The 62,370-nt window shown below is 37.9% G+C and overlaps 4 protein-coding genes across 7 annotated transcripts; 3 read left to right on the forward strand and 1 right to left on the reverse strand.

Annotated features, from left to right (window-relative positions):
- Positions 1-4,067: 4,067 nt before the first annotated feature.
- Positions 4,068-27,854, reverse strand: LOC131434623 (titin). Its single transcript, XM_058601536.1, has 4 exons — positions 27,394-27,854; positions 12,959-18,806; positions 6,549-6,707; positions 4,068-6,491 (listed from the first exon to the last, which is right to left on the reverse strand). The coding sequence occupies exons 1-4, from the start codon at positions 27,615-27,617 to the stop codon at positions 6,033-6,035; spliced, it is 6,690 nt and encodes a 2,229-aa protein (XP_058457519.1). The 5' UTR covers positions 27,618-27,854; the 3' UTR covers positions 4,068-6,032.
- Positions 27,855-44,637: 16,783 nt separating this feature from the next.
- LOC131437968 (ubiquitin carboxyl-terminal hydrolase isozyme L5) lies at positions 44,638-46,018 on the forward strand. 3 transcript variants are annotated; one of them, XM_058607680.1, is made up of 3 exons: positions 44,638-44,733; positions 44,808-44,957; positions 45,035-46,018. In XM_058607680.1, the coding sequence occupies exons 2-3, from the start codon at positions 44,882-44,884 to the stop codon at positions 45,934-45,936; spliced, it is 978 nt and encodes a 325-aa protein (XP_058463663.1). In that variant the 5' UTR covers positions 44,638-44,733; positions 44,808-44,881; the 3' UTR covers positions 45,937-46,018. The 3 variants fall into 3 exon arrangements, with proteins under 3 accessions (XP_058463663.1, XP_058463664.1, XP_058463665.1); XM_058607681.1 differs by having other exon boundaries at positions 44,679-44,733; positions 44,873-44,957; XM_058607682.1 differs by having other exon boundaries at positions 44,724-44,773; positions 44,873-44,957.
- A 3,109-nt stretch (positions 46,019-49,127) lies between these two features.
- On the forward strand, positions 49,128-54,499 carry LOC131439005 (uncharacterized). Its single transcript, XM_058609475.1, has 2 exons — positions 49,128-50,991; positions 53,943-54,499. The coding sequence occupies exons 1-2, from the start codon at positions 50,103-50,105 to the stop codon at positions 53,996-53,998; spliced, it is 945 nt and encodes a 314-aa protein (XP_058465458.1). The 5' UTR covers positions 49,128-50,102; the 3' UTR covers positions 53,999-54,499.
- A 1,837-nt stretch (positions 54,500-56,336) lies between these two features.
- Positions 56,337-57,974, forward strand: LOC131436099 (queuine tRNA-ribosyltransferase accessory subunit 2). Of its 2 annotated transcripts, XM_058604590.1 has the most exons (4): positions 56,337-56,566; positions 56,738-56,855; positions 56,907-57,693; positions 57,751-57,974. In XM_058604590.1, the coding sequence occupies exons 1-4, from the start codon at positions 56,450-56,452 to the stop codon at positions 57,962-57,964; spliced, it is 1,236 nt and encodes a 411-aa protein (XP_058460573.1). In that variant the 5' UTR covers positions 56,337-56,449; the 3' UTR covers positions 57,965-57,974. The 2 variants fall into 2 exon arrangements, with proteins under 2 accessions (XP_058460573.1, XP_058460572.1); XM_058604589.1 differs by having other exon boundaries at positions 56,738-57,693.
- Positions 57,975-62,370: the final 4,396 nt, after the last annotated feature.

Here is a 62,370-nt window from a genome sequence, read left to right on the forward strand (position 1 = left end):
ACCACAGTATTATATATGATAGTATGATTGATATGAGAAGGCATCATTACACCACTAGGTGGATTAAAACAGGTTTTTTAATGACATCTTTGTACGGCCGGTCATGATGGTTTGAGGGAAAAAAACTGAGAACATGCATTTTTATTTAAATTATATTGACACTTGGGTCCCATAAGTATTAATACAGTATGCTCACATTTAGTTGTCTTCGGTTGATCCTTGACAGTGTTGCCATCCGCTCAGGTACTTTTGGGCATCTGGTGTACACTGACTTACAATCGAAATGCATCACTACCAGTTTGATACAACACACTCAAAGGCACGGTATAATGTATATTGTACATACACACAAAAACACATACATACACACACAGTCACACACATACACACATGCATACATACCCACATGTATTCCACACGCAAGCATTACAACATTGAGTTACTATTTCTACTCTAATAGATCCTAACTAAAACTAGTGTGCCAATAGTCATCTCATTAGTAGAGTCACCATGTTATTTTAGCGATCACTCGACTTTTAATAAATGAATTGTGATAAAACCGAATACAAAGTCTTTGCCTCGTCTCTAAGAAGGAATAACGCATAGTAGTAGCTCGGAAATAGTTCAATACTGCTGTTTTAGCGAAGCAAAATGTTCCAAATTGCATGTTACTTCTGAAGTTAATCTATCAAACAGATCGTATATGAAATGACTAATGGATTCAAGATGAATGGGGGTACCGTTACCCAATTTCTATCTCTTCTAATGGTCGATCGCTGATCCTGAGCTGAAACGGTGGCCTTCATTACCATTCTTGCATGCAGTTACTCTTACACTTCACTCACACATCATCCCACCCATAAGGTCCCAAACGATACATCCTCACAATATAAAAACTGGATGAACATCGTTTGACAGCTATCAGTGGTTTGTCCATTGGTTAAGTCATTATTATTTCGTTCTATTCTACAATATTCTATCTCATTCCACAGTAATCCATTGTACACAAACCACCAATAAACGTCAAATATGGACTCGATGACCTGTTGTCATCGTGTGAAACCCAATTGGGATACGTTCACTCCACTTAACTTCCACTTCACACTGGTAATACGGACCGGTAGTATGAAAATAAAACATAAAAAGAGCTCAGTTAAGTCCTACCGGCCTCTCCAACCCCGGATGTTGGAGCGTAATGCAATCAACATCTTATTCATTCACAATCGAAATGTATCACCATATACGGTTTGATACAACGCATACATACATACATACATGTATAAATACAGGCACCAAGGCATACTGACATACACACATACATACATACATACATACATACACACACATGTGTACATACATATACATATATACAAATATGTATTTCACACGCAAACATTGTAACATTGATTTACTATTTCTATTCCAATAGATTTTAACTAAATTCATTGTGCCAATAGTCATTTCATCAATAGAGTCACCATATTATTCTACCGATTACTCGACTTTCAGTAAATAAATTGTGATGAAATCAAATACAAAATCTTTGCTTCATCTCTGATAAGCAATACCACATAAAAGTAGTTCAGAAAGTGTACGATATCGCTGTTATAGCGACGCGAAATACTCCTAACCTCATCTCACTCTCGAAGTCAATGTATCGAACAGACACAACAGATCTTGCTCTAACCAATGGTTTTCATATATGAAATGACTAATGGATTTGAGATAAATGGAGGTGCTTCTATCTCTTTTATTGGTCGATCGTTAGTCCTGAGCTGAAACGGTAGCCTTTATTACCGTTCTTGCATTCCACTTCACTTATACTTCACTCGCATATCACCTCATCTATCAGATCCCACACGAGCACAACACAACCTCACAGAATAAACGTCAAAGATGAACTTAATTCACCATTCAACTATTCTGTTATCGTGTGAAACCCAATTGGGATACGTTCACTTCACTTAACTTCCACTTCACACTGGTAATACGGACCGGTAGTATGAAAATAAAACATAAAAAGAGCTCAGTTAAGCCCTACCGGCCTCTCCAACCCCGAATGTTGGAGCGTATTGCAATCAATATCTTATTCAAATCGTTTCATGCCTCACTCAATAAACTCAATAATTAAACTAAAAGTTATAACACATATTTATATTAAATTGTAACAATAATTAATCGTATCTGATGATGTTTGCAATACCGTCAAGCCCATCAACCACGGGAGGGACTTATGATGTAAATCTTTTTGGTCTTAAAATTATCAGTAATAGGCATTATATCATGAGGAGATATGTATCATGATTTTTATGATTCCTTAATTAACACGCTCGACAGTACGTCGATACTTGGTAAAAACTCTATGTCGATACTTGGTTAACTAGTACTAAAAATCATTTGAAGCTATCAGTAACTGGGTACGAAGTAATACTACCTCTCACCGAAAAATTATTAAAAAATTGTCTTGTAAGGTTTATGAACGGTCCCTTATCGAGATTTTGTTTCCTTCATTTCCTACGGGGGGACAGGTTCGAGTCCCATCTCTGCAGTAGCTTTGGTGCGGTTTTCATTGCATAGTTCTATTCGTATGTCACCTTTGCAACCTGTTATCCTCGTTAGATACTGATCGAAGTAAAAACTAGCTCAAGGCGGCTGTACGCTTAACAAGACCAGAAACAATTCATTGAAGGTGGATGGAGGTTTGATTTGTCCTTCAATATATTGTGTTCCAGTTCATAATCGTCACTGCTGCGATCACACATTAGCTAAGATCATCAAATAGATGATGACGCTGTTGTGCTTCCATAGTCAGCGAAAGATACAAAAACAAAATTTCAAATCATTGTCTGACGGCAAAGCAGAGGAGAAGTTGATATGATTATAATTAAATTCCGTGAGGCCCGAGCACAGCGAAGCATGCTCGGTTTCTTCTAGTCAATTAGCCTGTTTCTTCATGTGGTTTCACATGCAAGCTAATTAATTGGCAAAACAATTTCCCCGGACAGGAGCTAGCTGCGGGTTACAGTCTCGTCTTTGCAGTAGCTTTTTCGCGGTTTTCATTACATAGTTGTATTCGCATGTCATTTTTCCGATACTGATCAAATTTAATCGAATATCATCTGAATTTGAATTTCTTATATTGTACAGTAGGATTAAGTAAAAATCAATAGATCCGACTCGGGAGACTCGAAAGCAAATGGCGGTAAGGTGAAACGGTAGTCACCAAGCCATTTCTAATCGTCTACACGTCATGGCCTAGCATGAAACTTCATGGATCGACTCTGGCCCGTTGCTTCATAAAGGAAACGATACTGTGCATTTGGTGGGACCAAAAAAGTGACTTGTGCTACTAACTTCTCAAACCAGGGAAAACTGTAAATACTAATCGCTACCCACAGCAAATGATGACATTGAATCAAGAGTTGTTAGAAAAAAAAACCCAAATGCTCCACAAGACATACACCCTTATTCTGAATAACGACGTATCGATTTTTCGATCGTATTTCATTTGTATTCTTAATAACGCTATCAAAATTAAAGATAGCTTGGATTCGATTGAACCACATTTGATTGAAAAATCAATACGTCGTTATTCAGAATGATGATGATAATAGTCATTTTGCAAAACGACAACGCCCTTTGTACAATCAGCGAAAGTGGTTTTAACATAATTTCTGAGCTCAGATGGAAAGTTTCACCCTATTCGTCATACTCCCCGGACATGGCCTATTCCGACTAATATTTGTTTTCACCAATGTCTCACGCATTTGATGAGCAGCACTTCACTAGTTATGAAGACGAGGGAAGATGACTTCACGACTGCATTAGTGAGCCTTGAGAAAGGTAAAATAGTAAAGTATCTAGAGCCTATTACTTACAATCAACATATAATTCCATCGAAAATCCTAAATTATCAACTGACACATCTTACAGAAACGATTTTGAGATCTAAAAGTCGAATATTTGGAAAATCAAACAAAGTTGTTTATTAGCGACATAGTCAATCGTTATTTTTTGTGCAGAAAAGGGCTTTCGGAATGTACAGACAGAGTAGAAACAAAGTAATGTACAATAGTTCAATCAATCTTATGTACTGATCAATTTCCTCTATCAGAAACGTTCAATTATACATTCTAGTATTTTAAATCTGTCGATATATTACCATCTCAATATATAATCTGCGAGAAGTGATTCCAATTTATGTGTTTTCATAGTTTACGAATAGGGTGATATATTATTGTGAAATTCTATATTTTTTTCGCTCGTTTATAGTCTCACTTATTTTCGATCCCATTCGGTAAATGCAACTCTTTTTACGTTTCGATTTCACCCAAAGTAATTACTAAATCTCACCAATTTTACGCTTCACGACAATAGAACCTACCGTTCCGGGCTGTTGTGCATTGCGCCTGCCTTGCTACTCCTTGCAGATTTTGCACGGATTGCACATTTTATTGCAAAAACTTAACGTTCAAGAACCCCTGTTTTATGAGCGAAATGAAAATCAATGTCAGTGCAAGGTTGGATGAATGCGCGTTTTATTTGTTTCTATTTGAATCGTATCACAACTGCCATCATAACGTTATAATGCTCCACTGTAACCAGTGTGAAAATATGCATGAAATAATGTCCCTCCTCCATTGATAAATTTAGTGGATCCGGTCGAGATCAAGGTCCATGTTCATAAGTTGATGATTGAAACGGTGTATTTGTCCATTTTCATGTGACTCAAATGACTGAATAACTACTGACTTTGACGGATTACCGTTCCGTCATTTATAAAGTGTTAAAACTTACTAAACACCGCACTTCCGATTCCATTATTTTTCGAAAGCACTTCTGGATATTTACATGACTGATTCAACTGTCCCACTGTCCGCTACAGGCCAGCGGTCACTAGAACAAGTGAAAGTTAAACGGAATTTACCAGAAGTGATCATTTTCTTTTTCAACTTTTTATATGATGGAGCGTTTAGAAATATTCCTACGTTCAAATCTCGAATGATATTTTCTACGTATATTCGCTAAACCCTTCCTTGTAAATCAAATTCACATAGTTTTAAAGTTATCGAAATTATATAGAAAAAAATAAATTTCTCACAAATTCGTTAGAATTTTATAGAAACAAATTGTTTCGCATTTTTGCTTTTACAATTCACAATGACATGATTTTCATTTTGACCAATAGATCAAAGAGTTTTCTTTTACCGTAACTTCTAACACACCTATATGTACACGGTTCTTACTATCACTTATGCGTTAGTGCTACAAAATGTGTATACTTCTGTAAATAATATATGCAAAATTAGATAGTTACAAAACATTTAAGGATCCAGTAACACTGAGTGTATGCTTGCTAATAACTAAAGTGCCTAAGAGGAGTGTATTCAGATTTCTATTTGGTTGATTATAACATATTTCAGGGCCACCAGCATGCGTACTTCATTAATGTGCGTAGTTTGACTACTAATGAAGTTAAGACTCTCGTTTCATTTCTTCCTATAAATGAGCGGTCATTATTGATCGGTTCATGTTAGCGCCTTGGGAAAATTTTCTGTTTTGTTTACTAATCTGTGATTCTTATTATAATACTGTATAGTTGCAGTAACACACAGCTTGCGAAATATAGCGGAATTGTAGGGTATCACTAAATCGATATTCTGTTCTCCACGCAGCACTACCACATCAATATACGTGAAGGTGTTGTGTTTTGTGGCACTATTTTCCTGCCAAGAGCATTTTCTCTTCGGGAAAGGGAAACCAACGACGCATTTTCGTAGGTAATATAGGTGTATAATCATTTCTTATTGTTTTACTTTTATCTACAATTTCTCTTTTCTTAAAATGATATAAAATTTTTTGCAAAGGTATAATGCTACCTTTTCGGGGCTCGAGGCAAAACATATTGATATATAAGTTTAAATTATCTTACCTTGTAAAAAACTGCACACGATGGTTCATCCGATCGAAATCGGTAGTTGGTTGGAACATAAAATATACAATTTAAACTAACACACAACTGTCTTAAACACTTATTTCAGCATTGTTGCCATTCCGGCATATTTGCTGTGACTAGGCGCTTGATATGACGAAGAAGACTGCGATGACGTGGATGCCAGATGAAGCGAAGATTTACCTCGGCCGCCGCCAGCCCCACCTGCACTGCCACCGGCTCCGGTACCACCTTTCGAAGTCTTTTTGTTGGCTATTCGATCCTGCAATTTTCGTAGCAGTTCCTCGACATCATCCAACGAGTACGTGTATGCTAGGTTGCAGAATTTTGCTGGCAGTCTGCTGTCTGACAGGAACTTGATCGCATGCTTCAAACAGTAGATACGATCTTCGTCCTCCAACGCTTCGTCTTCGCTGACTATCTTTACACGAATCAGCGACAGATATAGGTTCGCTCGACATATGTCACACTCAAATTCCTCCAACGATGCAGTCTTCTTCTTCGATTCAATTTTCTCCGATTTGTTGACACCGTGATCCTGAAATGGAAAATTTTCGTAAGGGTACGGATAAAATCATACACTTTCACATCCTACTTTTAATGTTTGTCGCTGCAATTTCTCTTTTTCGTAGATGTCGCGAATCATTGGTAACACTTGTTTCAGGGTGTCGTGACTGCTGCGTTGATCATTCGCTATGGAAAACACTAGCTGCTCCACAGAAAACATGGTAGGTTCACAGCTTTCCTGTATATCCTGAAATCGAGATTAGATGTAAATTTACTTCATTGTCTACCTAACACCAATTCCGATATTATACGTCAGAATTTAATATAAATTAACATTGTAAAAGCAACAGACACTTTGAGATTGTAATCAAAATTCTAATACTGACTAAAGATGTGGTTCGCATTGTAGTACACGAAAGATTAGTCTCACTCAAATGTTACCCGATTGAATGATCTCTGTAAGCCGATACCGCGTTTATTCCCTACACACTTAAATTCTATTGCTGAATCTTGGCAAAAAATGCCGAGATTTGCACAGCCAAGTGTTCGGTAATCGTCTCCGCAAAATTTATAATTACTGATAATCTCAACAATCTTAACTAAGTTAACTATCAATTATTCAGTTCGTGCTCGCATCTCATCCGACACAGTCGCAAATCGTTTACGGTCGAGACAATAGAAACAAAGACAATACAGTGTAGTGGACAATAGAGTACACGAAATGGGCAAATACGATTTAACAAACCAGAAACTTAGCCTACAAGAACAATTCAGTTTGTATTGATTTCAAGCGCTGCAAAGTTAGACCAGGAGCAACCGAAATTGAAATCTTGCTTAAGGAACAAATGCATTTAAACGTTAATGATGTAAGTGAGATTCAATTCAACAAGGTGTCTAACTGTGTGTACATTATGTTCAAACCTGAAAGAGATGCAATTGCATTTGCTTCGGTTAATAACGGGGTGCATAGGATTGTCATGATCGGGATCATGACAATATTAAATTTAAAATCACTGTGTATATGGTGGACAATGCCATAGAAGTACGCGTGCATGACCTTCCCCCGCAGACCAGCGATGGGTATGTTCGGGAAAGTATGTCGCAGTACAGTGAAGTTCTTTCCATCAAAAGGGAAGTATGGCGGAATTCCATCTTACATCATTTGTGATCAAGACGGGATACATCCGTGTAAAACGCTGATTACGTATGAAAATCAACTGGTTACATGTCAGTTTTGTGAACAACCTGCACACTACGGCAAACCTCGCACTGAGACTGCGAAAGCAAACAAAACAATCAAAAACAAGAACAACCGCTCAAGAACGGAAACTAGTGAATGCAGTGCTCCTGTTTCAAAAACACCTTCACCATCTAACCAACAAGCAACTGCAACCAATGTACAACAAGGCGCTTCTACAGTAACTAGCAACGAGATCAAGACTGCGAATAACAAGGAAAACGAAAAGAAGACGGAAATCAACAATACCACCGATGCGTCAATGGATGACAAGACGAGTCACGAACAAAGTGCCCCTCAATCCTCACAGGAGGGAAATATGGAAGCTCCTCTCCCCCTAGAAAAAGGGTGACACCGGGATCGAATACAACAAATTTTTTATTGAAAAAATTGGCTCAATCGGCCACGTAAAGCTTGTACGCAAATAGGCCTGAATAAAAAAATATCAAACATATATTGAAGAAGCCAAATGAATGATAAACTCACAGAAAAGATAATTTTTGGAAAAAGATACGATGCAATCGGTGCATACGCGTTTATTATTTCCGTCACCCTGAGCTGTGGTAGACAAAGACCTACCGCAAAACTGGATTTGTTAAGCGTATATTGAACAACGGGCTAAATCCTAGCCGCCTCACAACCGGTACTATATATCCAAACATCTTCTCTGTTCATCAGACAACAAACCCTAGTCTTCTTGCTCTATACCTATTTTCCGCTCAAGCACTGAGTATGAAAGTATATTTATAATTGCGTGTTACATTCTCTACTGTGCCAGTTGCTACCTGCCTGTCGTCAGCGACAGACCCTATGAAGGCTGTTTGTTAGTCTGCACTTTCCTACCAGAAGTTGATTTTTACGGAAAATCAAACTGTGATTGTTTTAACGATTTATTAATTTTTAGTTGGTTTGACAAGTCGCCATAACTCAGTTTAGACCGTTGTTCGATATACGCTTTCCAAACTCAGTTTTGCGGTAGAACTGTGTCTACCACAGCTCAGGGTGGCGAAATGGTAACGCGTATGCACGGATTGCATAAGAACGCAGGTTCGAGTCCTGTCTCTGAGCGTATCTTTTTCCAAAAATCATATTTTCTGTGAATTTATCATTCATTTGGCTTTTCCAATATATGTTATCACTCAATCATTGCGAAACTGAATAATTGATAGATTATTTTAATATATTTAGAATTGTTGAGAATCTCAGTAATTATACGTTTGCCGAGACGATTACCGAGCACTTGGCTGTGCAAATCTTGGCATTTTTTTTGCCGAGATTCAGCAATAAAATTTAAGTAATTAGATATAGTATTATGTCAAATATTGTCAAAAAACAAACGCGCTTTACCGAGATATCATAATATTACAGAATTTTGGAAACGCGCATGTGAATTACAGAACAATATTCTAATTCGGCATTTCCTCCATGCCGAGCTCGAGAATTAGTTTTAAGTAAGTAGTTGAAGCGCCGTAGATGAAGTCGAAGAAAGTTGTGTTTATAACAGGGTGGCAAGTAAATTTGCCGATTTCAATTTCGTGGTTTTTGGATAAGGCTAGAATCACCTTTGTTTAGTTTTTTTTAAATATTAATTCAATTCAAGCTTTGAATCGGTTTCATATGTCCAAAAATACATTAAAATAGGCCCACTTGTTGATGATTGAAGTATTTTTTATGTATCTCGATGCATAAGTAGCAAATATTCATTATTGCTAGTGTATATAAGAAAACCAAAAAGCCTTTTTCTAGTCATCTAGCAATTTTGGTTGCACGTAACCGGTTTCTTCCGAGAGCAGATGACTGTTTTTATTATTTTTTGGTATACATATTGACGCTCGCCTCTCTGGGAAACCAACAACAATCTATGCCAGCAATATCAAAGCGTTTTCTATAAAATTTTTTCGTTCCTTCCGGATGTGAAAGTAGAAATCTTAGTTCGGCGGGAAAATTAAAAACGGCATGATGGAACAGCAGCGAACCTAACACAATATCGTCATTGCCCGGGCTTCAGCCAATCAAATGGACATACACCGTTCAAATTATGGTAATTTGCTTGCAAACATGTCTGTTCAATGATTTCGGTGCCGGAAGTATCTACAATAGTGTAACTCACTTCGTTTTCGCGTGGATGGTTTAACCGATTCGAGAACTGTTTCATTCTGTAGGTAATACTAGTTAATGCACAAAAAATCTTTTTGGAATAGAAAAGAAACATTTTGAATAGAATACCACAGTATAATAAATGAGAAAATGATTAATATGAGAAAAGCATACAGCTGTTAGTCGTTTGCATTAGAGAAAAAGACAACGAAAATTTGGACAACGATGGAGAATATTACACAAAATCAGTCGTTCTAATGGCTCTGCGTGTTATATAAAGAACTATTAAGATTGCTTCTATGTAAATCGAAGGTAAAAATCATCAGTTTAGTGAAAATCTAGAATAATATGAGCACTTTTCTCTGTACGAAATTCGCATCAAAGGAGTACAAATAATGCTAGCATGCTGATAGTTTCTTTCACTCAAATACTAAGATGTATGAAATATTGAGAACCAAATTGTTCTTTTCAGCATTACAAAATCTTAAACGCACAAACGACATCAAATCAACTAATATCTATTCACATCTCGAATGCAGTCCTACGTCAATCACGCGATTATGTCTTTGGCATTACCTACTCCTAGAATCTTAAACCGAAACGACGAAACCAGAATTAATTTACTAATCATAAATTCTTCCAGATTTCCTAATAGCAGTGTTGGTGATTGCCGATAATTTGACAGAGAGCGGCTCGATATTTCTCAACATTCGTCAAACTGGTAGATGATGAACAAGAGCACGCTGCCTCGTACTGCATGAACCGTAAGAGAATTTTTCTATATTACTTCGCTCCTTCTCATACTCTGAGTATTTCTCTACCATTATCAAAATAGATACAGTTTTGCAATGATCGGTGCTGTGCGGAGTTTGCCAAGCGATAATCACAAGTTGTCAATTATCACAGAAAATCGTGTCGATGATTTGACTTGATGATTCTCATATTAAATTGCAATATATTTTTTTTAAGCATTCACAGACATTTCCATAGACACAACTTATACAAAAGTTTTATGCACATAGTTAAAATAAACGGCAACCTATAATAATTTAAAGAAAAATTACTATCAACCATAAATTCTTTTCAAGTTTTATCCACCTTATTGCTTAAACACAAATGGGGTACAAATTGACGCAGTGTACACCGATCTAAAAGCGGCATTTGATCGTATAGACCAACGGATTCTATTGTGTAAACTGATGCGAGTTGGTGCATCACACAAGTTCGTTGCATGGTTGAGTTCCTATTTGTGTGGTAGAGTTCAACGTGTACAATTAGGAACCTCAGTTTCATCCTCGTCTACGAATAAATCAAGAGTTACACAAGGCAGTAATATGGGTCCCCCTTCTGTTCGCACTGTTTTTCAACGAAGCCGCTTTGCTGCTTGGTTGTGGATGCAAGCTGATCTACGCCGACGATTTGAAGCTGTACTTAGTAATTCGTAATTATGAGGACTGCGTCCATCTTCAAGAACTGCTAGATTTATTTGTCGCATGGTGTCGACGAAACCACCTTGTGATCAGCATTGTCAAATGTCAAATAATAACATATGACCGAATACTTCATCCATTAATCTTCGACTACAAAATTGACTTACAAGAGTAGACCGTGTTAACGACCTTGGTGTTGTATTGGATGCAAAACTCACATTTAGTCAGCATCGTTCTGCTTTAATATCTAAGGCAACGAAACAACTCGGATTCATAGCTAAAATCAGCAGAAATTTCAAGGATCCACATTGTTTGAAGGCGTTATACTGTTTCTTAGTGCGGCCATTGCTGGAAAATGCCAGTTTAGTATGGATTTCATATCAACTCGTTTAGAACTTGCGGATTGAGCGTGCTCAAAAAAAATATTTAATCGGCTTGCGCTAAGAGATCTCCCCTGGCGACATCCCTTGCCACCGCACCCTGATCGATGTCGCCTGTTAGGTCTTGACACCCTGGAACGACGAAGGAAGATTCAACAAGCTGCGTTTGTGGCGAAGATTATCAACGGAGAAATTGACTCTCCAAAGATCCTGTCTCTCATCGACTTCCGGGATTCACAACGAACACTACGATCAACAGGCTTGCTTCAACGAAGATTCCATCGGACATCGTTTAGCACCAAGAGCGAATCCCCACAGCAGCGTGCCAACCCGTGATTGTCAGACGGGTCATCGAGAAAAATTCGCTCTCGCATGCCGGTTTTTTGTTGCTGAGATGATATCCGTCTCTTTAGTGGCACTGATTGAATATGATAAAAGCTGATATTTGATACGATAAAAGCCATCCTTGCCCGATAGTATAGGTATTTGAATAATTGGTTTTGCTTTTGAACGTACTGAAGTTGGCCATCTATCAGAGCTACGGATGATATCGTTCATTCAGATAAGCATCGTTGAAGTACAGAAAAAAACAGATGGTCGAGATGGCAAAAAAATTCTTCCGACACATGATCGTCAATTTTGAGCACATACTGGCGATACCTGAGATTTGAATGTGTCCATCGAAGGACATTTGCACTAAAACCGAGTCGATCGAATTTTGCAATCGTGATGACATGGTTAATTATATCGGTAGAGTGGAAACGATGGTAAAGCGATGCGACTGTCCCAGTAGTACCATTTATCAGAAGCCATTACACTACAGCTCTGTTTTGGGCTGATTTGACTTTTGTTCACTATACGAAATCCATCCTGGAATGGTATAAGGTACTAGAGTTCAAATCCATATCAAAAACAGCCAATCCACCAAACTATTCAGAGCTTCGCCTGATAGAGAGGTTCTGGGATCTAGGTCGGTGTCAACACTTCGAAACTAAGAAAGCAAATGGTATCGATAATTTCAAGAGACGATGGAGAATCGTGACCGCGAGCGTATCTGAGGATTTTAATTGCAGATATACCACAGAAAGATCGTGAATTTTACAGAAAGGATTAGCAATTTAATCATATATTTCTAAAGTACATATAAGTCTATTATTCTGAAATAAAAAACCGATTTTGTAGAGTTACGTGTAATTTTGCTATGATTTTAATGTCAGAAATTTAAAGGCTTAACGGTTTTATTAAAGATTATCATTATGACCTCATTGTGTATGTTGTTTTTATGGATAAATAAACAAAGAAATAAATAATAAGCAGGTCCAACATTTACGTGTTTCTATTATCATCGACTTACCCGAAAATCTTCCTTAGCCGTATCGAGCCATGAGCTGGACGCAAAATACACACTCTCGGACACTGCGTACCCGGAGCATAAACTGGATGTGTAAGCCCTTGGAAATACCACCACAAACTGACCGGGTTGCTGTTCCGTACGACACAAGGAAACATTCCGATCGGTTAGCATATGTGGCGGTACCATCGCGGTGTCGCATGGAAGCCAAATAGTTTTATTCTGGCAGTGCGTGGGAACCAGTGCCGTCAGTGCGGTCCGGAAATTGGAATTTTGATCGTCCGGTACTCCATACCAGATTTTACTGGCACCGGTATGAAGATATTCGATCCAAGGTAAACCATGAGGATCGCGATACCAGCAGCAGGCACTGAAGAGCATCCCGACATGAAGCGTTGGAATAGTAATTCCCATGACGGGACCAAGCGAACGAAGAATGGAACTACTGTTGTTTGTGAGTACCTTCAAATTCCAGGGATGCTTCGCGCACGATGATCCTTTGACTCTCGGCGCAGGAAAACCAAATCCGTATGCACTGGAATCTATAGAACCGGAATGAACGCACACATGACTATCCCGAACGGCAACGTGTCGCCAATATTCGCTCTCGATTTCTGCCACCGTGGGTTCAGTATTTTTAAACCACAATGACATGGTGTTCCGGGCGATTCGGAAGAACTGATTCAAGGGCATATTCCTTCCCTTCATGATGCATTCCATTGAAAATTCATCATCTTCCTCTTCTTCGTTTGATTCTTCTTCATCGTCATCCGAATCTTCGCTATTGCGTGTCTCCGAACTAACACATTTGTCCGCATTGCGCCGAGCTTTTGCCTCCCGTTTAGCCCAGTCAGCTTCCACTTCATCGAACAGCTTTTGTCTTTCGGCAGGGGACAAAGTGTCATATGGAAGCAAATATTTACAGTAGATATCGTCCAGTTTCGACACGCGGTCATGTGCTGCCTTCGGAATGCACATATCTTCTGCCACCCGGGCCCATTTTTTCTTTTCAATAACTTCCTTTAAACCACCGAGCTCCTGAACAGTATGATACAGTCTTGGTAGATCTACTTCCATCCCACCGATCAACGGTGGATTTTGCAGATTGATACTTTGCGTGGCTAAATATTTCTTTATAGCCGCATATTCCTTAGCACTGGGTCCCCATCGGTGCAGCATCTTGTGAACATACTGATTGTAGGCCATGAATCGCATATCGTCGGTAATGCGACATTCCGGTTTAAAGCTGGCTGGCGGAATGATCCGACAGATTCCAAAGCGCGCCGCTACCGGAGCAATCCGTTCAATGTATTCGATTGGATCGTGAAATTCCTTGTCGGTCGGTTTGAAAACCGGTGCCTCCACCATCTGAGCCGGGTCATCCCGACGGGGAAAGGCCGTGTTGTTATCTGGCTGTACTTGAGTATCCAGTTTAGCCTTGGCTTTGTTTGGTTTAGATCGCTGCGATGAACTAAGCGATGAATTGGAATTCATTCGCGGTAGACTGACTCGAGTATCTTCGGGAGCAGGAGTAGTCGCCGGTGTAACCACCGGTGGTGGTGCAGCGGGTGATTTGTCAATTGTAGAAACCGAATCACTTGATTTGAACCGTGGCTGAACGGTTCCCACGGGTACCATTTTGGAAATTCCATCCTTACTCATGCTTGGTCCAGCGGCCATTAGGCTTTTAACCAGTTCCTGTACGTTCATCGATTCCGGAATGGGGGTTGTGTTGGAACCCATTTGGGCTTTCGTTACCAATTTGGCATGCATAATTACCCTCTGATTTGGACCTTCCGGACCTTCGGTTCCCAGTTTCACCGCTACACCTTGAATCAGTTGATCGGTTTTGCCACTACCGACCGTGTTGGGACCTTGCAGTGGAATGTAGAACGTATGACCTTCGTCTTCGGAATCCTCTGTGTTCTGTTTGTTTTCATCATCTTTTTTCAATCCGTCAGCGTCGTTACTTTTCTGTTCACCACCCGGCACTGCAATGGCCGTCGATTTCGCACTTTCTTCTGGACTCAAAGTTAAACTTATCGCAGGCTGAACTCCGGCCTTCGCCGGTGTGTTTAAATTGACGGGTTTTTGGAATGTAGTACTTGATCCAGCTTTTTCATCAGGCACTGCCTCCTGTTTCTTATTAGTGCTAGCCGCTGCCGCTGTTTGCGGTTCATCTCTTACGGAAGAATTGCACGATTCCCGTCGGCTATGTCGGCGAAAAGGAGTTGCTAGGGGCACAAAACTGTCTTCATTGTCGAACGAATAAACGCTGGGTTCGTTTTCGGGTGAGAATGCTCCGAATTTGTTGGATGCTGCGGAACCGATTGAAGTCTTTTGAGCTTTGAGGGCCTCTTGTTTGTAGACAGGAGTTCTACCTTGCTTATAAATTGGCTTACGATCGGTCGCCGAAGTAACTGGCGTTGTGGCGGTAGTAGATGTTGCTGTGGTGATCGTTGCTACAGCCGTTGTAGTGACCGTGTTTTCCGTTCTCGATTTTCTCGTTTCTTTCTTCACTTCTTTTTTCACCGGTGAAGGCGTTCGTATTTTGGCAGCGGCTTTCGGCTTAGGATCTTCTTTGACTTCATCTTTGGGGGATTTCTTTTCCGGGGTCTTTGTCGGTTCCTCTGGCGGCTCCACATCCTTGTCCGGCTTCACTGTGACAGGTTTTGCTTTCAGTGTTGGTCCACGAGCATTGCTTCCGCTAGGCTGTGGTGTTAAAGGTTTGATTTCTTCCTCCTTTTTCGGCTGTATCACAGGTGGAACAACGGGTTGTTCAATCACAGGTTCTGGTTTATTTTCAATCAGCTTTTCCCATGCCACAGCGGGGGGAGTGGGGGTTGGCGTTTTGGGAGTATCCAAAATTTTCAAATCGGCCTCGAGATCATCGGGAACCGGGGACCACAAAGTTTCATCAATCCACTTTTGAATCTGCTCGTGTGTCATGTTCACCTTCGTTTTTCGTCTGTCTCGTGGCGAAAGATGCCCGCCCAGCAACGATTCCGTTAACACCGGTGGTCCCAGTGGAGGTTTGTGCACGGAACCACACTTTCCAAGTGTACACTTGGTATCCAAAGGACCAGAACTTTGTGCCAAGCTAACACTCGCAATTCCGAAGATTTTTTCCGACTCTTCTTTACTGGGCAAAAGATTCCCTAGCAGAGAATTCGATTTCGGAGCAACCGGCGATGTCGGGGACGTTTGCTCGAAACCCTTCAGAAAATCGGATTCGTCCATATTGAAATCGTTCTTGACGTTTCGGTTGAAAGGCATTTCCGGCTGCTGGACAGCGGCAGGTGATGTTTTGTCGTTCGAGGTTTCTTGTGATGTGTTGGGAAGAGACTTGATTGTGCGGATGAATGGTTGCTGTTGTGATACAGAAACGGATTGTTTGGTGGGTGATAAACTTATTTCTGCGGCCGTCGATTGGAATGTATTATCATGTGACTTGTTGACTCTAGTTGAATTCAGTTCATCTGTTGCAGGCGATCGGATCACTTCAGGACTGATGAGCTGTGGCGGAAGACTTAACATTTGCGGTGTAGACACTTTGGGGCTTGAAGTTTTGGGAGGAGTCGACAATTTCGGGGGTGTTTTCACTGGCGTTGAAGACTTAATAGCAGGAGATGGAAGCCTCTCGATGGTCGCTGCAGACGCCACGCTAGGTTTAACGGATTCTGCCAGCTTGTCGTCCGGTTTGTCAGTTTCAATCACTGTTTCCTGTGCTGGAGGAGATGATTTCACTGTTGTCACTTTCTTTGTTGTAGATTTTCTACCCTTTTCTTTCAGTTTCTGCCGAATTTGATGTTTCTTCCGCTGAAATTTGGTAGCTAACGGTTCCTCGTCCGAATCACTGAAGCTTTTCTCTAAAGGCTTCGATTCCTCTTCTTCCGAAGACTTGATATCTTTAATCGGATTTTTCGTTTCTTCCAATTTCGATTCGACAGTATCGTCTGTATCTTTCTTTTTCCTACCTTTCTTCGATGATGGAACCTTTGCTTCCTTCTTCGTAACATTAGCCTTCAGCTCGTTTTCCATTTGTTCAAGCTTTCTCACATTCGGCAGTTCTAAACTGTCCAACGATGAAGCATCATCGTCAGATTTATCATCGTGGTTCAAACGACGACCAATCAATTCCATGTACAATGTGGCTGCCTCTTTCGTTTTGCGACTAGGCCGAGAGCTGGTCTCAGTCGGAGGCTCCGGTGTCTTCTTCGATTTCTTCTCCTCCACTTCCGGTGGATCCGGAATCGGACTTGATTCAACCTTCTTTTTTCTTGCACCGCCCTTTTTCGGAGTTACTTTTGGTGATGGTTTATTTTCCAAGTTTTTATCAGAACTCGGTTTAGGTTCTATCTTCGAAGTTGCTTCTACTACCGGCACCGGAGTACTTTCCTTGGGTGGAACAGGAAGTGGCGGAAGCAACTTAGGCGTATCTTTCTTCTGTCTACCCCGGGGAGTTTTCTTCTGAACCAGAGGCGTTTCTACGATTGGAGGAGCCTCTGATTTTTTGGAGCTAACATCCGATCTTCGACTGATCGATTCTGATCGCCGGGTCTTTTTCTCGGGAACCTCTTCAACTACCTTTTCCGGTAGCGGATCTGATTTGCGACCTTTTCTAGTATTTGCCACTCTAGCATTTTGTTTCTTTTTACCCACTGTTCGCTTCATCAATGGTTCATCGTCGTCAGATGAGAAGTCCCGTTCAGCTGGATTATGTTCTTCTTTTTGTTTGGTGGGAGGAGTAGGGGGCGGAGGCGTTGGAGATTTTACAGGCGATACTGGGCGCTGTGGAGGACTTCTCAACGCAGAAAGTCTAGTCGTTCGTTTTTCGTTATCCACATTTTCGACTGGTTTCTTTTTAATGCCTTTTGCTTTGCCTTTGGGAGTATGTTCCTGATTATTTTTATCAGGGGATTCTTCCTTGACAGTTTTGTTTTGGTCTGTTTCAGAATTTTTCATTTCAACATCATCTTTATTCAGAACTACTTTAATATCCATTAATTCCTGTAATTCCTCTTTTTTCGTAGTTTTGACTATTTTCTTTGCACTTTTCTTCTCGATAAGTTTCTTCTTAGCCGGCAATAATTTTTCCTTTTTTCCATCGACTTTCTTGGAGTCACTTTTTGCTTCCATTTTAACCTCATCGTCTATCTCGTTTTGTTCAATTTCGGAACGACCTTTAACACTACTTCCCCTCGTTTGTTTACTGTAAGCAGTAACTCTCAGTTTAGCCATTCTTTGTTCGTGGTACTTCTTTCTGAGAGCCTGCACAGTTTGAACCCTACGATTATCCGGATGTTGTTCGGCCCGTTTCCTAACTGCAAAGGGCATAAAAGCGGGCTTTTCCGGAACAACATCAGGCTTTTTCACTTCCTTTTCGTCCACCTTGGTCACATCTGGAATCGCATCAGCAGCCTTTTTCGGCGTTTGAAACTGTTCCACATTTTTCGATGGACCCGCAACTGTTTGAGGTGTCCCACTGGTGCCACCACTGCTTGTAGTATTAGTAGTTGCAGTAGTCGTTGTTGTTGTAGTCGACGACGATGGTAATTGTCTGCTTCCCGATGCTGCTGTGGAAGTTTGCTGTTGTGCGGTTGTATTGAAAAAATCTAAGCTTGGGGGCAGCACTGGCGTCCCGCGGAAGCAAAGGAATGTGAGGAAATCCTCCGTATTCGGACGCATGTTAGGCAGCAGCTCCGGTATAGGATCGGTATCGGTTGCATTCTGTGATCGGTTCTGTGCGTCTTTCGACGGATTTGGTGGATTGGTAGTAAACGTCAAATATGCTGAGGACGATGCAGATCCCTGCCCTTGGGCAAACTTTCGTTGGGCTTGCACTTTCGGTCTGAGGAGGAGAAAAAAAAGAGTAAGGAAGAAATTGGTCAGTATCGATTTATCGAAGTCAGATAAGAAGGTACTCATGAAAAGGATGCGAATAAAAAACAAGTGAATCCCTCTAAAAAATTAAATTGTTTGGGTCGTCAATAGAAGAAATAACTAAATGCTCACAAGCTCCAGTCTCATGCCTCCCCGTGTCTATGATGACATTTGGTCAATAGAACAGTGTCGACTGAGTGATCCTTCAGCGTTCGTAACAGAATGAGAGGGTGTTAATTGGTTTGTATCAGAGCAAATATAAAACGTTTTCATTTACTCAAAATAGATGAAATATAAATGTCACTCTCAACCCCGCTTGCAAATTACGAGAACGAGATCCATGTCCAGTAGTGTTCTCATTTATCCTTTCAGTCATTTTCGGTTTTCAGTGAAAATCGTGTACTGTGCAGTGTCGGTATTCAACCGAAGCTTCGAGAATTCGGTAAAAACAGAAATTGTTAACTGTTGATGCTCGTATCCATAGTAGTTTTGGTCTTCAAAAAGTTCTGAAGACGCTCTAGAGCTGGTCCCTACAGCCCACTAGTGGGCATTAGCTCATTTTCAGTGGGTAGTAAACTCAAAATTGTTAACAGGTGGGCAATGAGTCGCAAATAGTGGGCTTCAATACTTAAAAAATCTTTCTGAGAAAGGCCCTGAGTATCATGTTCATTACAATTACAAAAATTTGTATAGACATGTGGGTAATATATCATTGCGAAAAACAATTCCATTCCAATCTATCAGAAAACGAAAGTAAGAAGATGAAAATTTAAGTGCTGTTACGACCAAGAATTGGTCAAATAAGAACGAGTGTAAATAGTTTCAATGTTTTATTAGAACCTAATATCATGGTTATATTCCAAATTGAAAAATCGTACAAAATACAGAAAAAAATCAGGTCCACGTTCAGAATCCAGATGGTCAGAATGATTTTCAGAGATCGAGACCAAAATCTTGTTCAGAATCCTGTGGTCAGATCCAGAATTCAGATTCATGTTCTGAATTCAGACCCAGAGTCCTGCTTCCCGGTTCAGAATTAAGGTTCAGATCTAATATTTCTGTCAGGAATTTAGACCCAGAATCTAGGCCTGGGGTCAGAACTTATGTCCAAAACAAACGAAAACCTATGTATTCCTGTCAGGAGTTCAGGTCTAAAATCCAGGTCCAAAATCCAGGTCTAAAATTCGGATCCCGATTTTCGCTCAAGAAGGTCCATGTTCTGAAACTAGGTCCAGAATTCAGGTGAAGAGTCAAGGTACAGGATCTAGTTACAGGTTTAAAAAGTCTGTCAGTAGCTGATCCGGGGTCAGAATTCCAAAGTCCAAGTCCAGGTTAAAAATTAAATTCCAGAATCCAGATGCAGAATTGAGGTACAGGTAAAAAATCTCTGTCAATAATTTTGGTCCAGAATCTGAGTCGAAATCCCAATTTTAGGTTCAGAATTCAGATTCTGCACTCAGAACACAAATTCATGTTCAGAGGTTAGGTCAAGTTACTCAATTCAGGTTCAATTTCTAAGTTCCAATTATAGTACGGAATCCTGGTTTGGAATTCAGATCTTGGCTTAGACTCCATGATACAGAATCCAGGTCCAGATTCAGAATCCAAATAAAGAATTCTTTATCAGTTTCAGAATACAGAATCAGGATCCAAGTTCAGAATGCAAGTCCAGAACTCAGATCCAGAAACCAGGTCCTTAATCATGCTTCAAAATTTTGGCCCAGAATCAAAATCCAGAGAGTTTTTTGAGTAAAAATCTTGTTTGGAATCCTAAATCCAGTTTCAGAATCCTGCTTCAGATTTGGACCCGAAACCCTCATCGAGAGTTCAAGTCAAGAAATCAGGTTCAGAATCTCTGTGAGAATTCTGGTTCAAAACCATGTCTAGGTTCAGAATCCTGGTTTAGGTTTAGAATCTCTGTCAATGATTTAGGTATAAGTTCAGAATTTAGGAATCCTTGAAAACTCAGGTCCAGAATCCAATTCAGACTCACAGTTCAAGTGCAAAATAGGTTCAAAGTTTAGTTCCAGAAGTTCTGAAATCTGGCGCAGAATCTAGGCTCTGTCAGGAGTTCAGATTCACAATCTAATTCCAGGTCTAGAATCCAGATCCATGTTCCGAACATAGGTACTGATTTCTGCTTCAAGTTCAGAATCCAGAATATTCGGATAAAGAATCTCTTTCAAGAATCCGATTTAGACTCAGTATTCTGATCCAGAAATCTTGTTCGATAGTTAAATATTCGAATCCAGTGTTCAGGACCCGAATCCAGATCTAGATAACGCTTAGTTATTACTGAGTGAGAGGACCTGGGAGTTTTTCTAACAAACATAGAACCAAATACTAACAAATGTAATGATTTCATCATATTTCGTTGATTGACAGTTGAGTAATCGTCAAAATAATATAGCGACTCTACTATCGAGATGACTACTGACACAAAAACCCCTTTCAAATTAGAATGAACATGTAAACAATTCATAGTTGTTAATTAGTTACCTAAATTTTGTGAGGTTATTTTGTTTTCTATATAGGGGTGCAAATTAAAAATTCAAGGAAAAATACACGTAAAAATGTGATTAGATTTTGAAAACTTACAGTTCAGTCAATTTTGTATCAATTAATATTATTTCATTTTTTGATTGGAAATATTTCTGGGTTTCGATTTGAGTATATCGTATTTTAAATTATATATGATTTACATTTTGATTATTAGCGAGCAGTGACCTATTTTGTCTGCTAAAAATCTAAGACACTATGCTGGTTTACTAGATTTCCCTAACGAAGACGATGGTTTTGAAGGAGTAAGCGATTTATCAGCTGGAAAGCATCGCTCTGATTGGTCAGGCAATGCATAAGCGAAATTGTATAAGTTCGCGAAAAATCTCACAAAATGAACAGAATGAACTTTTTTTCACAGTTTGTTTACAGTTTAAAAATTCATCAGAGGTTTATCGTTTGAATGTAAAAATTGCAGGGCGCCTCGCACTTAACATATTTATACAAATATCGCTGCTTGATGCTGGACGCGCGTTCAAGGCAATCTTTTTAATCCTTTTTGATGTGGAACACGTTTTCAACAGGCACTTCCTCCTAATTTTTCAATTTTTAATTTGCAGTCGCAAAACAAAACAAACACACGGCAGCTGTCAAAGATGAACTTGATTCATCGGCAGTTCATTTGTGTCATCATCGTGTAAAACCTAATATTAGGTTTTGCACGAACATGACATAACCTCACAAAAATTAACAGAATGAACTTTTTTTGACAGTCGACGTGTACTTGTTTACAGTTTAAAAGTTCATCAGAAGTTCATCGTTCGAATATAAAAATTGCAAGTCGCCTCACACTCAACAGATTCATAAATAAATCGCTCCTTGATGCTGGAAACACATACAGGGCAATCTTTTTAGTTATTTTCACTGTGGAATACGTTTTAACCAGGCACCTTTTCGTCATTTTTTCAATTTTTAATTTGCAGTCGCAAAACAAAACAAGTACACGGCAACTGTCAAAGATGAACTTGATTCATCGGCAGTTCATTTGTGTCGTCATCGTGCAAAACCTAATTAGGTTTTTTATCGTGACGACACAAATGAACAAGTATTCAACCTTGACAGTTCAGCGGTACTGTTTACAAACAAGCTTAAACAAAAACTAGTCACTTTTATTCAATAAATATCAAAAACGAACCGTATTCAATCGTGATCAAATGTTTTAAAACTTTATTTAGGCGATACGGACCGTAAACGGTCTGATCCAATTTGTCAATAAACAAACAAAAGAAATTTATGTTTACAAACAGTACTGCTGGACTGTCAAAAAGTTTTCATCCGGTTGAGGTTAGCAGTGACGGTAAAAAACCTAATAAACAAAATTATTTCTATTAGGTTTTTTACCGTCACGGCCAACCTCAATCAAATGAACACATTTTGACAGTTCAGCAGTACTGTTTGTAAACATAGATTTTTTTGTTTGTCTGTTGAGAAATTGGAGGAGACCATTTACGGTCCATATCGCCTAAATAGAGTTGTAAAACATTTGTTCACGATTGGATACGTTGTTTTTGAGATTTATTAAATGAAAGTCACTAGTTGCAGAGTCTAAAGATGATTGTTTTATATGTGTTCTTCGATTTTTGTTTAAGCTTGTTTGTAAACAGTATCGCTGAACTGTCAAGGATGAATTCTTGTTCATTTGTGACGTCACGATAAAAAATCTAATAGCTTTACACCCACATAAAACATGTCAGAGGAAGGTTGCTGCTAGACAGCAAGTATCACACAAAGCACTATAAAACGATTCGAAGCTTTAGCTGGATTGCTTCGATCTCAAGTGTCATACGAGTTTGGATGAACTGAGAATCTGAGAATTTGATCTTAAGTGTCATGCGAGTTTCGTTTTCGCCTGAAAAATTTGCAACTACCCTGGGGTAAATTTTGAGATGAACTTTTATCACGTCAACCGAAAAATCGCTATGTGACACATTCACAAGAGAAACTTAACGCTATTAGGTTTTTTACCGTCACAACTAACCTCATTCGGATGAACACATTTTGACAGTTCAGCAGTACTGTTTGTAAACAGAAATTTCTTTTGTTTGTTTATTGACAAATTGGATCAGACCATTTACGGTCCGTGTCGCCTAAATAAAAGTTTAAAACATTTGTTCACGATTGAATACGGTTCGTTTTTGATATTTATTAAATAAAAGTGACTAGTTGCAAAGTTTAAAGATGATTGTTTTAGATGTGCTCTTCGATTTTTGTTTAAGCTTGTTTGTAAACAGTACCGCTGAACTGTCAAGGATGAATACTTGTTCATTTGTGTCGTCACGATAAAAAACCTAATTAGGTTTTGCACGAACATGACATAACCTCACATAAATGAACAGAATGAACTTTTTTTGACAGTCGACGTGTACTTCTTTACAGTTTAAAAGTTCATCAGAAGTTCATCGTTCGAATGTAAAAATTGCAAGTCGCCTAACACTCAACAGATTCATACATATATCGCTCCTTGATGCTGGAAACACATACAGGGCAATCTTTTTAGTTATTTTCACTGTGGAATACGTTTTTAGCAGGCACTTTTTCGTCATTTTTTTCAATTTTTAACTTGCAATCGCAAAACAAAACAAGTACACGGCAACTGTCAAAGATGAACTTGATTCATCGGCAGTTCATTTGTGTCGTCATCGTGCAAAACCTAATTAGGTTTTTTATCGTGACGACACAAATGAACAAGTATTCATCCTTGACAGTTAAACTGATTTATTTATTTACAATCAACAGACACAATTTGGTCCTAATGATAATTCCTAATAATATTCAGAAAATTTGTACGTATTCTGCTTCGTGACACATTAAAATCATACCCAGATGAAACGCGGTTGAACGATCTCTGTAAACCAATAATAGAACCGTTTGCGCCATAGTTGGTACGTCGTATAGGAAGACGAAGAAAAGCACTGTTGCGGAGAGCTCTGGGTCGCACATTAATATTAATTTCGTTGAGCAAAACGGGACAGTCGATCCTACCGTTGAATATATCTGCTATTATCAAAGCGCGTGATAATTCTCGTCGCACTTGTAATGTGTCGAGACCCATTAATAACCCGCGACTTTCATAACTAGGTAGTTGATGAGGATCGGTCCACGGCAATCGGCGAAGAGCGAAGCGAACAAATCTGCGCTGTATTCCCTCAATTCTATGAGCACCGTTCAGGTAGCATGGGTTCCAAACTGCCGAGCAATATTCGAGAGTTGAACGAACAAGCGAGCAGTAAAGCGATTTTAGACAGTGTATGTCTGTAAAGTGCTTAGTTATTCTCATTAAGAATCCTAAGCTACGGGAAGCTTTAGCTACAATGTAACTGATGTTATGCTTGAATGTGAGTTGTTCATCGAGATGGACGCCAAGATCCTTAACGCTAGTAGATCTTCCAATCAAGGATCCATCCAGAAAGTATTCAACATGCAATGGCATTTTTCTCCTCGTGAACGTAACGGCCGAGCATTTGTCTGGATTTACAATCATACGGTTAACTTTACACCAATCTGCGAAGATTAACAATTGCCGCTGGAGAAAGGCTGCGTCTTCTAAGTTGCGGATGATGTGATAGATCTTGACATCATCAGCAAACTATAAGCGAGGACCTTCCAAGGCAAAATTGACATCATTGAAGTACAGTAAAAATATTAACGGTCCTAGATGACTTCCCTGTGGTATTCCAGATGATGCGAGGAACTCTCCGGAAGTATGATCGTCAATTTTAACTGCTAAACGACGATTCCTAAGATACGACTGCAACCAACGAAGAATGCTCGAACTGAATCCAAGTCTGTCCATCTTAGCAACCGTGATGTCGTGGTTGATTATATCGAAAGCGGAGGAAAGATCTGTGTAGATAACGTCCGTTTGTAAACCGTTAGACATTGCACTAAACACATAAGATAAAAACGATAGTAAGTTTGTGGTTGTTGAGCGGTTAAGCATGAAACCGTGTTGAGTATCGACGATATATTGCTTGCAGTGATTAAAAATTGGTGTCAGTATAACCTTTTCGAACAGCTTTGGTATAGCGCTGAGGGAAGTTCAGCGGTACTGTTTACAAACAAGCTTAAACAAAAATCGAAGAGCACTTCTAAAACAATCATCTTTACACTTTGCAATTAGTCACTTTTATTTAATAAATATCAAATACGAACCGTATTCAATCGTGAACAAATGATTTAAAACTTTATTTAGGCGATACGGATCGTAAATGGTCTGATCCAATTTGTCAATAAACAAACAAAAGAAATTTCTGTTTACAAACAGTACTCCTGAACTGTCAAAATGTGTTCATCCGATTGAGGTTAGCAGTGACGGTAAAAACCTAATTGAATTTTCATCGTGACGTCACGAATGAACAAAAATTCATCCTTGACAGTTCAGCGGTACTGTTAAACAAAAATCGAAGAACACATTTCAAACAATCATCTTTACACTTGGCAACTAGTCACTTTTATTTAATAAATCTCAAAAACAAACCGTATCCAATCGTGAGCAAATATTTTATTACTCTATTTAGGCGATATGGACCGTAAATGTTCTCATCCAATTTGTCAACAGACAAACAAAAAAATATCTGTTTACAAACAGTACTGCTGAACTGTCAAAATGTGTTCATCCGATTGAGGTTAGCAGTGACGGTTAAAAACCTAAAAATAATTGTATGCATGCAAAACTTGAATGCAAGCTTGGAGAAGAGACGCTTAGATATCGAAATCCTTTACATTAGTAAGCACATAGATATGATTGCATATATTTGGACAATTGATATATTTTCGTCGGATACAAGACAAATAATCATCCAGACGAATTGAGTCTATGTTCTGGATTTGCGTGGTTCGATATTCGTTCCTTAAAAGGATCGATTTAAGAAGACTCTCGTGAAAATGCGTTCAAAATAAAGTAATATGACGATTGATCGAAAACAGAAATATTGCTTTGTTTCTTGAAATTAAAAAGAGGTCTATGCTATTAGAAACTTATAGCATACCGTATTTGTGAACGGTTTAACCTAGAACAGGAATGGGGATTTTTAACCTGAAAAAACGCGAGTTCCGAAAAGGCAAATATTTTTTAAGAGTTGCTCTGGCTCTGCGGCGTGAGAATTCGAACCAAATTCAAGAACCTGCCACTCGCACACAACCAAACCAGGAGTTATCTAACAACAATGTTGAATGTCCGAATTGATAGTGGAGCGTTATAAAACGAAATCGTTTCGTGTTTATGACTGAATGTGTATTTATTATGAATACACAAAAAAAAACATGCGCTGAGCCCGGAGAATTGACCAAATTGACACCAGAGCAAAATATTTACGCGGAAAAGATCATAATCTGTTAATACTCGCATACTACTAAGTGATTAAACCATCAAAAGGCCAATGCATCGAACACAGCTGATACACTTACGAAGCAGGCGTTGATAAAAAAATAGTCAAGGGACAAATCCGCAATTTTTCATCACGATACTGCTCGAACCAACCGTTTCATGATCCAGACATGGAACCATTTGTCTATTGCTTGCTTGAGGCAATCTTGTAACTTAGTTTGATTCCTTCCTTTTTTTGGGCTCAATTGAGTAGTTTTTTGACCGAAATTTATGATTCGTCAGAAAAAATATATGCTTTTTATTTAATGTACTATTATTTTAAAACGATAGAAATTCATTCGATAATTTTTTTTTTCAGTTTTGTCAATCTAGTAAATAATCCGGATAAAATTGGTATTGTGTTCAAATAAATATACGGAGCTGCTTATAGCATAATAATTGTGTTCTTAGGTCATTATTTTCTTGGGATCCTCACAGAAAGCACGACAGTGCACTTGTTCGCTGCAATTGTCCTGTCGCACGATAGCTTAGTTCCTGTTCCCTTATATGAAATTATCAATTCTCAAAGGCCGGATTTTTTTATCTAATCATCTTTCCACAATCAATTTGATATCTACATGGCAAAATATGACAGCACTGTCACATAGAAAGACCGCTCAATACGGCTTACCTTTTGGGAATTTCCGGCGGCGATAGATCCCTCTCCGGGCTTTCCCTAGCAGGGGTCAAGCTGGAAGCAGATGCCGTGACACTTCCGGTCCCACGGGTCGTACTTCCAGCGGACGTAGCACCGTGAGCGGTGTTGTTATTGTTGGTACTGTTCGAACTATTGGCACCGACAGTCACGGCGGAACCAACTTTCCTTCGCCGCTTACCATCCTTCGATACAACCATTTTGATTTTTTCTCGTTCACGGCAGGCAGAAAATCGCTTGTCAGTAGCCCGAAGAACACTTTTTCTTTTTTCAATATATCTTCCAAAACAGGGCACTAGTGAAACAAAACCGTTGTCAATTGTTTCTGCCCCTAATGGGCCACATTTTCGTGCTTCTTTTGTGGTCAGATATTAATTATTGACCAAAAAATCACGCAATTTTGACCTCGCTAGATTTTTCTCACTGCTTCGCGTAGGGAAAATTTTTTATTTGCACTTCCAAGCACAAGGAAGCGAGAATGAGATCATCCAATATTCGCATCTCTATCTCGCAGATGGGTTTCTGAATAGTGCATTTTTTCATCTTTTCTCGACAGCTCGCTAACCGACTGTCACTTTGCAGAGTGATGACGCCATTCGTTCAGCAGGGTTGTACGTACTTTGTTACTATGGTGGCCAAGATTGTTAGAGAGGGATGGGATAAGCGGTTTGAAATTGTATCAGCAGAGATGCCAAAAAACAGCAAATTTCCATTTGATTCCACGTGTACAACGCATTTCGTGTAGTAACTCATTTAATAGAATATCTCGGCATATTTTTGTCTAGACATGAAGAGTGCTCGTCGAAATTTAAAATTTATTTTATTTCGTAAACCTCGGTATACTGACTCTGACAGATTTGCCGAGATTGTGCGGAATGAAAATTTACCAAAATTATCGGCATTCAAACCCTTGGGTTATTGCCGAGATAGGGTCCCGTAAACAAAAAACCATTGATTTTACTGCATAAACAATTGAATCACAATTAGATATATGGGTTGCAATACATTTTATTGTATCTTGACAAGATTTTTTTCATTTCCCACGATTCAATATATTGTTTCTACGATTCTACAAAAATTCACGAGACAGGTCACTTCTGAAACGTTCGTGCCACTGATGAACGGCTGTTTTCTTCAGAGTATCGTTGCCGAAACACTCTCCTAACATTTGCAATGTCGTCGCACCATTGAAATTGTTTTTAACGCAAAATTTTAATGCAAACTCGTTGTTGCAAATTTATTTTCATTTTTAAAATTATACAAAATCGAGGAATCATCGAGGTATCAAACTGAAAATTTGATAGAATATCAATGAAAAATGTGGCAATCTAAAAAAAATGATCGGATGACTGAGAGCGCCATACGGGGGTGATTCCGGGAACTTTTATATCAAGGTAGTAAGTTCTTGACCAGGTTCCTGCAAAAAGTAATAGAACAGTTATGTTTACTTGTGCGGCTAATAGAATCCACCGGTGAGTGTTTTGTCACATTACAAATTTTTCAATTTTTAACGTCACCAGAAACGCCACATAGAACAGTAAAAAGCCGTTTTAAACATCGGAGTCCAACTGTTTTTACTTAACGTCACACATTGCATTTAAGTAGACAGATTGAAAAATTGCGCTTTGAGCAAACTAATTTGAATTTGATTTAGAAATGACATTTTCTGTTAATAGCTAGAATAGCTTTAAAATCTAGCTATACATTAATTTCAAAGTCACCTATTTAACTTATGTTAAGTAAAAAGAGCATTTTAAAAAGTGGGCGAAAATATAGTTGATCCATATTTGCTATTGCCAAAATATATTTTCGTCATGGGCCAAAATACAATTGGGGTGGCGAAAATAAACAAAAAACATGATACTTCGAATCGACAATTGTAAACACAATCTCGTAGAAAAGATGTGTATTAGCAATCTTTGTTCGAAATTGTACCATATTGTTTTGAATTAAAACACTAATTTCACAATATTGTGTAACTGTTTCCTAAAGTGGACCGAAATACCTGTTTTACCCTACTCAGTTAATTATTATATTTAATATATTAAATATAAAACAAACATTTGAATTACCGTTTTGAAAATATTGATCATTTCTGTTGATTTGTGGTATAAAGATATCTGATATCTGCTCAATGAATTGATTCTGATTTGGTCCCTCCTTTATCTTTTTGTACCTCCTTCACTATGTTTTAAGAAGAAAATATTTAAATCATTTCTTGTTTCATAGTTTCAAAACAATTTGCAGTTACGAACTTTATAGCACTAAAAAGTTTATGGAAGAATGGCGATTTTTAATTAACCAAGAGTTCACATATTTCATAGGGTGAAAGATGTTTAGTGGTGGCCCATTGCTATTGAAATTAAATAGCAATGAAACTTTTTCAGTAGAAGTCATTATTAAGTTCCTCTGCGAAAATCTCTCGCAATTTTTTCGTTGTTACTGCTCAAATGAAAGCTCCCATACGGAATTTCTGAATTTCATCCAAATTTGACTTTAGGTTCCTGAATCACAAGGTGATGAGCGTTGAACAATTTTCAAACAAATTTTCAAATTTGATTATGAATCTACTTCCAAATTCTGGTTAATAACTTGCAGGATGATGGGTGGTCAAAATCTCAATATATGGTTGATGACGCAAAAACAGGGACGATATCATCAAGATTGGTATCAATATTATTCCGATTTGTTGGTCTGGTTAGTTGATGACCAACCTCATTTACGAATAATCAGTATGATAAGATTGAATAAAAAAAGTATGATCAGATATTTTGGCATCACTTTTGCTGATATCGAAATGAAGTTTCAAGTGCTCATAATATCATTAAAAGTAGATATGATCTCATGAGAAGACATGTTTAATTATTTTCATATTTTGTTAATCATGATACCGTGGATGGATTTTTATCCGTGTAGTTTCATTGAGTAATTTTTTTCTGCCCAATATACTACAAACATCATGTCAGCCATTACGAGTTATTCAATGTAAATATTATCTTACTGCTTCTAATGTTAATTGAATTAGTAAATAGCTTGGACCAACTCAACGTCTTCGATTACATGAATGACTCTAAAAATAAGTTTTCTCAATATTTTGGATAATAACCACAAATTAATATGTTTATACGGAAATGAAATGAAATCTTGATCCCCAATTGAATTTTCACAATTAAAAAAACGAACTCTGTTCGCTTTAAATTGCCGAGGGCTCACTAATTCATGAATTTCACATCGTTGCTTTTGCGGAACATTCAGTAGAGGTTATACCAAACAGACCATAAACTTTTTACTGATGATTTTGGCAATAACTGACGTTTGTCAAATTTAAGATTGCCGGGAATATAAAATTTTATCTTTTGCCGTGATGATTAATGAGCATTCGGTAGTGCAAATCTCGGCAATTAATTTACCGAGATTCTGCGTAAAAAAATAAGTGTGTACCAGTTTATATCACATTCAAATACCAGAGAATTGTTTTAAATATTGGTTGAAGTCATTCGGAGACATTCTCTGATTTTCAAATAAATCAATAGAATTTTTACCACTCAAAAATTAAACATTTATATCAGAGAAACGGCATACAAAAAACACTGGCAACCGATATCGTCGTGGAAGTGGATTTGGAAGGCTAAAAAGCCGACATAGTGAATTTGTAAATTCTAGTCGAAACAACAGTTCTTTTTGTTTTGTAGTAAAAAGCTGTTCTAACTGCGTAAATTTTGACGAAGTGAAAATGCTGCATGCATCGGAAAATCTGAAATTTTCTTAAACTCTATTTTCAAGAGAAAAATGGATCCAACGAACCTCCTTGAATAAAAAATATTGTAGAAAAACAAATGAAAAATATCTTGCCAAGATACAATAAAATGTATTGTAACCCATGTATCTAATTGTGAATCAATTGTTTATGCAGTAAAATCAATGGTTTATTTTTTACGGGTCCTCAACCATGGTATATCGTATAGAGCAGCAGATGAAATAAAAATATTACAAAACACTAAATGCGAAAATCGCCTTTTCGAAATTACCAACTGTATCAAAAATGAAAACTAATGCAGAGATCAAAAATTTATCTAATCAGAATCAGAACTAATTAACTTAGTTTCCCCTGGTTACGAGGTTCCAAGTTTGTTTACTAGTATATCCGAACACATATTAGAAATAAATGCAATGAACAGTTATCCTACTATACTATTAAAACTATGTGTGGGATCACAAGAAATTTTAACTGTGCGAAGCAATTATTACAAAACAAATTCACAATGCTAATCCATCTACGAAATGACTGAATTGGAAGTGTTATGTAACACCTCTTCGAATGTGTCCACCTTTATTTAATACAATGTTCGAAAAGTTACACTTTATTCGATAACATGTATTTAGTGTGTATTGATCGAAAAGTAGATCAATACAAAACATAAAACCATCAATAAACAGAGGCAGGTCCTCTTTTAGTGTTCAACCTTCATCAAGTTAATTTCGTTGTGATATTATCCGAAACTCCAGTTAGGGACAGTTAAGTCAGCTAGGAGAGTGAACTTATAAAAAGTAAGAACTTTTCAAGTGGCGACGAGGAACATCGTAGAACCGGCGTGATTGAAACCGAGGAATCCAAATTCGCAGTAGGACGTTTCCGGCTGAGGTTTTTTGGCGTGGTTTCTTTTGGGCAGACTTCGGATACAGGTTCTTGAAAACTGTGAGTACGGTGGCAACGGCACATTTTTTTTGATGCGCCATTTTGTCGTGAATACGACTTACTTTACTATGGGGTGCCTTTTCAAAATTAGCCATATGGAAGAATGGGCAGAACTTAATCGTGAATATCTCGACTTGTATTAATGGCAGCAACATAATTCTTTCACCATTTCATCAAAAATATGATCAGGAATTTAGGATAATATTTTGAACAGTGTGAGATAACCACAAACAACTCAAAAATTAAGTTTTCTCAAAATTTCAAAATAATGCGGAAAACTCTTTACTTTCGCTTGGGTTTTTCGCGCAAGGACGACGATTTTGAGGTAGTCAGGCACATATCTTCAACTGAATGCGTATAAAAGGGAAACCGTGATCGAAAATCGATCATTTCTTTTCGTGCGTTCGATGGGAGCAGACGTCGTGGGAGTTAAACCTTCAACCAGCAGCGACGGAGAGAGCGCCTTCTGCGTGGTTAAAACCTCAAACGCTCAGGTAGCAACTTTCATTCGCTTGCTGGCCTTCAAGGCGAGCAGACTGCCATCGCGGGAGTTAAACCAGCAGCGACGGAGAGAGCACCTGCCATCATTTGGTTTTCGGTAGTCGTAACGAGAAGTTCAATTTTTAGATTTTTGTTCCGCAATATAGGTTTAGAATTCAGAGCCTGCGTGCTGAAACTGGATTCTGGAACTGTATTCCGGAACTAATTTGAGTTTCGAAATTGCAATTCTAGAATTAATTCTGGATTCTGAGTCTGTTATTGGTTCTAAATTTAGTTCTTGAACTCAGGATCCAGTTCTTTATTCCAGACTTCTTCTATTCGGTTCTTTTTAGAACCATAATAATACTCCTAAAGAATTATGCGGAAATTTACTTTACTGTACTCTATAAAACCCATTCTGGTAGTCATGGCGCAAAATCGTCTTCATGTTTTAGAGCTTAGTTCTGGAATATGGGTTTAGAATTCAGAGTCTGCGTGCTGAACTAACTCAAATCGTCACCATTTTTTTATTATAAAGAACTATACTGCTTATTTCATAATATTTAATTGCGTTTCAGAATGTTTAATGTAACTAATCTGTAATTTAGTCTAGGCGCATCGTTTAAATTTCTAGTAATGAATAAGGGGAAAGTTCCACAATTCAAACAATCGATGAACTACCAATTCGAATTCGGAAGCATAAATAAAGCGTGTCATATTCGTATTCACGACATCCAGTTATGTCTCTGACATTACACACCCGTACTTTTTTGGAAGCGAAATTGCCTCCATTTGTTTTTTTTGTACAAAAAGTGATTATTCTTTTGAATCTAATAAACTAACACAAAGGGTTCATTGTTCTATTTAAAAAAAAAACAAAAATCTATTGTTTTATCAGTTTTCTAATTCATTTGTTTGTTTAAATCTTTTCATGCTGGAGTTTTCATCGATCTGAAAGATAAAAGGAAACGCTTATTCGACCGTCCATTCCTATACGGGTACATGCTATAAAAAAATCGGAAAATTAAAAGAATCGACGAATAAAACGAGAATTTATATTGAGGAAAAAGAAACTGCATTACGTTTGGAATCAATCGTGTGTATATAAATTATTTTAGAAGTGCAAATAACATTTAGGCGAACCGACTGTTTTTTTTAATAATAGACTGCATTGAAGGTTTGTAGGTTAATTAGCTAATGAAGAATTTATTTTAATTCTGTTCTCATTTTTGTGCTTTTTTATATTTGTGAATGAACACTTTTTTTGGGGTGTTGTGATATATTTTTGAATAATTTTATTTGATTTTTGCTTCAATTTTATTTTCGAAAAGATGGCTCAATCATTTGCTTCAACATTGGAGCCTTTTAGGAAAGGCACATCGTTCACCCATTGGGTGGAACGATTAGATTTCGTTTTCATGGCTAATAAAATTCCAGAAGCTGAACGTAAGGCCCATTTTGTTACTTTGGTGGGACCGTACGTTTACTCAGAACTCAAACTTTTATTTCCGACTGGTAGTTTAACGGATGTACCGCTAAATACTATGATAGAAAGACTTAAAATGAGATTAGATAAAACTGCCTCTGGCGTTTGCCAACGTATTTCTTTTAATCAGCGTATTAAAAACGTTGATGAATCAGCGGTAGATTTTCTGCTTGCACTTAAACTGCAGGCTGAACTGTGTGCTTACGGTGCGTTTAAGGATACGGCAATACGAGATCGTTTGCTGGCTGGTTTGAAAGACGTTATGCTTAAGCAGAGAATTCTAAGCGAAGTCGATCAAACCCTTGAGTCTGCGGAAAAAATTATACAGACTTGGGAAGCGGCGAAAAACAATGTTAAAACTTTATCTTCTAAACCATTTTCTATTCACAATGTCGTTTCTATGGCTTCAAATGGTAATACAATGGGAAAAGCTATCGGTAAACTGGCAGCGGCATATAATGCTGCAAATAATCCAATTCCTCAGAAACAAAATAGCCGATTACCTGTAAAAGACAGACTAGGGTTTAGGCCATACGGAAATCCTCGATATGAAAAGCATTTTGGATATAATAGATATCAACAGAAAAATACTGGGAAACCAAATAGCAATTTCAAACCGGCAGACTTTCGAGAGAGCTTTGAAACTAGAATTTGCGATTTTTGTGGGGTAAAAGGACATTTGAAGAAACGATGCTTTAGGTTGAAAAATATGAAGAAAGAGGCCGTCAAGCTGGTGGAGCAAATGAAACCTGGGACGTCAGGTACGAGCACGCAGAATATTTCAGATTTGATGAACCGTATGAGGACTGAGGAGTCTGACAACGATGATTCAGACGAAGGTAATTTGGAATGCATGAATGTGACATCGATTAACAAAATAAATGAACCATGTTTGGTAAAGGTGAAAGTTGAGAATAAACAACTGGAAATGGAGGTTGACTGTGATTCCTCAGTTTCTGTAATTAGTAAAACACAGTATTTTTCTCTTTTTAATAAACCTTTACAAAAATCCTCTAAACAATTGATTGTTGTCAATGGCGCGAAGCTGATAATAGCTGGAGAGGTTAAAGTCAAAGTTGACTTTAGGGAAAAACATAAGAATTTGAAACTTTTAGTACTAAATTGCAAAAATTGTTTCATTCCTCTTTTTGGCAGACCATGGTTGGATGCCTTCATTCCAAACTGGAGAACATTTTTCTCAAATTTTTCAAAAATTAATAATCTTTTTGAAATTAGCAGTGACATAATTGTCTCTGAAATAAAACAAAAGTTTGGAAATTTATTTAAAAAAGATTTTTCTTTACCAATTCTTGGTTATGAAGCTGATTTGGAGCTGAAATCAGATATACCAATTTTTAAAAAAGCATATGACGTTCCCTATCGTTTAAGGGATAAAGTTTTAGAGTATTTAAATAAGCTGGAGAGAGAGAAAGTAATTACTCCTATTCAAACCAGTCAATGGGCTTCTCCAGTAGTAGTGGTAGCAAAGAAAAATAATGAAATCAGACTTGTAATAGATTGCAAGGTATCTGTTAATAAAGTTATAATTCCAAATACTTACCCATTGCCTACAGCTCAAGATTTATTTGCTGGTTTAGCAGGTTGTAAGGTTTTTTGCGCATTAGATTTAGAAGGCGCATATACCCAGTTATCACTCTCTAAGAAATCAAGAAAATTCATGGTAATAAATACTATAAAGGGTTTATTTTCTTACAATAGACTGCCACAAGGGGTATCATCTAGTGCGTCCATCTTTCAGCAAGTAATGAACCAAGTATTAAAGGGTTTAGAATATGTTTTTTGTTATTTGGACGATGTGCTTATTGCAGGAGATAGTGTGGAAGATTGCAAACAAAAACTTTTCGTTGTTTTAAAAAGACTTGCTGAAGCTAATATTAAAGTTAATTTTGAAAAGTGTAAATTTTTTGTTACAGAACTTCAATATCTAGGCCATATAATAAGTAAAGACGGGTTAATGCCTTGTCCGGAAAAGATTACTACTATACAGAAGGCTAAAATTCCAAAGAATGTTACAGAATTAATGTCCTTTTTAGGACTTATAAATTATTATAATAAATTTATTCCACATCTGTCTTCAAAGCTGTACCATTTATACAATCTTTTGAAGAATAATGTTAAATATATTTGGGATAGTAATTGTGACAAAGCTTTTGAGGAAAGTAAACAGTCTTTATTAAGGGCTAATATTTTGGAGTTTTATGACCCTTTGAAGCCCATTGCAGTAGTTTCTGATGCTTCAGGGTATGGTTTAGGAGGAGTAATTGCTCATATTATTGACGAAGTTGAGAAACCGATTTGTTTCACTTCATTTTCTTTAAATTCAGCACAAAAGAACTATCCAATCTTACATTTAGAAGCTTTAGCTTTGGTGTCCACAATTAAAAAGTTTCATAAATACCTTTATGGGATTTTTTTTTATGTTTATACTGATCATAAGCCTTTAGTAGGAATATTTGGGAAGGAAGGTAAACATTCAATTTATGTTACTAGATTACAGAGATACATTTTAGAACTTTCCATTTATAACTTTGAAATCAAATATAGACCCTCTGCCCAAATGGGAAACGCGGATTTTTGCTCCAGATTTTTGCAATTGGTTCCAAGTGATTATGATAAAGAAATTATCAAAAGTATTAATTTTGGGCAAGAATTGCCAATTGATCATAGCAAGATTGCATCTCAGACAAAGAACGATAAATTTCTGCAACAAATTATTGATTATATGAAACGTGGTTGGCCAAAACGAATTGACAAGCGCTTTGCCAACATATTTTCAAATCAGCATGATTTAGAATTGTTTGACGAGTGCTTACTTTATCAAGACAGGGTAATGGTGCCACAATCGCTGCAAAGCGAGCTTTTAAAACTATTACATGCTAACCACGGGGGTGTAGTTAAAATGAAGCAACTTGCAAGACGATTTATTTATTGGGTTGGTATAAATAGAGACATTGAAAAGTTTGTCTCAAATTGTGATGCATGCAACGGCATGGCGATAATACCAAAACAAAAGATACAATCCAAATGGATTCCTACTACTAGACCTTTTAGTCGTATACACATAGATTTCTTTCATTTTCAACATCACACCTTTCTGCTTTTGGTGGATAGTTTCTCAAAGTGGGTGGAAATTGAGTGGATGAAGAGAGGCACAGATACAGGCCAGGTTTTGAAAAAGATAGTAGCATATTTTGCTCGCTATGGATTGCCTGATGTTTCAGTTTCAGACGGTGGTCCTCCATTCAACTCAGAAGTCTTTACACATTTTCTTGAAAAGCAAGGTATTAAAGTATTTAAAAGTTCTCCATATAATCCTGCAAGCAATGGCCAAGCGGAGATACTGGTAAGGACGGTTAAAGAGGTTTTGAAAAAGTTTTTGCTTGAACCAGATATAAGTGAGTTGGACCTGGAAGACCAGATCAATTTATTTCTATTTAACTTTCGTAACTGCATGACTAGTGATGGGCGATTCCCATCAGAGAAAATTTTCTCTTTTAAGCCTAAAACTCTAATTTATCTAATCCATCCGAGAAAAACATATAAACACTTTTTAACAACACTAACATCGCATGTACCACCGGAAAAACTAAATGATGTGGTTATTTTAAAGGACAATTCTGCTATTAATGTAGCAAGTCCTTTAGATAATCTGATGGCTGGAGATGAGGTGTGGTACAAAAACCACAATCCCCATAATCATGCACGATGGATTAAGGCAACATTTTTAAGACAAGTTTCTAAAACTATTTCACAGGTGGAAATTGGAAACGTCAAGGTCACCGCACATCGAAGTCAACTTAGGGTGGTTAATTCGAACTTAATGGCTCGGCCGAATCTTCATTTTCCTGTTACTGTGGCAGGATCGGCGACAACAAGAAATGACGTGGACGAAGAAGACTTTCGAGGTTTTTCTAATGAAGAATTAAAGAAAACTCGAAAAAGGAAACAGTGTGAAATTTCATCTTCGCCAATTAGGCGATCGAAAAGATTAAGGATACAAAAAAAGATAACGATTATGTATATAGCTTATTAACTGAATTAAACAGAATTGATTAATGTCAATTCTTTTCGATTTGTATTATATTGAAATCCTTAGGAGGAAGAGCTGTTATGTAACGCATCTTCGAATGTGTCCACCTTTATTTAATACAATGTTCGAAAAGTTACACTTCATTCGATAACATGTATTTAGTGTGTATTGATCGAAAAGTCGATCAATACAAAACATAAAACCATCAATAAACAGAGGCAGGTCCTCTTTTAGTGTTCAACCTTCATCAAGTTAATTTCGTTCATTCGTAACCGAATGTTCGAAGTGAGCACACGCGTTTTTTTAACAATCGACATCGGTAAGACGAAGGTGCCTATCACAGCAGAGGCTGTAGTATAGGCATTAAATAAAAGTGATAAAAAGTAGCATCCCCGCAAGTGAGTTCTGTCTGTGCACCGGTTTTGTATCGGTATCGACAGTAGACGCTATTGTGCTATCCTCGGGCAGCAGTTATTTCTATTGTTTGCTACCCGCATCGCAGCAGCCAAATCCTGAGTCAAGGTCACGCTGAAGCACAACGAAGGAGTGAAGGAGCAACTCACCTAACAGCTTACCGTGACATACTGTTAAGTATTTTCTCAAACTTTTTCTTTCAACTTTTACTATTCATATATTTTCTTTTCATTTTATTTCTTTCTTTCTCATTTCAAGTGCGGGAGACTTCTTTACTCCCGCACTTTAAATATGAATATTGATGACAGTGGGGGTGTCTCGGAGGAGGGCGAAGCTGAACGAATGAACGAAGAACATTTAGAGGCTGAGTTTGCTTCCGAGATGCCATCTACCCCTCCTATACCATCTCCCCCTCCGATACCATCTCCCTCTCCAATGCCATCTCCCTCTCCGATGCCTCCATCTCCCTCTAAGATATTGCCTGCTCGCCAAAAAGTTTACCAAGACGACGGCTCGGGGGGTCCGTGGGTGGTATACTTCCGGCCCAAATTAAAGTCTCTCAGAGTTTTAAATATTGCTCGGGACCTGGAAAAACATTACTCGGCAATAAAAACAATAGATAAGGTTTCGCCAAACAAGTTACGCGTTGTTGTGTCCGACCTGAAGCAAGCAAACGAGATTGCTACCAGCGAGTTGTTCACGAAGGAGTACCGCGTGTACGTCCCGTCTCATGTGGTGGAGATCGACGGTGTGGTCCGTGACGAAAGTCTGACAATCGAAGATCTGATGAAGGACGGGGTAGGCCGTTTCAAAAACCCCGACCTTCAACCAGTGAAAATTTTGGAGTGCAAGCAATTGCACTCCAAATCGATAGATGGTAAATTTTACCAATCGGACTCATTTCGCGTGACTTTTGCCGGATCTGCACTTCCAAATTACTTGGTAGTGAGTGGAGTTCGTCTACCTGTTCGGCTGTATGTACCGCGGGTAATGCATTGTACAAGCTGCAAACAGTTAGGTCATACGGCAACCTATTGTTGCAACAAACTGCGATGCGGCAAATGCGGAGAGGCCCATGAGGACGATCTCTGCAGAAGAGCAGTGGAAAAGTGTTGCTACTGCGGGGAGAATCCTCATGATCTTTCGGTGTGCCCTACGTACATACAGCGTGCGGAGAAATTGAAGCGATCCGTGAAAGAACGTTCCAAACGTTCTTATGCGGAAATCTTAAAAAGAACCACTCCATCGACCCCTGAGAACCCGTTTGCAATCTTGCCAGTTGAAGAGGATACCTCTGACGACCCAGGCGAAGGACCTTCCTACACACAGGTTGAAGGAAGCAGGAAAAGACAAAATCTGGCTTCTCCCAAGCTTCCTCGTAAAGGCCTCAGACTGTCCTCTTCGTCACAAAAGAACCAAACGGAAACAAAAAGTGCTGACTCAAAACCGAAGCAAACACCTCCTGGGTTCAAAAAACTTAGGGATGATAAGGAGTACCCAGCACTTCCTGGGGCATCAAAAAACCCGAATGACCCCAAAGCAAAACCAGAAAATCCAACAAACGCGGGATTATTGAAATTTTCTGATATCGTGGACTGGATATTAACAGCCTTCAATATTACTGATCCTCTGAAAAGCTTCCTAACTGCTCTACTGCCAACAGTAAGGACATTTTTAAAACAGTTGACTGAACAATGGCCCCTCCTTGCAGCGATCGTATCTTTTGATGGATAATTTACCACTGAGAATCGAAGATATGATCATTGTGCTTCAGTGGAATTGCAGAAGTATCATCCCAAAACTTGATTCTTTCAAACACTTAATACATACTCATAATTGCGATGTATTCTCCTTGAGTGAAACTTGGCTTACTTCTAACATCAACCTCGACTTCCATAATTTTAACATAATCCGCCTGGACCGAGAAGACTCTTATGGAGGGGTACTTTTAGGGATTAAAAAGTGCTATTCATTTTATCGTATTAACCTCCCCTCGACACCGGGAATTGAAGTTGTTGCTTGCCAAATTAATATTAAAGGCAAAGATCTATGTATAGCTTCTATCTACATTCCTCCCAGAGTCTCGATAGGGCATCGTCGGCTTGCAGACATCATAGAACTTCTTCCTTCACCGCGGCTGGTTTTAGGGGACTTTAACTCGCATGGTACAGGATGGGGCTGCTTATATGATGATAATCGTTCTTCGTTAATCCAAGATCTGTGTGACAACTTCAATTTGACAATTCTAAACACGGGAGAAATGACACGGAACCCTAGACCGCCAGCACAACCAAGTGCGCTGGATTTATCCCTTTGCTCGACTTCGCTACAGTTAGATTGCAAGTGGAAGGTAATCTGTGATCCTCACGGTAGCGATCACTTGCCGATCATAGTTTCTATCACCAACCGTGGAAGACCATCGGAAACAATCAATGTTTCGTACGATTTCACACGAAACATTGATTGGAAACGTTACGCGAGCTCGATGTCTGAGAAACTAGAAACATCACAGGAGCTTCCTCCGGAGGAAGAGTATACATTTTTGGCTGGCTTGATTCTTGACACCGCAATTCAAGCTCAGACGAAACGAGTACCTAGCGCGCAAACTAGTATGCGTTCTCCCAACCCATGGTGGGACAAAGAGTGCTCAGAGCTGAAAACGAAAAAAGCTTCAGCCTTCATCTCGTTTAGAAGGAACGGAACTCCAGATAATTATCGGAAATACGCGGCGTTAGAATTTCAAATGAAAAGTCTGATTAAAGCTAAGAAACGCGGTTACTGGCGAAGGTTTGTTGACGGATTAACGAGAGAAACAGCAATGAGCACTCTTTGGAATACGGCCCGTCGCATGCGCAATCGAAATCACGCGAACGAAAGCGAGGAATATTCTAACCGCTGGATATTTGATTTCGCTAAGAAAGTATGTCCTGATTCTGTTCCGGAACAGAAGATATCCCGCGTCACGACATTGAATACAAACGAAACACCGTTTTCGATGGTAGAGTTCTCACTTGCGCTCTTGTCGTGTAACAATAGAGCCCCGGGGTTAGACAGAATTAAATTCAACTTGTTGAAAAATCTGCCCGACTCTGCCAAAAGGCGCTTGTTGAATTTATTCAACAAGTTCCTCGAGGGTAATATTGTCCCACACGAATGGAGAGAAGTGAGAGTTATTACTATTCAAAAACCTGGAAAACCAGCCTCCGATCACAATTCGTATCGGCCGATTGCTATGCTTTCCTGTATTCGGAAATTGTTGGAGAAAATGATTCTCTTCCGTCTAGACAATTGGGTCGAAACAAATGGATTGCTTTCAGGTACACAATTTGGGTTCCGCAGGGGCAAAGGAACGAACGATTGTCTAGCGTTGCTCTCAACAGAAATTCAAATGGCATTTGCTCGTAAAGAACAAATGGCATCAGTTTTCCTCGACATCAAGGGGGCATTCGATTCAGTTTCCATTAACTTTCTATCTGAGAAGTTACATCAGCATGGTCTTTCACCAGTTTTGAACAACTTTTTATATAATCTATTGTCCGAGAAACACATGCATTTTGAGCATGGTGATTTGACGACAAAGCGATTCAGTTACATGGGTCTTCCTCAGGGCTCATGCTTAAGCCCCCTTTTATACAACTTTTACGTAAATAACATTGATGAATGTATCAACACATCTTGCACGCTAAGACAACTTGCCGACGACAGTGTTGTGTCTATTATAGGACCCAAAGCTGCCGATCTCCAAGGACCATTGCAAGATACCCTCGACAACTTGTCGACATGGGCTTTTCAAATGGGTATCGAGTTCTCTACGGAGAAAACTGAGCTGGTTGTATTTTCAAGGAAGCGAGAACCTGCGCAACTACAGCTTCAACTAGGGGGTGAAACCATAGCTCAGGTTTTCACATTTAAATATCTCGGGGTCTGGTTCGATTCCAAAGGTACCTGGGGATGTCACATTAGGTATTTGAAACGAAAATGTCTACAGAGAATCAATTTCCTTCGTACAATAACCGGAACTTGGTGGGGCTCTCACCCAGGAGACCTGATCAGGTTGTACAAAACGACGATATTGTCAGTAATGGAATATGGATGTTTCTGTTTCCGCTCCGCTACGAATATTCATTTCATTAAACTGGAAAGAATTCAGTATCGTTGTTTACGTATTGCCTTGGGTTGCATGCAATCAACCCATACGATGAGTCTTGAAGTGCTGGCGGGCGTCTTACCGTTGAAAAACAGGTTCTGGGATCTCTCATATCGACTGCTAATCCGATGCGACATTTTGAATCCGATGGTGATAGAAAACTTTGAAAAGCTCGTCGAGCTTAATTCACAAACCCGTTTTATGTCCTTGTATTTTGACTACATGGCTCAGAATATAAATCCTTCTTCGTTTGTTCCCAATCGTGTTCATTTTGTGGATACTTCTAATTCTACTGTGCTTTTCGACACATCCATGAAAGAAGAAATTTGTGGAATCCCGGATCCTGTACGCCCTCAAGAGATCCCAAAAATTTTTAATAATAAATTTAAAGAAGTCGACTGTAATAAAATGTTTTACACTGACGGATCATATCTAGACGGGTCCACTGGCTTCGGTATATTCAATGTAAATTTCACCGCTTCCTATAAACTCAGTGATCCAGCTTCAGTTTACGTCGCAGAACTAGCTGCAATTCAGTATACCCTTGAGATCATTGACACTCTGCCCACAGATCACTACTTCATTGTATTGGACAGTCTCAGTTCCATTGAGGCTCTCCGTTCAGTGAAGCCTGGAAAGCACTCACCGTATTTCCTGGGGAAAATACGGGAACAATTGAGTGCTTTATCTGCAAAATCATACCAGATTACCTTGGTTTGGGTCCCCTCACATTGTTCCATACGGGGCAATGAGAGGGCGGACTCGTTAGCCAAGGTGGGCGCACTAGAAGGTGATATCTATGAAAGACCAATCTGCTTCAATGAATTTTTCAGTTGCTGTCGTCAGAAAACTCTAGCTAGCTGGCAGAATACATGGAATAGTGGAACTCTGGGACGATGGTTACACTCAATAATCCCACAGGTATCGACGAAAGCTTGGTTCCGGGGGTTAGACGTGAGCCGAGACTTTATTCGTGTAATGTCAAGGCTCATGTCTAATCATTATATGTTCGGCGCGCATCTCCGTCGTGTGGGGCTCGCTGAGAGTGGTGTCTGCGTTTGCGGTGAGGGTTATCATGACATCGAACATGTTGTTTGGACATGTGTCGAGTATTGTGATGCCAGGTCCCAACTCATAGGTTCCCTTCGGGCCCGAGGTATACCACCCTTCGTACCAGTCCGCGACGTCTTGGCAACTCGAAATCTTCCTTATATGACTCTCATCTATAACTTCTTGAAAACTATCAATGCTCAAATTTAGTGCTCTCCCTATCTCTTTCTCGTCTACAGCTCTACCGCACTCTTCTTTACGTTGCTGGAAGTATGGCCTGTGTAAACGATGCTTCGGAGCATGCACCTGCCTTGAACTGACTGAGTTGCTGGAAGCTACCCAAAAACGTCACATCAACGTCAGAACACACCAACGAAGCATCCCAATCCAGAATAATCTCTTCATTGCTACAAGCTGAAAAACATGAAGATTCATCGAACGCAAAATGTGTCTAAAAGATGTATGCCACAAACCAATGATGTATTCAAATTTCAATTCAATACTGTGTAGGTCCCACCCTCCCTATGTCCCCTTACTAACTGGGGAGTATGCCGCCCCGTAATACGGCATCCCTTTCTCTCTCCCTAACAACAAGACAATCGGCCACGTTAAGCTAAAGCAAATGAGCCTAATAAAAATTTTATTTGAAAAAAAAAAAAAAAAAAAGTTAATTTCGTTGTGATATTATCCGAAACTCCAGTTAGGGACAGTTAAGTCAGCTAGGACAGTGAACTTATAAAAAGTAAGAACTTTTCAGGAAGAAGTCTTTAAGCACTTAACATATATTTTCATTTAAATCTTAAATGTTGCCCGGTTGATTTTTTTTCTCAGTGTGGTAAGATTCCTATAAATATTGTCACAACCTTGCCTGACTGAAGTAGTAGAACAACGGAAATGTCAAAGCTTATATGCATGAATTATTTGGGTACATTCATCTTCGTGTCAAAAAATCGCGAACTCAGCTTCGGATACATTAAAATAGTTTCTGTAAGGTTTGTATTTAATTAAGTTCGGTTATACCTAATTGAATAGGTAAGAATTGATTTGTTTTTTTTTTGTTCGTTAGGTGTTTTACTGCCACCGAGTAATTAATCGGAGTTTAAATAGTTTCATTTGAATTTGGAATTGCAGTAACTAAGTATGGCAGATAGTGCTGGAGAATGGTGCTTAATCGAGAGTGATCCGGGTGTGTTCAGTGAACTTATTCGAGGATTTGGTAGGTTTAATACTGTTTAGTCCTACAACTGGTGTTTTTAATTCAGGCTGAATTTACTTTTGTTATGTTTTACATAGGTGTCGAAGGAGTTCAGGTGGAAGAACTTTGGAGTTTGGATGAGGAGCATTTTAAGAATTTGGAACCCGTTCACGGATTGATTTTCCTGTTCAAATGGGTTAAAGATGATGAGCCGGCGGGATCAATCGTTCAAGATAGCCGGCTAGAGAAAATTTTCTTTGCTAAACAGGTTATCAACAACGCCTGTGCGACACAAGCGATTCTCAGTATTCTGCTGAACACTAAACATGCCGACATTGAGCTCGGATCGACGTTGTCAGATTTTAAAGAATTTGTAACTTCATTTGATGCATATAATAAAGGACTGGCCTTGAGTAATGCATCCCAGATAAGAACGGTGCATAATTCTTTTGCCCGTCAAACGCTATTTGAGATGGACAATAAGCATGGTAACAAGGATGAAGAAGTTTTCCATTTCGTCGGGTACGTACCGGTGGACGGTAGACTGTATGAATTAGATGGTCTGAAGGAAGGTCCTATTGATTTGGGAGCTGTTGGTGCCGGTCAAGACTGGACGAACGTTGCCCGACCTATAATTGAAAAACGCATACAAAAGTACAGCGAAGGTGAAATCCATTTCAATTTGATGGCGATTGTTTCTGATCGGCAGTTGATTTATCAGCGCCAGATTGATCAACTGTTGCAGTCCAGCGGGGACGAAGAAATGGAAACCGATACCAAGCAGAATGAAGTTACTAGACTGCGATTGCTGATCGAAGACGAAGTTGCGAAACGTAAGCGGTACAAGGTAGAAAACATTCGCCGGAAGCATAATTATTTGCCGTTGATTGTGGAGTTGCTGAAGATATTGGCCCAAAACGGGCAGTTGATGCCGCTGTTTGAAAAAGCAAAACAACGTGCCTCCGAGCGAGAATCTAGCAAGACTGGAACACCGAAATAGGCGGGGGGATTTGTGTGGCTGAAAGTTCATCTTAAGAAACGTAATAAAGCGACGTTCTTTATTCTTAAACTAAGCTGTAAAATCTTGTTTCATTGTTTGATTTAGACTGAAGAATATGGGCACGAGATTCATGACCATTCAACGACATAAGCGAAATAGTAGTTTCAAAATCATGTGTTTTCTTTCATTTAATCTTTCAATCTTTTTCGGTTTTCAGTGAAAATCGTATACTGTGCAGTATCGATATTCAACCGAAGCTTCGAGAACCGATAATAACAGAAAACGATTCGCAATGATTTTTACATGTTGGTGCTCGTATCTAGAGTAGTTTTTGTTTCCAAAGGGTGTAATTACTTCGATTGCAAAGAGGGTGTAATTTCTTCGATTTGTCATATTTAGACACTTTTTATAGCAAATATCACAGATTTTCATTATATCGATCAAAGAATGACAATTGAAATTTGACTGATTCTCCCTAAAGACGTTATTTTGGTTTCGTCTTGTCGTACGCTGCCCATACTCGCATATCAGTCCCATATCGATTTTCGCCAATTTTGAGTTAGCTTGAGGAATGAAATCGTTCCTAAATATACTTTCAGAAATTGCAATAAAAGTTGAGGGTTTGTTCAGTAAAATGTGAAAAAAATATCAACTCATGTCTGTCCCATATGCAAAGTACTCGCATATCAGTCCCATTCAGTGCAAATTTCAATAATTTCATTTGTTGCAATATTGAAATAGTAAAGGTGTATTACCGATATTTCAAGTAATAATACCATGATTTAACATTAGGTAGCACAATAAATAAAAAAAAATCAGAAATAAAATTTTAATCGTCTTTTTCTCGACATGCCGATTTTCCATATGGGACTGATATGCAAGTATGGGCAGTACGGGGACGAGTAACGTAACATTGATACTCTCTTATTTTGCGATGTGAGACAAAAATACTTCATCTCTCTTCGTTTGTTTTGGATGCGACTATTTAAGAATGAAACGGTAAAAAACGAATATGAGTATGTTGGCTTGGATTCTTTTATTGAAAATGCGTGACAATTTTGAGCTCTGATGATGATATAGTATTTTTTGCCTTTTAAAAGGAATAGAAAGTAACCAACCTCAATGTGATTCTCAATCGATGTGGATGTAAGTTTTTGTATGAACTGAACATCAAAAAAAAATTGCGTTTACGAAAGGATTGGTGTTGTTCAAAGAGTTATAATATGATACGAAAAGATGCACTAACATGTGATTAGGGCATATCGTGCGATAGGCCCTTTTGCATGGTAGGAAAAATAATGCTAATTATTCAAATTTTAAACATGGAATTCAAGCATATTGTGCATAATATTATTATTTCAATGAAGGTTGTATAATTTGTAATTAAATGTTAGTACCGAATTTCCTATTACATTTGCATATACATGTTTGGCATAATATTATGCTGAACTTATCAGTAAACAACAAATATATCGAAATCAGTAAATCCGTTTGCCGAGATTTCGAACAGTGCGATAGTTTTTACTGAAACTCGGTGAAACACCTGTCATTTAATGTCTCTTGTCGAATGTGCCAAACACCCCGCAGCCAATGTTGGTGGAGCGAGAAAATAATATATATTGGATGAAGGTAAGAGATTCTTATATTTCATGAAAAGATAAGTGAAATAAAAAACTCTGCTTGTCATATATACTTACAAAAGTCTTCTTATTTTCAGGCAAATGCGTTGAGAAGCACTAGAAATAATTGTCTTTAACGGTGATGTTTTCTTTTGAGGTTTGATTTGCTTTTTTGTACACTGCATTAAAATTGACATTAATAAAACACCCCCTCTCCCCAACCTTAGCTTGATATTGATTTCATACAATAATAAAGGAAAATCGTTTCTACGTTTGATTACTGATGACTCAGCATTTCATTATTCGGTCATAACCGCTTTTGCCGAGCTAACAGCAGAATTGCTGCTGAGAAGTTCGGTAATAATTGATGGTTAATAAATTTGATAATGCCGAGATTCTCAGTAATTATTATTTCACCGAGATGATTACCGATCTCTCGGCTGTGCAAATCTTGCATTTTGTTGCCGAGATTCAGTAATATAATTTTAGTGTGTAAAATTTTTGTCAAGGACATTGCTACTTCTACAGAAAAGTGTAAATATCTATCGAATTTGTTCCGAGGGGGGCGACAGAACCTGAACTTTCCTAATAAAACACAAAAAGTCGTTAGAATCTAATCAAATTCCATTTATCCTGAAAAATATATCTAACCGTTCAAAAGAACGTAATTGGGTAATTAAAATTTCTTGAGAATTTGGTTTGATAATTACTAGAAAACGTGAACCCGGAACTGTGATCATGAGCAAGGACCTATAGAGAAATAGTATGAATCAGCTTGGGTTATGATCATATTTTATTACGTTAGAAAATCTGAGAAACTCGGTTTAGACACAACTTAAATTTTATTGTACTGAATGTGATGTTTGGTACCGGAGATCCACACTTCAATTCTGTGCCGAATATGAAGTTGATTTGTTAGTGGCATGACTGGAATGAAATATTGATGATCCAGAAAGTATGTATTGCTAAGCATCACTTCTGCGATGTCTTCGTCATGAAATGTGTGAACAAAGTCTTGACATGGTACAATCCAGGAATTGATACTGTGCATGATACCGGTTAGATTTTATAGTAATCTGGAGTAAGTTCTTCAGATGGGATGTGTAATTATAGTCACCGAACGATGCATTGCCTCGAAATCCATGTTAGGATATTGCTCTCTACTCATCTGAAATAAACCAAATTGGATCAAGTAAACTGTACCGTACTGTAAGTAAACTATGAATATTCATCTCAGTCGTCATTCTTCTACTAAGTAGAAGCTTCATTTATACAAACAAATATTGTTATCAACAACGTATAAATCACCATGGTAATATTTCTAACTCGAAAAAAACTCAGCAAAAGACGATCAATCCAAACAAATTCGTTACTATGCGCAGTAAAAATGAACAAGCGGCTGCAGGAAAATATACTACCGAAAAAGACGATTCAGTTTTTAAGTGTCGTCCCCCTCGATTTGTTCTGTTGTATCAGCGTCCTGTTTTGGTTCAGTGCAGAACTATCAAAATAAGTTTAGATTAAATTTAGTGTGTAACACTATAACAATAACAAAAAGTGAAATGAATACAGAACACAGAGAGCAGGTTTCTTTCTGTGCTTGAACTTTGAACCTACCAGACGTTTATTTTTGAAAGTAAAATTTCCGAATACTCCTTAAAGTTAACTCATTTATATGAGACACATTAACTGGCGACGAGGAAAATTGTGAACGCGTGTGACTTCGGTGTGCAAATTGGCAGAACAACTATCCAACAACAGTGGTGGTATTCATCGCAGATAGAGGATTTTTTTCAACGTCGGTGGCAGAAATCTGTACGGACTAAGAGTCAAGGAAGTAGCTAGATTGCAGGATTTTATTATCTACATCCGGACTATTTTCGGATTGGTTAAGATTTAGCGTTAAAACCGTAAGTACACCGTGTAGAAAAAACCGTAGAAAGTGAATCGGAAGCGTTTGAAAGTGATAAATATTCTACCAGTGGAAACCATTTTGTTTGGTAGCGTCGGTTTTATTTTAGGGTGCTGCACATATTTCGGTTCAAGTGCCATATATGAATATTTTTTTTTATTAATATAGAAAATAAATGTCTGGCTTATTGGCTAGGGTGGTGTTCCTATTATTATATTTAATTTAAATTTTAATATTTTGTGGTTTTAAATTTTTTTTTATATGACATAATTAAGAGTGTTATTTTTTATATTCCCTTTAGATACAAGAATTTCCTTGGAGGTGTCACGAGTGATAAATTACATAAATTCAATAAATAGCTAAATTGGCACTGGCTACGACCGTTGGAGTTTAAAGTTTTAGACGGAGATATTTAAGGAATCTTGTTTTCGTTAAAGGTGCCAGTATAGAATTTTAGGTGACGCTTAAAGTAAGCCATTTTGGTTTTATTTTCTCTTGTTACTGGTTTTAATTGTTTCTATTGTGACTGACCTTTCTACACGATGGCGCAGATGAGTGTATCCGCCATGATTGAGCCTTACCGTAAAGGATCATCCTTTTCGGATTGATCTGAAAGATTGGGCTACTTTTTTGTTATGAACAATGTTCCTGATGAAGCTAAGAAAGCGCATTTTATAACCCTTAGTGGTCCTTCCGTATTTTCTGAGCTTAAATTACTATTTCCGAATACGGATTTAGCTCAAATATCTCTTGACACAATGATTAGCAAGCTGAAATCGCGTTTTGATAAAACAGAGTCGGATATTATACAGCGTTTTAAATTCAATAACAGGATACAAAATCCAGATGAATCCGTTGAAGATTTTGTGCTTTCGATCAAGCTTCAAGCGGAATTTTGTAATTTCGGGAATTTTAAAGAATCAGCAATACGGGAACGCATTGTTGCCGGATTGAGGGATAAAGTACTTCAGCAACGGTTGCTAAATGAAGAAAATTTAACGCTGGATTCAGCAGAAAAACTAATCGCGACCTGGGAGATGGCAGGGGCCAACGCGCGAACATTGGGTATTGCCTCTAATGAGGAACAAATCGCTTCTATGAGACAGAATGAACCAAATAAAGGCGGTTACGCTTATAAAAAGTTAGCAAAGATATATAACAGAGCTCAAGCTGAATTAAACCAGTCTCAAAGATTTGAGAATAGAGGCTCGGTGAAGGATCGATTGGGTTTCAAACCGTATAAACAGTCTAATGCAATGGCGAAGGAAGAGAGGACAATGCATAAAACAACATTCAAGCCAGCTGGTTGGAGAAACAATCAGGATACGTACCGTCCGGAAAGCAGGATTTGCGATTACTGTGGAATTCGAGGACATCTAAAGCGGAAGTGCTTTAAGCTAAAAAATTCAAGGAAGGAGGCAGTGAAGTTCGTGGACTCTGCAGAACCTGGGCCAAGTACATTGAGCGAGCTGTTCAGCCGTTTCAGACCACATGATTCGGAAAGTGAGGATGAAAAAAATTCAGGTGATTTTGAATGTATGCTTGTTTCCTCTATAAATCATATAAATAATCCTTGTTTAATTGACATTGAAATAGAGGGCAAATCCCTCAGAATGGAGATTGATTGTGGCTCTTCAGTGTCTGTTATGGGGAAATCTCAATATTTAGCTCACTAGTAAACCTTTGGTGAAAACTCTGAAACAATTGATTGTGGTGAATGGGGCGAGACTTAATGTCGTTGGCGAAGCAAATGTTTCGGTCAAATGTAAAGGAAAATCAGCAAATTTAAAGCTGTTAGTACTGAATTCTGATAACAAGTTTATTCCTTTATTGGGACGCCCATGGTTAGACGAGTTTTTCTCTGACTGGAGGAATTATTTTGCTGGTGATCTATCAGTTAATAATATTTTGTTGGACGATAATCGTTGCGACATGGTTTTAAAAGATATTAAACGAAAGTTTTACAATGTATTTGAAAAAGATTTTTCCACTCCTATTGACGGTTTCGAAGCAGACTTGGTTTTGAATGACGATAAGCCAATTTTCAAAAAGGCATACGACGTTCCCTACAGGTTAAGGGAGAAAGTTTTAGATTATTTGACGAAACTAGAAAGTGAAAAAGTAATTACTCCTATTAAAACGAGCAAATGGGCTTCTCCGGTAGTAGTGGTTATTAAAAAAAACAATGAGATACGGCTTGTTATTGATTGCAAGGTATCGATTAACAAATGCATTATTCCAAATACTTACCCTCTACCGGTGGCACAGGATTTGTTTGCCGGGTTGGCAGGTTGCAAAGTATTTTGTGCTTTGGATTTGGAAGGGGCTTATACCCAGTTATCTCTGTCTGAACGTTCACGAAAATTTATGGTAATCAATACGATTAAAGGACTGTATGTTTACAATAGATTACCGCAGGGAGCTTCTTCCAGCGCATCTATTTTTCAACAAGTAATGGATCAAGTATTAAAGGGAATTGACAACGTATTCTGCTATTTGGACGATGTCTTGGTTGCAGGTGCTGATTTGGCAGACTGTATAAAAAAAATTTACTTGGTTTTAGAACGACTGGCTAAAGCAAACATTAAAGTTAATTTGATTAAATGTAAATTTTTTGTGACGCAATTGGGATATCTGGGACACATTATAAGTGAAAAGGGGTTATTGCCTTGCCCAGAAAAAGTTTTAACAATAAAGAATGCTAAAATACCGAAAAATGTAACAGAACTCAAATCATTTTTGGGGTTAATAAACTATTATAACAAATTTATTCCACATTTATCCTCAAAATTGCACTATCTGTACAATCTTTTGAGAGATAATGTTAAATTTGAGTGGAATGAGAATTGTAGCAAAGCTTTCGAAGGCAGTAAGAAATCTTTATTGGATACTAAATTTCTAGAGCTTTATGATCCAAAAAAGCCCTTGGTGATCGTGTCCGATGCTTCAGGCTACGGTCTAGGGGGAGTAATCGCTCACATAGTTGATGGTATAGAAAAACCTATATGTTTTACATCGTTTTCGTTAAATAACGCACAAAAATCTTATCCTATTCTTCATCTAGAAGCCTTAGCTCTAGTGTGTACCATTAAAAAATTTCATAAATATTTGTACGGAAAAAAGTTTATGGTATATACAGATCATAAACCTCTGGTTGGAATTTTTGGAAAGGAAGGGAAAAATACAATATTTGTTACAAGACTACAGCGATATATATTGGAGCTGTCCATTTATGAATTTGAAATTTGCTATAGACCTTCTAAGAAGATGGGTAACGCGGATTTTTGTTCGCGTTTTCCTCTAGAACAACAAGTTCCAAGAAATTTGGACGCTGAGTTGATTAAAAGTATTAATTTCAGTAAAAATTTTCCGATTGATAGTGCTAAAATTGCTTTTGAGACAAAGAATGATAAATTTCTGCAAAATATTATTGAATTCATGAGGGATGGTTGGCCAAAACGTATTGACAAACGCTTTGTTGATGTTTTTTCAAATCAACACGAATTAGAAATTGTTGACGAGTGTTTGTTATATAGAGACAGGGTAATAATACCGCAGAATGTACAAGGCGAAATATTGAAACTTTTACATGCCAACCATGCAGGTATGGTAAAGATGAAGCAGTTGGCTAGACGATCGGTTTATTGGTTCGGAATTAATTCTGATATAGAAAACTTTGTAACTCGTTGTAGCACTTGTAATAGTATGATGGTTGTCCCTAAGGTTAAAACTACATCTAAATGGATGCCAACTACGAGACCGTTCGGTAGAGTACACATCGATTTTTTCCATTTTTCACATCACACATTTTTGTTGATTGTGGACAGTTTTTCCAAATAGATAGAAGTTGAATGGATGAGTAAGGGTACTGATTGTAATAGAGTATTAAAGAAATTAGTAGCATTTTTTGCTCGGTTCGGATTGCCCAATGTCTGTTCGACGGAGGTCCACCATTTAATTCATTTTCCTTCTCAAATTTCTTAGAGAGGCAAGGAATCAAGGTATTCAAAAGTCCACCATACAACCCAGCTAGTAATGGCCAGGCAGAGAGATTAGTTAGAACAACCAAAGAGGTGTTAAAAAAGTTCTTATTGGAACAGGACTTGAATGAGTTAGATTTGGAGGACCAGATAAACTTATTTTTAATTAATTATAGAAATTATTGTTCAAAATCAGATGGTCATTTTCCTTCTGAAAGAATTTTTTCATACACTCCAAAGACACTGCTTGATTTATTGAATCCCAAGAAACAATATAAAAAACAAATAATATTTCCAGATACTAAAGACACAGGTGAAACTAATGATGATAAAAACAAACAGGCTGATGACGTTTGTTTTCCGAAGGTGTTGATTGACCCTTTGGATGGTCTGATTGAGGGGGAAGAAGTATGGTATAAAAACCATAACCCTCACAATCACGCCAAATGTATAAAAGCCATGTTTACTAAAAAGTACTCTCAAAATATTTTCCAGATACATGTTGGAAGCGTGGAAATCATGGCTCATCGAGGCCAACTTCGAGTCGCTAACCCAAGGAACGCCAGTGTTCGGCCAAACGTGGTCATTTCTACGTTTGCTCAGGATTTGAAAACAAGGAAGAGTAGAGAAGAAAGTGATGAGGAGTTTCGTGGATTCACGATTGATGAGCAGCGGCGAGGAAGAAAGCGGAAGCACTATGAAGCAGGGAATAATTCTCAGATGCCGCCTATCAGGCGTTCGAAACGTATAAAGAAGAATTTGATTTTTGAAGACTTTGTATATTCAAAGTGATCGATTGGTTCCAAAGGGAACAAATTTCATATGGTTATTTTTGTTAAACATAATAGTAAGGCTAGAAAATAGCAAGAATTATATAAAAAAATATAAATTGATTATTGTCAATTCGATTGGTTATGTAAAAAGTTAAGAAGGAAGAGCTGTTGTATCAGCGTCCTGTTTTGGTTCAGTGCAGAACTATCAAAATAAGTTTAGATTAAATTTAGTGTGTAACACTATAACAATAACAAAAGGTGAAATGAATACAGAACACAGAGAGCAGGTTTCTTTCTGTGCTTGAACTTTGAACCTACCAGACGTTTATTTTTGAAAGTAAAATTTCCGAATACTCCTTAAAGTTAACTCATTTATATGAGACACATTAGTTCACAATATTAGGCTTTTTGACAGCTGACTTACAACCACAAATGCAAATGAGATTGGATTGTTTTCATCAGGAAACGCCTGCATTAAACACGATTCAGACGATCAATTAACTTCGGTTGACGTCAAAATTTTTTCAATTTTTTTTAGCTGAATATTACTCACGTACCCGACGTCAAAATGTTCCGTGAACTTGACATTGTGTCCCTTCATATGAATTGCTTACAATTTATGTAGACGTTCCGTAACCGTTCCAAGCCGGTGATAATTGGCTGATGCCACGTGTAAATCGCTCTTACATGTTGTTTGGTTTTCATCAGGAAACGTATTGGCCACCCATTTTTCACTAGGGTCGCTGTTCATTTTTCACCGGGCATAGAAACCTCAACAGATAGAATAGAAACCTCAGACAGAATGATGCAATACGCTAAGTACTGATGTTCGATACATATTAGTTCTGGAAACCACATCAAGAATTAGGCTGGAAACCACATCAAGAAAAATTTAAATTTATTTGGCTATCCAACTGAAACGTAATGAAATGGCTTAAGTTGTCGGACTTGTGAATGTAACACTCTCAATATCAGAGCGAAAATTTAATCAAAAGCGAAAAGTGAATCGAAATATTTCGATCGAGTGCAAAAATTTGCATTCTATAGTTTGATCAAGTCATGCTTTTGTATGGAAAAGTAGAATGCAAAGTTTCGTATTCGATCGAAATAATCCGATTCGAACGAAATACAAAATCGGGGAGAATGGTAATCAGGGTTTTCGAGCAATTAAATACGAACAGTCGTGTAAGAATCGTAAGAATTCATTATGTTGTTAGGTTTTTTAACGTCACTGTTAACCTCAATCGGATGATCACATTTTGACAGGTCAGCAGTACTGTTTGTAAATAGTGTTTAGTTTGTTTGTTTGTTTGTTGATAGACGGATGAAATCGGTCCATATCGCCTGAATAGAATTTAAAAACATTTGTTGGTAATTCGATTAGGTGCGTTTAAAAAATGTTAAATGATTAAATAGAAGTGTAAAGATAAATGTTTGAGATGTGTTCCTCGATTTTTTCAAAGCTTGTTTGGAAACAGTACCGCTGAACTGCCAAGGAATCAGACCCTGTCAGCTTGGAGCGATCTCAATCTTCAGTTCAGCAACGCCATCGCATGGCGTCTCATTCAACATGTCATGTCAATTGTATGGGTGCGCAGCCCTGCTATTTTGGCGCGTACGAATTTGACATTTCTCTCCCCTACTTCGATGTATGAGATTCGATGCGGACTCACCTGAGGGCGACATGCTCGCAAAAAAGGATGTTGCCAATTATTTGTTCGGGAAATGTGAGAGCTGGATATCTTGTTAATATGATGTCTTTGCAAGGAATGCTAATTCATTTGTGACGTCACGATAAAAAATCTAGTTGTCTGAAATGAATATCTGTTTAAAAATGTGAAGTTGTCGTAAAGTTTAAAACTGTCAAAAATACATCTGGCTCATGCTGTTTCCAATGCAATGTTTTGAAATGCTGTTCTAAAAAAAATTTCGTTATCGTTCATTCACTTACGCTGCAGCTATTTTTACAGCTGTCGGAATTCAACCAGATCTCTGCCGACTGCCGGAGCTCATCACAAGCGGGAAGCAGGATTTCAAATTTCAGTCGGCTTACGGTAACAGCGTGCATGAGTTCGTGAACGCTATCCAAATTTTTTTATCATGTTTATTAAGACGGTTCTGATGGATTTGTTTTGATTAGGTTCGGCTTCAATTACTCGTATGTCGAAGGATTTCCTAATTTTATAAAGTATACTATTCTGCTGAAAAGTTCTGGTGTATAATAAAACAATGAAATATTGCCTAGAGAAATTGACAAAATGTTCCGGTCGGCTTGGTAATATCAGTAGGATTGATAGGTTACCAAAACTTAAATTACAAACACCGGCTTTGGTGTTACATTCCAAGGTATGAAATTCACTTCATAATTGAACATTCGTTTCACGAATTTAGATTTGTCTTTTAACACTGATCTGACGAATTAGACATTAGGCGGCCTAATCTCATCATAGAGTGAAACCTAAAAAACAAATATATTGTACATGGTTGCCTTTTTCAAATATTTAAATGTAATTTCAGGGTGGCAGCATACCCCACCTTTCAAAAGAAGTCTTCCAAAGCATGAATTGTGGGACAAATATTGTTCAGTATTCCCTCACAAATACGGAACACATGGAGGAAGCAATCCGAGCTTGTGGTAATGGAATTTCGCATTATGTTGCACAAACTGAAATGATATCGTTGCTAGTTCTTCAAGATCCGGCAGAATTTCGTCAACCGAGTTTCCACGAAAAAAACCTTGTGCCTATCTATAGCCGAAGCGGAAGAACGAATTTTACTGTTGATAGGTACATGACACTTGTGGAAGCCTTCAAACCGGACATTTACGTTCCACTTTTTGATGGAGATACCTACGTAGATAGTTCCAAGAAGCGTGTTCAAAAATCTGTGGACAGAACGGAGACCTTTCTGAAGCAGTGTCTAGAAGTGCATAGAAAGTCGGAAAATTTAAAAAATTCAACCATGTTAGCTCCTTTAGTTGGAGGTTATAATAGTGATATACGTAAAAAGTACTACCAATTCTTGTCGGAATTAGATCAAGACTTTAGTGGGTACTTATTAACTGGTTTTCATTCAAATGGCTCTTCAGCTACCAATGTGGACCTGAATCCGTTGTTAGAAGTTGTATCTGATCAGTGTGAAATACTGCCAATAGAAAAACCTCGTTTCGCTTTCGGTGCCTTCAATCCTTTGACCATTCTTCAACTAATATGCCGAGGGGTAGATATTTTCGATACTAGCTACGCTTATCTTAAAACGCAACAGAATCGTGCACTGGTATTCAGTTTCAACATAGATGATAACGATGTAGAAGAGCGAGACACAGAACTAGACATGAAAGATCCTCGATGGGCGCAAGACTTTACTGGATTTATAAGCACCTGCGAATGTTTAGCGTGCTCCAAACATACTCGAGCATATTCACATCACCTCTACAACACGCGAGAGATGTTGGGACCCATATTACTTATGATGTATAATGTTAAAAGACAATACATTCAACGTTTATATTTCTACTATTTTTATTTCAGACATAATCTTCACCATTTCTTCGAGTTCTTCAAAACTATTCAAAAACATGTTTCCGACGACACGGTGCCAGATTTGATTAATCATTTGACAAAGCAAAAGTTGATTCCTTTTGACGAAGAAGAAGCATCGAAAATTTCTAACCCGAATTGTCACTTTGTTAGCTCAAGTGCATTGGATACGAATGAGTTGCAATCAAAAAAGCTGAAGGTGTAATAAACAGTAATTGCCTATTCGTACACAAAATGTTTTATTTAGAACTAGTGAGAAGCCACCAAAAATTTTATTTAATTATTTCCCAATAATCATACGATTGTGTTGATTGATTTAAATTGTTCTAATTTAGAATTCCGAACGTTATAAGCTATGCATTATATAAAGCTTTTATAAACGATATTGATATTTTTCTTTCGGAATAGTGGAGTACAGAGCTCATTCAGATCCAAAGCGTTAAAGATCGTCGCTGAAAGCTCTCAATTTTATTATTAAATGATTGATGAATAACAAAAGTTGGGTTACAAACGTAAATCTCGGTTGATTTTTCAGAAGGTCGTAAGAGCAAGTGACGGTTTCTCTTTGTTTACTTTCTCCTCTATCAATTACCAAGAGGTTTCCACGTTTATCACACAACTTATTGCATAAAATGATACCCGAAGCTTTCGACTTTCAAACAAAACTGTAAAATCCAAGAAAACCTTTATAATCACATCACAATAATTGAAAGAGAAAGTATACAAAGAGAAAATGTAACTTGCTCTGAAAAATCAACCGAGGTTTTGGATTGTAAACGTACCAAGTGACCGAAAGTTCAGATAGAAGAAAATGGTTGAGTTTACAAAGTTCATGAACAGTATTCTAAGCAGCGCGTTTACCAGGTGATTTTCATAGTGGAATCTAAAAGGAATTTTTCATTCTTTTTTAAAACGGTTCAATTTTGGGTGATACTACAAGCTTTTAGATTAAAGATGGCATGTTCGATAAGCAATTGTGTGCGGTCGCAATGAAAAATCGGATCTGTCATCAAGAGAACTCGTAAAAAGCTTGATTTTCCTTCAAGCACTGTTCATAACATTCTAGATCTTCCGATACACGTTTAACAACAGCCAGGAGCCAATAGCAAATAGCAGAAACTTTACGTCTGCTTAGCGGTTTATGTTGGACTGCTAGGTGGCATAACAGTTCAACATAAACTGTTATGTACCGAAGAGTCTTAGACGAAACGTCAAATTTAAAAACGTACTTTGGCTAGAAAAATAAAAAATGTCTCCAATTTTCGTGCATACTTCCAAGCACCGGCAAGGTATAAAGTCGTTCAAGGTGAAAACTGTACCCAACCGCGTAATGGTGAACAGAATGTGGCATCTTAAACTCGGGATCGTAAGTTGTACCGCGAGTTTTCCTGAGTGATAATGGACGATGGCATTTGTGTACTGGAAGACTTAAATCAGCTTTTTCTTATGCCATGCAACGGAACGCCGTAGATGGGCATTTCAAGGCGAATAAAAATGCCAAAAACATTTGAGTTGGCAGGCAATATGCAACCAAAGTTTCTTCACTACCGGCCCGCTAAACAGAAGCGATTGTTATTTTTCCTACGGAGCCATTACGCTCCTTCGCTATTCTGGTTTGATTAGGCATATTGTCACTACGTCAAACATGTTTTGGAATGGTATAAAGCGAATGGAGTCCAGTTGCGACAGTTTTTAGTTTTAAGATGACTAATAATGGGTATTTGAATGAACAATGCCTCTTGGATTGAACTAACAGCAAATTTGTTTTATTCTAAATTCATTCTGTACAGATTTTGACGCGGATAAGCTTTAGTAATCTATGTAGCTATAGCCAGCCGAATATAAACCGACACACAAAAAAAGATGATATCTACCGTTTTCGTATGTCATCAATATCAAAATGAGATATTTAAACTGTAATCAAGGATAAGCCTATACTTCTTATATTTCTGAATACCGACTGAGGATAAGAGACGCGCGGTTCCTTGTATGATTGTAAAATACGAAACTGTAATCTCATAATGATAAATTTTGTTTTGTCAAACATCTTCATTGGACAAACCATAGAAAAATAAATCTATGATTGAGTATGGCCTGTACACACTCATTTATTAGTTCGCACAATCTCGGCAAAATGATTGCCGAGATTCGCACCGCCGAGTAGTCGGTAATCATCTTGACAAAAGATAAAATTGCTGAGGCTCGGTAATCTAAAATTTGACAAACGTCAGCTATTACCGAAATCATCAGCAAAAAGTTTATTATCTGTTCCGCATTACCTTTACTGAAAAAACAGCGAAGTGAAATTTATGAATTACTGAGCTTTCAGCAATTTAAAGTAAACAAAGAAAATATGTTTTTTTTAAATCATAAACATTCGATTGGAGAGCAAGAGTTCATTGTATTTTACTTATGTTTCGTTACGTACAATTGTAAACTAACGCCGATTGTCGAATATGTTGGTTGACATGTTGTTGAAGTTCTTCGACATATCCTATAACGACTTGAACTAATTCCATTTCTTCTAATGTTTAATGGAAAATTTCTCCGAAATATTTTGTCCGAAAATGACTGCGTAGTGTCAAGCGAAAATGTAAAACGTAAATGATAGTTGTCTTGTTGAATTTCTGCAAAAGCTAATACAAATTCCGAAATTTCGGCAAACGCATTTACTGATTTCGGGATAATTGTTAATTACTTTCGAACTCGAAACTAGCTTCAAACAGACCCTGTAAGCTTGAAGCGAAATCAATCTTCAGTTCAGCAACGCCATTGCACGGCATCCCATTCAACATATCATGTCAATTGCATGGGTGCGCAGTGCTGCCATCTTGGTGCACACGAATTAGACATTTCTCTCCCCTACTTCTATGCACGAGATTCGATGCGAACTCGCCTGAGGGCTCCATGCTCTCAAAAAAAGATGTTGCCAATAATTTGTTCGGGGAAAGTGAGAGCTGGATATCTTGTGTATATGATGTCTTTGATTTAAACAAATGATTTGACAGCGAATAGGATGGAAACTGGGTTAGGTTTGGCATCAAGCGAAAACGACTTAAATGTACCATGCTTTATACAACTGTGTTACTATTTGATATGTAGCAAGTGCCTATTTTACCTCAGAAGGCAATCCGATTAAAAAGAGCATTCACCTAAATTTGTATTACGCTTGTTTCTGATGAAATCGTGTTAAAAGTTCAAATATATGTTATTATATTCATAACGCTAGATGTCGCTTGCAAACGTGTCACGTAATGGCTCGTGCTCGTGATATGATTTTACTCAGTCGACATTTTAGTTAAACATGGTGAAAAAATGATCTTTTATGGATTTTTATGCCCCAGCACCAGTTTATTATGCCTCACAACGAATAAGTGGTATGCCTCACAACAATAATGCATTATGTCCATTGAAATGTCAAAACAGAAATAAAGAGAAAATGAAATATTATTGGCATTAGAAATTATTTGCGTAATCAACTAATAGTAATCGGAAAGCAACATTGTTGATCCTCTCAACGCTACATTTTGTTTTAATAATCGTTGTAAATGTCCGTAGAATGACTGTTATGAGAAAATACGTAAGGGAAGGTGTTCGGTTGCCGGCAGTGTTCGGTTACCGGCACCCCACCGTAACTGATAGAAAGCAGATAGCGTCATTCCGACAAATGTCATGTGTGTGTAATAGCAGCACGTTCTTTTTGTGCCGAATACAGAAGCAAACAGATACTTGTACTTTTTGCTGCGTTCAAAACAAATTTTAATTGCGTAAAAATCAACACAAATTTTTTTTCTGATTTTATAGTATTATAAATTGAAGAGTATCAATTGGAACACCTTTCCACCTTTGGATTGAATATTTATGAGGTGAACTCGATCTATTGCGTGATTAATTACCGGATGCTATCAAATATTTCGCAACCAATGATTTGTTTTGTCATTTTCAAAATGCCTACCGATTTCGGTTACCGGCACCCCATTTTTTTCGACAAATCGTGAAAAATTGTTAATGATATGCAGGCTGCTGTTGAGACAAAGCAAGCCAAAGTTTTGGTCAAACATCTAGCTGCTCATACAGCAGATGGTCCGGCTAAGAAAAAACGCGGAAGACCGGCCAAATGAACACCAAAGACGCCACCATCCAAATATTCGACCAAGAGAGCCAAGGCGAAGTCATCATCAGACAATGAAGACTTTTGTCCAAAACGCCTCCGATAAGAAAAAATTCCGTTTTTCTTTGAACAACTGAAGTCTTTACCAATATTTTTTCATTTTTAGTGAATTTTTTTGGGGTGCCGGTAATCGAACACTTTTTTTGAAATGGCCAAAATTTATCGCTTTACTAAATCGATAATAATTTTTTATCAATCAAATGAATCAACTTATTTTTTTATTCATTTGTTAGCTAGGGACTTTAGCCTTTCATTGATGTATAGATGTCCGCATAATGTGCACTAAGTCAAAAGTTACGAGCTTAAAATAAAAGGGTGCCGGTAACCGAACACTCTCCCCTATATAAAAATATGGCTTTGTTTTTTTGCATGTTTATACCGTAAAAAGAGACATTGGCACTGATAAAAGTTAGTTACTAATACCGTTTTCGTTTTTGAAC

This window comes from Malaya genurostris, chromosome 3 (assembly GCF_030247185.1).
Source record: "Malaya genurostris strain Urasoe2022 chromosome 3, Malgen_1.1, whole genome shotgun sequence".
Classification (NCBI taxonomy): Eukaryota; Metazoa; Arthropoda; class Insecta; order Diptera; family Culicidae; genus Malaya; species Malaya genurostris.

Excerpts from the sequence above, each read along its gene's own strand:
- LOC131434623 (XM_058601536.1), bottom strand. The coding sequence starts at position 27,617 with ATGGTTGTATCGAAGGATGGTAAGCGGCGAAGGAAAGTTGGTTCCGCC. Across the intron at positions 6,708-12,958 it reads CGGCTAAGGAAGATTTTCGG|GATATACAGGAAAGCTGTGA; the intron begins GTAAGTCGATGA and ends TCTCGATTTCAG. Across the intron at positions 6,492-6,548 it reads TGCAGCGACAAACATTAAAA|GATCACGGTGTCAACAAATC; the intron begins GTAGGATGTGAA and ends TTTCCATTTCAG.
- LOC131437968 (XM_058607680.1), top strand. The coding sequence starts at position 44,882 with ATGGCAGATAGTGCTGGAGAATGGTGCTTAATCGAGAGTGATCCGGGT. Across the intron at positions 44,958-45,034 it reads TGAACTTATTCGAGGATTTG|GTGTCGAAGGAGTTCAGGTG; the intron begins GTAGGTTTAATA and ends TGTTTTACATAG.
- LOC131436099 (XM_058604589.1), top strand. The coding sequence starts at position 56,450 with ATGAAATATTGCCTAGAGAAATTGACAAAATGTTCCGGTCGGCTTGGT. Across the intron at positions 56,567-56,737 it reads CTTTGGTGTTACATTCCAAG|GGTGGCAGCATACCCCACCT; the intron begins GTATGAAATTCA and ends ATGTAATTTCAG. Across the intron at positions 57,694-57,750 it reads GGACCCATATTACTTATGAT|ACATAATCTTCACCATTTCT; the intron begins GTATAATGTTAA and ends TTTTTATTTCAG.
- LOC131439005 (XM_058609475.1), top strand. The coding sequence starts at position 50,103 with ATGAACAATGTTCCTGATGAAGCTAAGAAAGCGCATTTTATAACCCTT. Across the intron at positions 50,992-53,942 it reads TGAGGATGAAAAAAATTCAG|ATACATGTTGGAAGCGTGGA; the intron begins GTGATTTTGAAT and ends AATATTTTCCAG.